Raw genomic sequence first — 70,268 nt, forward strand, 5'->3', positions numbered from 1 at the left:
CATTGCTATTGAAAGGTTAAAAACAGGAACAATCTTTGGCATTGAGAAGGAAAGCTCCATATTAGATATGCTCCAGTAGAATACAGCATAAACCACACCATAGACTTAGTACTTTGGAGGTGGCTGCTGGGTTGGCAACAATCCAAAGCGCTTCTTTAAAAGAACTCTTTGCCTGGAGTATTTGTCATCAGGGGAAAAGCGGGCTGCGATTGAGAAAGGAATAAAAATACATAAATGAAAAATGAAGTTCCTTTTCAATGTTCTAAAATGCAGAAAGAAACAGAGGGAGGAATGGAGAGAAAAAGCCAATGAAGGCTTAAATTATTTGTTTTCTCCCCAAACTATAGCTTTCATAGAAACTCAATACACGACTCTTTTGATGCCCCTGTTAACCAAATAAATTCTATCCAGCACTCTGGTGCAAATCATTGGCACTAATAGAAGGCCATAACAGTTCAACATTGCAGGCAAGGAAGAACTTCAATAGTTTAATTCACCAAATGCCTTTTCGACAAAATAAACCAAATGCAAATACTCCACCAACAAGCCAAACCAATTCTAGCAGTGTCAAAATGATTCAAGAAGCAAAATATATATATATATATATATAGAAGAAGCAAGATCAAGTTGGGAAAACTGATTTCCAAAACAGAACTAATTGAATGACATTTCAGTCAACAAATATATTTGTAACTCCCATTATAAAGGGAAACTATTCAGTACTCCTAGAGCACATGCTCCTCCTCTCAGATGCACGTGTATCCACTTTCCATGTTTCAAGAAGTAACTGAAAATTTGGTGGTATGAGAGTATTCTATAAATTTCCCATTATAAATAGTATAATGCAAATGCTTCTCGTGAAATAAATACAAACACCAAAACAATTGAATAATTCTTCTGCTTCTTATTTTTTCAAATATTTAAATTTCATAGTTAATAGAATTCATAAAACAAATTAAAGAAAGACAAAGTAAAAGAACAAAACAAGCCAGAAATATTTTTAATTTTAAAAATTTATAAAATAATAAAAAATTAACATAGCTCATAAATTAGTTATACAAGAGATTAAATGATTTTCTTAGAAAAATATGAATAATGAAGATACCCATTCAAATAGACAAAAAGGACACTTTACCTGGATGAGCCGATTGAGTAGCCAGCCCCAGTGGCGATTCCTTCTGCAATATTCAACATTAAAGCAAAATTAAAAATTAAAAACAAAAGAAACAAATGCAGCAAACTCAGAAGCCTGTAAAAGATGCATATTTGATAATTGAGATAATGGAAACCAGCATTGGCTGAAAAGCAATATGTAATTGAGATTGATAGTAGCATATGCCACTCTAGATTTATCCAATTTCAGGAAATCATCTCACTTATGACTGTGTGCAACACTTGGTAACCAATCTCAATTAAAAGGAAGCCAAAAAAATATGAGAGACAAGAAAGGGTAACCTTCAACTGATGAGATACCTATTTATGCCATGCTGCCTCTAGATTAATCGAACTAAACAAAAGACAAAAAAGAATGTGCACTTTCTAATAGCTTCCTCCAACCATGCCTCAAGCAAAACCTATGTTACTCGAGAGCAATTTACATCATAAAAGTTGGCAGCCAAAAACCAATCTTCCATCACTTAGGCAGGAAGAAAAGGGGCATTTAAACAGCCAAGCATTAAACTTTCTACCGCAAAAGAATGAATTCAGAAAACGTTTAAGAACACAGAAAAGCTTAAAAACGAAAAGCTGAAGCAAGATCTCACGCATAGCAAATGCAAAATAATTTTATAGAGATTTCTATGACAAGTAACAGACAACATATAGAAAGAAACATGCCTTGGTGGTGTACACCTTATCACCATTCTCGTTTATGTAAAACTGAAGATACATTGTAACTCCTTTTCCACCTGGTTAAAACAAGAGTCAGCATCCATGGATTTTAGAACAAGAAAAAACTAATCAAACACCACCACCCAGCTAAGAACAACGATGAATAAAGGAAAGATGTTCAAGGTTAAGATTAAAGCCATACCTGGTTATGCTATTCTCTGCAAGGATGATCGCAATTCGCTATGGAAGACGTTAAGAGAAGGAGAACGAGACTAGGGTTTATGACTCTGCTTCTCATGGAGTAAAAGGCTTAACCAGCCCAGCCCAGCCCAGCCCAGCCAAGACGTAATTGGGCCATTGGAGCACAAACAACGAATAAAGGAGACGAAGGGCAAATCGGTTATTAACAAAATCTCTCTCTCTCTCTCTCTCTCTCTCTCTCTCTCTCTCTCACTGCAGTTGAGCAATCAACAACCCTTCGAAGCCACGTCTCTGCAACTTTCTCAATCTCTCTGATACAAACCCTGCACCTCATAAATCTCAGAAAAATCATCCCTTACAAATCCAAGTCCAAGATCCCTCAACATTTCTCTCGCGGTCCTCCAAAAACCCTCCAAAACGATGTCATTTGAGGAGGATGAGGAATCCATGGAGCACACTCTCCTGGTGGTCCGCGAGGTTTCCGTCTACAAAATTCCTCCCCGCTCTACCTCCGGCGGTTACAAATGCGGGGATTGGCTACAGTCCGATAAGATCTGGTCCGGTAGGCTTCGGGTCGTGTCTTGCAAAGACCGATGTGAGATCCGGCTGGAGGATCCCAACTCCGGTGAGCTGTTCGCAGCATGTTTCGTAAATCCAGGTCAGCGCGAGACATCGGTAGAGACGGTGCTAGACTCGTCCCGGTATTTCGTGCTTAAAATCGAGGACGGAATAGGGAAGCACGCATTTATCGGACTAGGGTTTGCAGAGAGGAATGAAGCTTTTGATTTCAATGTGGCGTTATCGGATCATGAGAAATACGTGAGGAGAGAGCACGAGAAGCAGATCGGAGAGACTAGCGAGAGCGACACTCACATCGACATACATCCTGCTGTAAATCACAGATTGAAGGTATGGAAAAATTTCTTCTTTAACATTTTTGATATTTGGTATCTCAGAATTGAGCAATGTCTGTAAGTTGGAATAGCTGATTGATGATATTTGTTTACTTGATCAGGTGGGTGGGTTGGGAATTCTGTATTCCTGACATTTTTGCTTTGGTTATGAACTCATCTTTATTGTGAACTTTTAATTTCACTGACTGTTTTGTTGGATTTTTCATTATTTTTGCTGTTTATATGAGTTTAATGATGCTCTGCAATGCTTTGTTAGTTGATTTATGGGTTGAAAGTGCTAATTGTTCTAATTTTGGATGAAATTAACTTACACTATCTTGAAATATTGGATTATAGGAAGGTGAAACCATTCGAATAAATGTGAAGCATAAACCATCTAGTGGAACTGGAATGCTTTCAGCTGCAGGACTGTCAGGGGATCATTCTGGGACTGGAAAGCCTAAAACTTTAGGGATTGCCCCTCCACCAAGTGGGGCAGGAAAATTAAGGTCTCCACTCCCACCCCCTCCAAATGATCCAGCTGCTGCACGGATTACAGCTGCTAATCACAGTGTCTATATTAAAGCACCTAAAGAAAATACAAAACGTTCAACTGATCCTTTATCAGATCTTTCTCCACTTGAGGTAAGATTCTTTCTTTCTAGGAGTTTATGTTTGTCCACACCCACACTACATGAGAGCGGAAGCATCAATTTATTTTTAGAAGTTTTCCAAACACAATCTTTTGTATGTTGCCTTGTTAATATCTGCTTTTAAAAGATCACTTGCTTCACGCTCCCTTATTGTACAATGACAATGAGATATGTGACTGAAGTGCTAGGTCTTTCTTGGATGCTAGTCCTTTATTAAGTCATGGAAGCATTAGCATATTCATTTGCTGTGATTGCTTGGTGCTGCCTTTTTTTTTATTTTTTTACTGGGACTGTGGGTGCACACCGTTAGGATAATACCATTTATCCAGGCTTATCCCTACTCTAGCTAATATGTTTGGAAGGCGCCTGTATCTAGGTTGTCTTTCGTAGTTTGCATCTTGTGTTATAGCTCATTAGCTGTTGGTGAATGCAGAGGAGTCTTCCTTCAGCAACATCTGGATCAACAAAGACAACTGCCTCAGGATGGGCGGCTTTCTAGTTGTGTGGGGTATTTCTTCAGTATGAAACCTCTGTTTGATGTTTTCTTTAAAAGAAAGTGAAAATGAATAATATAATTGAGAAAAGTAAGAAAGCACAGCCATATACGTTCATGTGTGGAAAATAATGTTTAATGGAATACATCGAATGCTTCTTTCTCCTACATGAATTTTGAAGGTCACATTCCTATATACAGATACAATGGAAAATTGAATCATACTTCATCTTCATTCTGGTTGGCTGATGTGTTCCGTCTCAAATTGATGTATAGCGTATGTTTTGTGCAGCCATAGCTGCAATTCTGTATAGTGTGCATTCTGCTGCAGTGCTGCTGTGGACCAAAATATCCGGATTAACTCTTTGTCCTTTGAGATATTTTTTAGAAATTCTTTTACCCTTTAATTTGAGGCCGTGCTTGTTGGCTTAAATGCCTGTCAAAATAAATGGAAATAAGGTTAATTTGTCCTTTGTATTTTTTAAGGATGTCAAATTTAATTTATCATTAACTTTTGATTTAATTTAGCTCTCTTACTTTTAATTTAAATTTAAATTGGTCTAATATGTAACTCACGCTTGCGAGGTGCTTTTTTCTTTTTTTTTTGTTTTGAAATAAGCTCAATTTACTTTTTAGAGATATTCAATTTAGTTCTTCTACTTTTGATTTAAGTTAAAATTATCTCATTTTATTATTTTTTAATGTTAAAATGTTATTTTTATTTTTTTATAATTAATTAATTAAATAATAAAAATAATATTATTTAATATTAATAATTAAAATGAAAGTATAAAAAATATATTTTTTAGATTTTCATTAATTAATTAAATTGAAAGATAATAAAAAATATTTTTATTTTCATATAATTAATTTAAAATTAAAAATTATGATTATAACTAATTTTAATTATTTTAAATAAAAAATATTATTTTATATTTTATTTTCTTAATTAAAATTAGCAAATTATAATCAAATGAAATTAAAATATAAAATATTATTTTTTTCATATTATTATTTAATATTAAAAATTTAAATATACAAAAATTAACTAATTATAATTATTTAATTAACATTAAAAAATGATTATTTTTTAATTTAGGTAATTTATTTTTCTTTTTAATACGCTATTATAATTAACGTTTCGCTCTCATATCTTTCACTTTAGTATAATTCACCCTCTTTTGATAATTAAATTTAAATCTATCCTTTTTTAATTTTTTTTTATTCCACTCCTTTGATAAAAAAAACTCTAATACCCGCACGATGTTGGGTTTTTTTTATATATTTATTATATTAATATAATTAATAAATGCAAATATTTATGGAAAAAATTCAAAATTTTATTAAATAATAATAAAAATATTATACTTATATTTTTGTAAATAAAACTATTAATTTACTCATAATTATTAAAATCCTTTAGTCAATTCAATTGAAATATAATTTTAATCATTCATTATACTGCATATTAGGTATTAGTAGATAATAGAGTTTAAGACCAATTGATATTAATAATATAATATTTATTATTTACTTGCAATACATAATAAAAAATATTTAATTATATACTTTAGTTATTAAAAAGTATAATAATAATATTATTAATTAAAAAGGTAAAATTTATTTAACTTATCTAAAAAAAAGTGACTATTTTTATGGTAATAAGTTTAGTATGTAAAAATAATGTATATACACATTATATTGAATTATTTTTAATTATTAATAAATAAGTCAAATATATTGTAAATTATATCAAAATTGAATAGTAAAATAAATTTAATTATTTGTTAGTTATAAATCAAATTTATACATTTATTAGACTTACACCTAAAATAGATATTATAAAAAGTATATTTTTTTAATCTAAATGAACAATTTACAATATTTTTATACTTTTTTGCAATGAGATGAAAATATTATATTTCATTAATATAATGTTGGTGTATAAACTAAAATTATTTTATCATAAAATAAAGTCATCATAAAATTATTTTAAAAAATAATAATGTCACGACCCAACCTATGGGCCGGACCGGCATTAGGACCTGGGCGAGCCTAAAGCCCCTGAAGCCCGTAGTAAGCCTAACTATTCCTCAATCCAACTCTAAGACCCATTTGGGCCCAATTTTAAGAATTCAATCAGACAAAGTTCGGCCATAAAATAGACCTTTCAACGGGGAGTTTTTGACTCACCCGACCTGTAAACATAATATATAACAATCAAGTGGGGAGCTCAGCTCATTCTCCACATACTCAAATGTCACAAAAATAAATGGGAGCTCAGCTCCCTCATCCAGTCCAACACATGCATATAATAAATTTACAGGTCCAACATGACAAGTTATATTACAGACCTAAATCAAATAAATATTTCTAACACATGCGGAAATTCTAGGAGTTAATAGAATTACACAAACATTAATAAACAACTTGCAAAGGAGAAAAGCAGGTTAACCACAACAATAATCCTCCTGTAGCCTGAAAAATAATGAACATGAGTGAGCGTTTAACTCAGAGAGTAAAATATCAATTTTAACCATAATCTCTATAATTATCTAAAGCTAATGCACCCTGTAGAGTGAAATGCAACATCAGCAATATTTTCATATTATAGCAGCAAAAAGGTAATTTGAAGCACTCACACACTCAGTAATGTCAAATCATAAATATATGGGAGCTGATCCCCTATACAGCTCTCTTTAATCCAACATGTGCCAACGAAGAACTAAAGCTGGACTTTCGCTTAATAAACCAAATCGAGGTCCCAGCCAAGAACTCAAGCCGTGTCTATCCCGAAGGACCGGGTCCCAGCGAAGATCTCAAGCCGTGTCTACCCGTCTTATTCATATTCAACACCACATCACACGCACGTCAACGCACACACACTACTCCAAATTACCACAATAACATCCATAGCACTTTAACAGTTGTGAATGCAACATAAAACGTGCATAGAGTTTAACTACATAGATATATACATATAAGTGATGCATGGGCATGCTTGAACATATAATAATATCGAAATTATAATTAAAATTAATATTTTACTCACAGACTTAACAGCAGTCACTGTGACGGCTGGGCGGAGGAGGAAGGCTATCCCGGCTCACCTGACAATTATATTATAATTATTTAATACAATTGACTCAATACAAACCAAGAAAAGATCAAATACGTCATAAGTTGTGTCGAAAATCTGGCAGAGTCTCACCTATACCTAGGACCTACCTAACTTGTAAAAAGGCTTAAAACACACTTCTATATCCACAAATCATATATCCATATCTCAATCTTATCACACAGCTCTTCCTGGGCTCATCCAAACAGTCATTAATCACAATATGTAAAATTATAGTTTAGTCCTTATAATTGACCCTTGTTTGCAAAAACTACCCAAATAAGCTCTAAAAATTCTAAAACTTTGGCCCGCGGTCCTTAGCAATATTACTAAGCTATTGCAAAAAGAATCATAATTTTCTGAGCTACCACGAATATTTTATAAATTTTTAATCCAATTCAAGTACTAGAAAATTATGAAAAAGTGAGGTTCGGGTTTACCTATGCCGATTCCGATTTTGGAAACGTGCTCAGAACGTCTGACAACAGTGGGGTAGCCAAAATCTCGATCCAATTCCAAGACTTTTTCTGTAGCCAGTCTGTCTAGCCGGAAATTCACAGACCTGGGCAACTGTTGAATTTCTTCGAATTGAAGGTACCTACACGAAGCCCACAACACAGGGGTTAGTATATAATTTTTACGGAATTTTCTAAACTCATTTAATGCTCAAAAAAATACTACGAAGTTTCGTGGGACCCACCAAAAAACGGTACCGAAAAATTTTGAAATTTATATTACCGCAAAACTCTTGACAAGTGGAGCGCTCTGGTACTCTCGGTTTTCTCGTGGGGTTCACGGTTTGCGAGAAATTTAGCCCAAAAGTCAAAATGGGCTAAAATTTTTCGGACAAAAATTGGATAAACCGCTCGATGGATTTTGGTGTTCTTGGTGTCTATGGAAAGCTCTCGAGGTGTAGATGGTGTTTGACACAAGACCCGGCCCAATCGGTGGCCGAATTTCGGCCTGGAAGCTGAATCGTCACGCACGCGCAAGGGAAGAGTTTGCGCGCGTTTTCCGACCACCTGGGACGACAGCTGGCTGTGGGGAGGCATTGGGGGGGGGGACGCCAGGGAGGTGGGGAGGCGGTGGCGCGGCCTGAGAGTGAGGGACGAGAGAGAAAATGGGAGAGAGAGGAGAAGAGGAAACGAGCGAGAAGAAAAAGAAGAAGAAGAAGGAGCTGGCCCGATTCGGCCAGTCCGATCCAGTCCGGTTCGATTCAGGGTACATGAAATTGAATTTTTACACTGCCTTGGAACAAAAAACGAGGTCCGAAAATTTCGAAAAAATTTTAGAAACTCAGAAAAATTCATAAACTCTAAATATATTTTTAGTTTTGCCACGTGGTCTTTAAATTAATTTTTAAAAAATCAAAGTTTTATATTTTTGAAAAATCAAACACGATTTCTAAAATTCGAAAAATTTCAAATAATTTTCTAAAATTTAAATAAAATTAAAACATTAATATTACTCATAAAATAATAAATTTAAAAATTTAGGGTATTACAAATAATAATTAACATAAATTTAATAATTAAATATTCAAACAATTCAAAACAATTAAAATGACAATAACAGGAAAATAAAATAGCAAAAAAATTTGAATTCATATATGAACTCCTTGGTGGTTTAAAAATTAAAATAAATAAATATAAATTTAAAACTTAATTTATAAAATAAAACACCTAAATAAAAATTTGTAGGAGACTCCAGGTAAAATAATGAGGTAGCATGTCAAAAGATTCCAAAATATCTCATATAAAAAATGAAGAAAAAGTTTATATTTTTCAGTAATAAAAAAAGTTTTAAAATAAAGATACCAAAAATAAGAAATCGCATGAAGGTAAAATAATGACAAATTATGTTATTAAAATAGTGAATTACACTTTATAATAAATAAAATTATTTCAAAATTCTTTCAATGAAAATAACAATAATTATATAATTTAAAAGTAATTTAAATTAAAATAAACAAATAATTTGAAATATATATATATGTTAAAATTGAAATTAAAAATAAAAGAAAATATAAGCGTCATGGGTAAAAAGGCACCTATACTGTTCTAAATAATAGTAAAAATTAATTAAATAATTTAAAATAAAAATTAGAAAAAAAATAAAGATAAGAGTAATTTGAATATTCTTAGGTTGTACTCTTTTTAATATGTTAACACAGTATAATAGGAAAATAAAATTAATATTTTATTTAAATTTCGAAATAGATGTAAGAAGAAAAGCTTTTAATTAAAAATAAATCACATAGATTTCAACACTAATTATTTTATTTTTAATAAAATATAAAAGAAAAATTTTTATATCCAAACCGACGTCGTTTTTATCTGATAAATTGTGAGCTACATGGCCTCTCGCTATCCAACCACATGTAAAAACAGGACGCGACCAAGTAGACCTCTAGTCGGCTACCTAACTGCACTGACGCGTCAGCAACCTACTGGTTAAATGGAGTAGCGAGAGAAGTGAATAGAATCACCCCGAGAACAGTATTAGCTCTGTACAATCCTTCGATTTTGTAGAGCTGAAGAGAGAAGAAGAGAAGGAGAAATGGCGGAAAAAGCATGGAAGTCGAGAGAAAGCGAAGAAGACGAAAATGATAAACAAAACAGTATCAGCGTTCGTGGTATGCAATTCGCATACGAAGGGCAGCCTCCTCTCTTCTACGATTTCAATCTCAACATTCCTCCTGGATCTCGCTGCCTACTTGTCGGCGCTAATGGATCCGGTAATCGGAATTCCCGAAATTGCTTTACTTTAGGATTTCATTTTGAGTTTTTGTATTCTGTGGTTACTTATTGGCTGTCTGGTGCAGGGAAGACCACTTTGTTGAAGATTCTGGCTGGTAAGCATATGGTGGGAGGAAGAGATGTAGTGCGAGTGCTAAATCTTTCGGCTTTTCATGACACTCAATTAGTTTGTGGTGGTGATTTGGCCTATTTAGGTGGTTCTTGGACTAAAACCGTTGGATCCGCTGTGAGATTTTTAGCTCTGTTTCTTAATCAAGCTCTTAGTAGATGTACCAATTCATATTATTTGTTTCTTTTTGTGTCCAAACAAGATAAAATTTTTCTTAATAGATCATAGCTTAAAGTTAGTGAGGCAATGTCCCCTTGAGAAACACCATATTACGTGATTAAAATTTCAATGCAATTAGTTTGAGTCGATGAGTTTTCTTGATTCCAAGATAGCAAATTGTTGGTTTTGCCTTATGCCTGATATTTCCATTGGAAATCATATTGTTTGAAAATGTAAAGAATAAAATATAGAATGGTGTTTTTCCATATCATCTTTGAAGTTTTGTTGGGCTGAGAGCACCAATTTTTCATTTTTTTTATTCCAATTTGTTTTTGCCGTTCCTGGTGGCATTAAGATGCCACTGTATCGGGATGGTACTTATTTTTATCTATGCTGATATGAAAAGCAGTGATAATCTCGCCATTAACTAGTTGGTTTATGGATTTCATAGCAAACATACATGTATAGACTTGAGTAATAATCAAATCATGGAAATGTCAAGTTTTGTCCAGTGTATTTATAAATTTGTTGCAGCCACACATATATTTATATAATATTGTTGTTTGCTTTTCTGCTTTAGAGTATTCTTTTCCTTAAAATCTATATAATTATGTATTGCAATATTCTTTTTCTAATTATGATGAAAGTGATTAAAAATATTCATAATGTTGATTTTCCACCCTTCAAAGGCAAAGTGGATGTGAGTCATTCTTTTAAGTTCTTATTGTATTTCCAAAATAATCTTCACCAAGTTAGAATTTTTACTTCTTTGTTTCCCCCCCATCAAATGCATTCTATCAAATCTGAATCAATTTGTTCCTGTTTTACAAATTTGCAGGGAGAGATACCACTCCAGGGTGACTTCTCCGCGGAACATATGATATTTGGAGGTAACTAATGTGCTGCTGCTCTTTCAATTTGTTTTGCATTTTATACCTTTGTCATTATTCCTTGTATAATTGCAACTCTATTAAGAAAAAAAAATGTCACTTGCTTAGTCCTTTTTATGGGCAGTTGAAGGAATTGATCCTGCTAGGAGAGAAAAGTTGATTGACTTGCTTGATATTGATCTACAATGGCGCATGCATAAGGTATCAGATGGGCAGCGGCGTCGAGTCCAGATTTGTATGGGTCTTCTTGTCCCATTTAAGGTACTATAAAACTGTGCAAGTCCTGTTGGTACATTTGCAAGGGGAGTGGATTGGGCTATTCCAGATTCAGTAAAACCAAGTCTGTTATCTAGGAGTGCATGTCTCTTTTATACTCCTTATTCTACACCTCCACTTTCATTGCAATTCAGAACTGCTTACGTAGTTGCTCAAAAAAATTTTACTTTCTTGCTGGTTTGGCTGGTTAATTAGCCAAGGATTTCATGACCTAGTACATTTGCCTCCTTCTATGTCTTATTTTGCATCTTGGTTCCTTATATGATAAAGATATAGTTGAGTGATCTTAGGATTTTAGTTTTCTTACCAGCCAAAGTTTTCCATTATAGGTTCTTTTACTCGATGAGGTCACAGTTGACCTGGACGTTGTTGCCAGACTGGATTTGCTCGAGTTCTTCAAGGAAGAATGTGAACAGGTATGACTTCCCATTTTTATCATCACATCCACATGCACAAGCTAACCAAATCTGACTGAAAGGCTAGAGAAGAAATGAGACTAGATGAGCTTAACTGTTGCTGGACACACCACTGGATGTCCTTGCATGGAATCTTATCCAAGAAAGAAACATCATTGTCATATGAACTAAAGTTGTTAAATTTAAAAATTTTTCTTCTTTCTTTAGTAAAATAATATGATTGGGTATCCTCCCAGTGTTCTATTTTCTAAATATTTTTATGAGAAATGAAATGCATAAAGAATTTGCAATTTTTTTTCTCATGTGCTGGATCATTACAAGAGAATTCCACCTAGAAGCCAATTATCATATCATGAACATTGTTATGATATCTTGCCTAGGATCGAGTCACAGGCCTATTAATAGTGAAATCTGATTCAAAAGTTAAACATTTTGCTTTACCTCGATTCTTTCCTCGATTTATTATTGCTGAAAACGTAAACTCGTTAAAAGAGAGCTCTAACCTTAGACTTATTAAAGAAGAGAGAGTCCATATCTCAATATAGTTGAAAATAATTCTACTTTATATTTTATTTATAATATGATCTCCTTATAAAAAGATTATTACATGATTTCATATAGAATTTTATACTATTGAAAACCAACATTTAAAGCCATAATTTAAGATAATGGCAATAAGAGTAATATTTTAATTGGGATATTTATTTTCGCTAATAATTAGTTGTTGTTACTGGTGAATTTACCTTTGATGCTAATTTATTTGCTTATCACCATTGACTGGAATTTCTTGTAAATCATGTATTGCATAAGTCTTGCTCACAAATGTATCCATAACATCACTTCCCTTCCTAGAGAAAGAGCTTGTCCTCAAGCTCAGCAGCAGAATAAGACTATTAATCACCCATAGTCTCTTTGCCTCATTGCTTCCTCTGAATCATCTATCTCCAACCAAAATAGCTTCTTACATTGATGCCCAGATGAATATGATTCATCACAATTATGGTAAAGCATCTTTGCTCTTCCCTCAACCATCCCTGGACGGCTCAATCTTTTAATAAAGGGAGACGAAACACATCCTAAACTGGAATTCTTATTATGCTAGTGACCTGGTTCACAGTAGCCTTGGTTACAGGCAGAATTGATGAAGTAGGTGCTGTTTTTGTATTGGATCATGAATTTGTCCAATTTTCTTCCCACTGTTGTTTTCTTTCAATGGCTCTTGCTAGGTTTATAGTTGCCACCAAGCTCAGGGGATTTTGCATCTCTACATTAATTCGGATTGAATCTGTCAAACCTATAACAAATAAATCAACTTCTGTTGTTGTACGAGCTAAAAGGCTTTGAAACTGACGTTGGTACTCTTCCATTGTCCCTGTTTGCTTCAGATTAGTCAATTCGCCTAAAGGATTGCTACTATTTGGAGGCCCGAATCTCAAATTGCAATGTTCTTTGAATGCGTTCCACGATAGTAGGGGTTCTTCTTGTTCTAATCTGTGGAATCAGAGTTGTGTTTCTCCTGTCATATGGAATGCTGCAAGTTTCACTTTATCTGATACTAGCGCCCATCGATTTGAAAAATATTGTTCACATCGGTGTAACCAAATCAACAGATCTTTGGATCCATCAAATGTTGGAAAATCCAATTTCGTATATCTTGATACTACCCTTACCCCAGGTCTTGCTTCTGTTTTTCCATTTGTCCTATTATTGTTGCCTTCATTGTTATTAATGCTATTTGAGCCGCTCTTTATTTCCTTGTGTCGGCTCTTGTAAGTTTCCTTACTGAACTCTTGTAATTAACGGGACAAGTTTTGCAATTGGCATTCCAGTTTTGACTTTGATTGCTCGATCTGATTTTCTATCCTTGATTCAGCTTATGCTACTCGTGCTTTAGTCAATAGTTGTGTTTCTTGGAATAGTGCCCTCAATTCTTCTCTCGGGTCTGTATCGTCTGTGACAGCTGGCTCTGATACCAAGTTGTTATGATCTCTCGCTCAGGATCGAGTCACGGGCTTATTAATAGTGAAATCTAATTTAAAAGCTGAACATTTTACTTTACCTCGATTATTTTCTCTACCTATTATTGCTGAAAACATGTACTCGTTAAAAGGGAGTTCTAACTTTAGATTCGTTGGAGAAGAGAGAATCTAGGTCTAAATTTGATTGAAAATAGTTTTACTTGATATTTTATTCATAATCTGATATCCTTATAAAGAGATTATTATATGATTTCATATGGAATTTTTTTATCATTGGGAATCAATATTTTAAGGCCATAATTTAAGATAATGGCAATCAGAATAACATCTTAAGCGGGATATGTATTTCTATTAATAATTAGTTGTTGTTGCTGCTGAATTCACCTTTGATACTAATTTATTTTTTGCCATTCTTATCACCATTGATTGGAATTTCTTGTGGATCACGTCCTGTATAAGTCTTGCCTACAAGTGCGTCCATAACAAACATCTAATGCATGTCTTGCATTTATGCTATTTTATTTATTGCAGAGGGGAGCTACACTTGTGTATGCAACTCATATATTTGATGGGTTGGAAACATGGGCAACACATCTGGCTTACATCCAGGATGGTGAACTGAGGAGGTCTGAGAAGTTAACGGAGGTTCATGAGTTGAAAAGTTCTGCCAATCTGCTTTCTGTTGTCGAGTCCTGGCTCCGGTCTGAAACCAGGCATGAGAAAAAGAAACCCACCAACCCTCCTGCTCAAAACCAAAAGACCTCTCCCTTTGGTACTTCTCCATTTATGTCATCCAGACACATGGCATATTACCGATGATCTTCTCAAATTAATTTTTCTTTTACTTCCAATTTCAAATTCAAAGTTAAACATGCAAGAAAGTTGGGTAATCAATCAAGTGAAGGCATCATTACAAATGATGGAAATCCAAAGACACCCAGGAGGCCAGGACTTCCAAAAAAAAAAAAAAAGAGGAAAAATGTAGTTGTTCGATCACTATTGAATTGTTGATGTCTGGATATATACCTGAATACCTGATAGTTCAAATAACACTGAAATTCTCTTTCCCATGGCTGTCTGCTGAAATGGGGTTAGCTCATTACAGATAGGAAAAACTACCGGCTTTTGGTCAGGTGGTGGTATAAAAGGTAAATTCCAACTAGTGTTCCCTGAGCAAGTGTTGTTTGTAATCATTACCACGTTAGTAATAAGAAATAGCTTTGAGATTGATTTATTGTAGTTGAAACTGGTTAAATGCCTTAGATATAAAGATTTTTTAATCTTTCCCTATTTGTTCCGGTAGTATGTATCAAATCTATAACTCAAAATTCTCCGATTTAAGCCGTTTTCATGAAGTACAAAATCTTGGAACTTCTAAGCTGTACAAAAATCTCATTATAATTTGATCTTGACCCTTGGAAGCGTGGTCTAACCAAGATGTGGATTCCATGCCTTTGCAGTGTTGTAATTGGAATACTCAATTTGGAGTAATTCTTTCAATTAAATTCAATATATATAATAAGTTTTTAAAAATATAATTTTCAAAATAAAAGGTATATATATATATATTAAAGCCAAGATAACCAATGGTAATAAAGGTTGGTAGGGGTGGTTAAACTTCAATTCAAAACTTAAATTTGAGAATAACCATAATCCCCAAGTTTGGGTTTTAGTATTTTCTGGTCTTCAGTCATTTTTCTGTGTGTATGTCTCTCCAACTTCCCACACAACCACCTTATCAACACCAACACTTTCATGATTATAACCTAGTATGGATTGAAAGACGAGACCAACTCATTTCATATAATGGATTTCAACTGCTGATTTTTCTCATCTTAAGATTTTGTTTGGCAATCACTTTTAAGATAGCGTTTAATATTTTTTATTAGAGTGAATAAGATTATATTATTATTTTTAACATTTATTTTGGTAAATATTTTTATTTTAATAGTTATATAAACAACTAATCAGTAATGGCTAATATCTAATAACTAATAGCTAATAAAATAGTTGATAACTGTTAAAATAATTGATAAATATTATAATAGCTAATATTACTGACTAATGCTCTTTTTAATTTATGATAATAATCTTTAATTTAAGAATATATTTAATTCAGCTAATATAATTATTTGAAGTTCACAAGATTTTATCATATGTTATATATTTTGAGTTTATAATAAATTAATTATGAATAATTTATTTTTTATAAAATCATTTACAAATTTTTATTTGATAATATTAGAGTAATTTAAATTTATAAATTTATGCATTCAGATCCTAATCAATATCTATTTAATTAAATTATGTTGTGAATTTACTTGGAAGTGGTTTAACATTGTCTAAAAATAAAGCGTTAAATTAAATTTTTTAAAAGTAAAAAATAAAAAATTTTATTATGAAAATGTTATTTTACAATTTAATTTTTGATATGAAAAAAAAAACTGAGATGCATTTTTTTTAATTTAAAATAGAAATAAATTAGTTTTATATATTTTTATTAATAAAATAATTTTTAAAATTAAAATTTAACATTAATAAATTAAAAATTTTGACAAGTTAGTTTATTGCATTTTACTTTTTATTATAATAATTTCATTTCTAAATTTTTAATAATTATAATAATTCAATCACTTAAATTTTGAATTTTTTATTTGTAATTTATTAATAATAAATTTCAATAAAAAAAATTAATTTATTAATGAAAATATATTTGAAATTTTAATTTATTTTATATTAAAAATTAAAAAAAAAAAAAACTAAACTGCTGTATAATTACTGTTCCAACGGACTTCACATTGTTTCAACTTCTAGCGTCCTCCAGCAAAGTGCAGTGAAATAAATTAGGGCGTGCTTGATTCAATTGTTTGATATATATATAGTAGTTGGGGGAGTGTAAACAGTTGAATTAAGCTGTTTGGTAAATTCTTAAAAAATACAGCTGAAAACTAACAGAAAACTATCAACTGCCTTGTTTATTAACTTTACATGAGTTGTTCATGGACTGAACATTTTTTTATTATTTTTGATAAAAATATCCATAAATATAACCTTTTTTTCTCGAAAACAATAATATTATAAGGATGTTAAAAACACACTCTTTGAATAATTCTTAAGAAAATAAATAAATAAATAAATAATATATATAATTATATTATTTTATTTATCAATTTTTACAAAATTTTTATAACAGTACAAGGTGAAATAATTTATTCAATATTATTAGAATTCATTCTTCCTATTTTTAATTTATCACTCTAATCTCATTTTCTGTGTAACATATATTTTTTTAAATTTCTTCTTAAGTTATTAAATTCCATTTTTTAGATTATTTTTTTATTTATCTATTTCAATAACAAAATAAATAATATAATATAATAAATTAATAATTATATATTTATTTTAATAATAAAATAAATTCAAAATATACTTTTATTAGTTATTTTACATATTAATAACAATAGCTATAATTTACTAAATATTTAACATAAATCAGCTATAATTAATTATCAGTTATCAGTTATCAATTAACAGCAACATTTATCCACTATTAATTATCAGCTACACTTAACAGTTAAATCAATCAGGCTCTTAAAAAGAAAGAGAGTACAACTTGTATCATGATTAGATATAAATTTCATATAAAATATAATTATATTATTAAATTTATAGTCTTAGAATAATTTTGATTGTTAAATTAGTAATAAAAAATATATATTTCCTAATTCAGCATATATTTTTTTTTAAGTAGATGATGAGAGGAATAGAGATTTAAACGTTGTTCTCACTTTTCTTTGTTTGGCTTGTTTTCTCTTAGAGGCTAGTCTCCTCTTTTGTCGAGCTAAGTCAGTAGTCTCCTATCCTTCTAGTGGAGGACAACCCTCCTTCCCCCATTTGGAATGGGTCTTCCCTCACCCCGTTGGGTAGGGCTGTAGATATTTTTGAGTTTTTGGTTTGCAAGTTTGGGGATTGACTGAGAAAGTTTAAAGGAACCTACAAGAATTTTGGTTCTCAAGTTTCAACAACAGGAGGGCTTCTCCTCTGTGGTTGTGTACTAGTGCATGGATAGAGGTTAGTCAATGACTTTCTTCTTCGATTTAAAGGCAGTATTTGCTTGGGATTGCTGGGGTACTCGTTTAGCTGTGTGAATATCTATTGAAGATGTTACTAGTGCCATTCTCTTGGGCATCCAATCTCTTAAAGGTCGAAGGTGCAAAAGTGCTTTGCCCCACACCTAAATGTTCCCCTTGGCTTAGATCCACTATTCACTAATGGCTTTTCGTTCTTGTCTTAGCTAAAGGTTGCTTCTCATCAAATGGCAATGTTTTGGGTTTGAAATAACTATGTGTAGCTTGTTGTGATTCTATTGAGCTATTAAAAACTTTCTTTCGCTTGCTTCGGGAAGGCTTAGTAATGGGTGGTTGGGTGATGGGCAACAACGTCAATTATCATATCCAAATCTTTCCTCTACCTTGTTAGATCTATTATCAGGTCAAGCCAGAAGACTAGGGTTTGTTTTTGTATGAGCCTTAGGGCTATTTTGAGTTTGATTTCGACTTAAGCAACTTGTTATGACTCTTTAGTTTTTAGTGTATTCAAGTCTTACCCTTTGTTTGGATTGATGGAAATAGATAGAAGAGAAAAGAAATGAAATTTAGTTTCTATCAATTATCTTATTTGGACATCAATTTGAAGAGAGAAAAGAGGAGAAAGGAGGAGAAAGGGGGAGAAAATACATTTATCCTCTCCATTGCATATGCCCTAAAAAATTTCTCTCTAAATGGGAGGATAATGGAGAGAAATTGTTGTTTTTTATTTGGAAAGTACTTTAACATTCTTCAATTACTTTAGTAAAAAAATCACCTCTTATGTTCCATTTCTGCTCCTAAAGTGTCTCTCATATTCTATTATCTTTGCTATTCATTTTGCAGCAGAAAACTATGTGAAAATGCTTCATTCATCATTTTTTTCAATAATACTTTTAATAAGTTTTATAGTATAATTCAGTTATGAGTTCTACCATATAAAATTTACTTTATGCTGTAAGTTGTCTAAATCAATATTAGAATTTCAACACTGAAATTAAATAAATTTAAAATCATAATGATTCATGACTCTTCACCCTATTCTCTTTTCCTTGTCACTTTATGACTACTTTATTATTATTTTTAATATGCGATACAATCAGCAGAATTTAACTTCTTAAACTTCTTTTTAATAATTCAATATTTCATATGTAACTTAAGTATAGATAAATATGATCAATATATACATGGAGTTTAATTTTCTTTATTATATAAGAAAATATCTAGGGGTATAAAAGATATTTTTCATATTTTCATTTAATAAAAAAATTTTATTTTTTTCATATTTTAATAATTTATCCAAATATTATGAATAAAATTAAATTTTTTTCTTTTCAATTTTTTTTTTCAGTATAATTTCTCTCAATTTCCTTTTGGGCAAATAAAATTATTATTGAATTCGTCCCTATTTAATTGAGCTATGTCATGTGATGATTGTTTTAGGCTTTTTTGCTCATGTAATGATTATTATTGTTTTTTTTTTTTTAAAAAAAACCTTTTATTAAGTGATTGGAATGCCTTTAGCCGCCAAATGAGTGTAACTAAACTAGGCGATTGCGCATTACTTTAGCTTACTGCAATCAAAGGGGGTAAAAAAACTACCATGAAGTGGTTGGTGCGCATAACGCATTCGGGTGAACGCAATGGCGCAAGCACCAAGAAGCCGCCCCAACGAATCTTGTCGGATCTTTTTTTCAGCCGCCAGATCCAGTGCAGTGAACACGTCTTTTAAATTTTAAAAATTCCTAGTAATATAGTCAATAAATAAATAAATAAAATCACAAGAACTTAGAAAACCTATATATAAAATAGAAGCTCCAGCTTCAGCTCCTCCTCCTCCCTCCATCCTTCCCATTTCAAACCAGAGAGAATAGCGCGGACATCAACAGAAATTCCCTTTACTATTTTTCTCATCAAATTTTCTCTGCGTCCAAACACATCACATTAATCCACTTCGATCCATTCCATTCTTCTTTTCTTTTCTTTCATCACATTCAAAAATAGCCACACCGCTCTTTCTTAACACAAATTCAGAGTTAAATCCGATTTCTCTTCCGTAGGATTTTCATTTCTTTTTCTTTTTTTATTTCCTTTTATTTCACTGCAATTCCGCTCCTCTTTTGCAAATTCTACGAGGTTATAGCCATTTACTGGATTTCTGCCTGATTATGATTGCATTCGCCTTTTTTTTTTTTTATTTGTGATATGATTTTGTGTATTGTGTTTGCAGGATTTGTGGTTGTTTTCTGGATATGGTGGACGATAGTGGCTGAGGAGGCGCGTCGTGTGGTTAGTTTTGAGGTTTCACATGGATTCGGCGAGGAGTTGGCTTCAGAAGCTTCAGCCGCGGGACAAGATGAGGGCTTCTTCTAGGAAGAAAAATACGTTTGATGAATGTAAAGATGAGGAGAAATCGCCAGAAGATGATGAATCTCTTTCCAACACCACCAAGCAGAAAGTTGCTGCCGCTAAGCAGTATATTGAGAACCATTATAAGGAGCAAATGAAGAATCTCCAGGAGAGGAAGGAGCGGTATGCCTCAATTTATTCTTGAAAGATTCAAAGATAGATACTATTTAGTTATCCGGTAATGATAATGGTGAGGTTTTAAATTTGAATGTGAAATCGTCTAAATGTAGGCTACAGAGTGGCTTTTGAATTGTCATGGAGTGTAGAAAATTTTGGGATTGATGGAAGCGTTAAATCTATTGTAGATATTACAACCGAAAGCATTTTTAATTGTGATTTTATTATATTAGACGAACGATACTGGAAAAGAAGTTGGCTGACGCCGATGTGTCGGAGGAAGATCAGAACAACTTACTTAAGTTTTTGGAGAAGAAAGAAACTGAATACATGCGCCTGCAGAGGCATAAAATGGGTGTTGATGACTTTGAATTACTGACAATGATTGGCAAGGGTGCATTTGGGGAGGTATGCATCTTTTGCTCTTTTTTTCAGTGATAGAGTGTAGCGTTTGCTATCTTTTCTGGATTTTTTTTTTCGGAAGGCGGTGGTTCTTGTCATCCTTTTTATTCGGTATGTATTTGCCCTTAGCTTATTGGTTCCATCCCCTTTATTTTATGTGAATGGCTATATAAATTGTTCCTGCTGAATTATTACAGATTTCAGTTTGTTAATGATAGTCAATATCTTTCTCGTCATATTTATATTCTTTTAATTCATTACTTGTATCTGGCAATATGTTATTGTGTCTGGGTGGGCTATTTACTGACTGCAATCTAGGTTCAAAATTTTATCCTAGAATTTTTAATTACTGCTGCTTTTTTGGCAGTAAGTTTATAATTGACTTTAATTTTGGTTTCTGGGCAGGTTAGAGTTTGTAGGGAAAAGACAACAGGTCATGTCTATGCCATGAAGAAACTTAAGAAATCAGAGATGCTTCGTAGAGGCCAGGTGTGCATTTATCTTCCTTGCCTGATGATAACACTCAAGTTTTGAGAGTACATTTATTGTTAGTTGGCTTTGCAATCTTTTCTAGGTTGAGCATGTGAGAGCTGAAAGGAATCTGCTTGCAGAGGTTGACAGCAATTGCATTGTAAAACTGTATTGCTCTTTTCAAGATGAAGAGTTTCTGTACCTCATCATGGAATACCTGCCTGGTGGGGATGTGATGACTTTACTTATGAGAAAAGATACCTTGACAGAAGATGAAGCTGGATTTTATGTTGCAGAAACAGTGTTAGCTATTGAATCTATCCATAAACACAATTACATTCACAGGTTTGTGGTTAAAGATAACAATGTAACTGCTCTTTTATGTGTGCTTGAGAAAATGATTATATTGGACTGTGAATTACCTTTTGTTTAACATAATTTCTTATGTTCATGTTATAGGGATATCAAGCCTGATAACTTGCTACTTGATAGATATGGACACTTGAGGCTGTCTGATTTTGGACTGTGTAAACCATTAGACTGTAGTACCATCCAAGAAGGGGATTTTTCAGTAGTTAACAACAGTGTTAATGGGACTGGACAGAATGAAGAAAGGCCTGAAGCTCCAAAGCGCACACAAAAGGAGCAACTACAACATTGGCAGAAGAACAGAAGGATGCTTGTAAGTTCTAGGCTGCTATGTGTCTAAATTCTGTGTTTGTGACTTTCTGCGCATGTGCACATTTGTGTTTTCTCAAGTTCGCCAGTGTTTTATTGAGTTTATGTATTGGCATAATCAAATTTTAGGTCGATGGTTTATTTTGTCAGTTGCTTTATCTGTTTCTTGGTTATTTGAGGGACATGCCATCTTCAAATGACAATCTGTATTGTTCTATTTACTCAACGAAGAAATGCACAATACAGTTTATGTTGGAAAATTTTAAATGAAAAATGCTATTTTTTCCCTATTGTTTAAATGAAGCATTGGATTTATTCATATTGCTTCCTCTCTCCCCTCCTCCTCTCTCTCTCTCTCTCTCTCTCTCTCTCTCTCTCTCTGGTAATTGTCGATATGTGGCCATTGCAGGCTTATTCCACTGTTGGTACTCCTGACTATATTGCTCCAGAAGTACTCCTGAAGAAAGGTTATGGGATGGAGTGTGATTGGTGAGCACTCATGAAAATTGTTCTCATGGGGCATTTAGAATTAGATGTGATATTTCAATTACTTCTTAGAGATTTTGCTTTCTTTTTTGTTTTTAAAATTAAATTCTGTTGGATATGTTGCCTACTTAATCACATTTACATTACTAATAATGCCTTTGAATGTTATTGGCAACAAAGAGATTCATTTAGTTGCCAATGCTAATTTTTGTTTAAAATTTATACTCTGGCACTAATGGTTTTTTATTATGAAATCACAGGTGGTCACTTGGTGCTATTATGTATGAAATGCTTGTGGGGTATCCACCTTTTTATTCTGATGATCCTATGTCAACCTGTAGGAAGGTACAATGAGACATTCCTAATTTCCTCTTTCGTTTATCATGCTAAATCTTGTGATATTTTATTTAATTTGTGCAAGTTTGCTGCTCACTTTGAATGACAGTGGGGCTTTATACAACATCTTCTCGTTGATTCATACACATGAATCACATTTATTTCGATACTGAAATAGTTTCTAAGCTATTTCCTTCATTGAAAAGTGATTGATTACTATTATCAGGTAGAATATGAAAGTAATTTCCTTAGTGCACCATAGACAACCACTTTGGAGTCAATTTTACCCTTATAAATTCCTTAGATTGTACATTACTCATCTGTGTGACATTTAAGATCACACTTTACTATTTCTTGCCTGCATCATTACTTAAAAGTAATTAGAATTAAACTGGCTGCAGTTATTGGAGGCTAATTTTGAACTGAATATGTATTTAAATGTGTGGATTCCTAGAAGCTTGTGCATCATTTATAACTTGTATAATGTAAGGATCCATATCTTTGCGAAGGTGCATCTTGCTGGATGCATATCATAGTTGATCTCCAGTTAAATTAATGCATGTTCCATCCGCATTTATCCAGAAGGGCACTCCCTGCACTTTTTAGTGTGACAAGTTGTGCTTGGAAAGCATTGATTTGATTGGTTTCCCAATTCTTTCACGCCAGATCTTCCCCCTTTATGTCCTTAAATATATTGTAAATTTTATTTAGTGCCCTTTTGTCTTATCTTAATTAAAATTCTGATATGGATAGATGCATTTATCTTTCCTGGTGCTGGTTACTTGTGAAGACTGAAACCACCCCTGCCCCTTTCCTTTTTTCTTTGTAAATTAAGGTTCAAGGAACCTTTAAAAGAGGAAATAATAGAAGAAAATTAATTTTATAATATTATTGCTTTTTGTGTAGATAGTAAATTGGAGAACCCATTTAAAATTTCCAGAAGAAGCAAAATTATCTCCAGAGGCAAAGGATCTTATTAGCAAACTCTTGTGTAATGTCAACGAGAGATTGGGATCAAATGGCGCAGTTGAAATAAAGGTGTTGTATGGTGTGTCCTTTTCTGAATACTTGGATTGTTAGATAAGTCACTAGCAAACATGTAGAATTACCTTTCTGCTTCTGCTTTTGCAGGCTCATACTTTTTTTAATGGTATTGAATGGGATAAGCTTTATACGATGGAAGCTGCATTTATACCTGAGGTCAAGGATGAGCTGGATACTCAAAATTTTGAAAAGTTTGAGGAGGTATTGATATGTTTCTTTTTCTTAGTGAGTTTATGAATAATTTTGTCAGGGCTCATTTTCTCATTATACCTATCTTCTTTCTGCTTCCTCTTTCTCAGCAGGCTGCGAACCAGACTCAAACTACTACAAAAACTGGCCCATGGAGAAAGGTCAGTTAAATGTACTTATCCTACTTTTGCTGTTTTTTTTTTTTTTAATCACCTTGCACATGACATTATTGTCTGCATTATATCAGATTCTATTGTTTACTTCAGCTATGAAGCTTTGTTGATTCATTTGAAATATTATTTGGCTTTAAAGTGAAATGGAGAGTTGTTATTTTGATGCTAAAGCAATAAAATTTGAGCTACCGGGGTAGTTTCTCTTCCAAGTATTATGTGAGAGTTGTTAATGGGCTAGCAGTTGTGATGAGGAAGGATTGTGACTAATGCCTAAAACAATCTTTGCAGATGAGTCTTGGGTTTTAAAGGTTACTTTATTTTTTAGTTATCTTTATTTTGTTTCTTTGTGTTTGAATGTGCAAGTAGGATGATAACATAAGAGGTATGACTATGGATTTTGAGTTTTAGCTATTGCACGGAATAATTATTCCTCATTTAAAATATGGAATTGCTATTCTTATTTCCATCCTATTCCATGTTTATTTCATGAATCAAATGAATCCTTTATGTATCTTGCTGGTCTACTAAATGATACTCCCTCTGTCCCAAAAAGGTTGCCACTTTCATTTTCTCACACAGTTTAAGAAAACATAATTAATACTGTGCCAGCTCACATCTTTCATTTCGTTCTTCCTTTTATAGCCTTCATTATTTTCAAAAATAATTGTCATCTTTCTCTTTCGTTAGATTTTTGTTTTTTTGAAAACATATAAAGTTCCAATTAATATCACATTTTACAATGGAGTTAATGAGGGGTAGAATATGAAAATGACTCTAAATAATTGACTTCACAAAAATGGGCATACTTTTTGGGACATCATACAAAGGAATAGTAGACAACCTTTGTAGGTAGAAAATGCATATAGTAGAAAATGCACCCACATTGGTATATATAAAATTTGTAAGTACCCTTTTAAAGCTAGGTTGAAGTGTGAGGATTGCATAAAGTGTGCCACTGAGGTTAACGCCTGTTTGGCTGAATACATTGAATTGAGGAGCTTCATTTTGTTTGATTTCCCCTGGATTAAGTATTAATGGATCCATTTTGATGAACTTGTTTCTAGTTGACGCAACGTGAAGCTCAAATAGAAACACACTTCATGCACAAGAGTGAAAATAAGGAGAGAACCTTTGCAGTATTTTTATTGATAAAAATCTGTCTCCAAATTACATGTAAATAAGAGTATTTATAGTACTTTTAGACTCCTAAACCTAATAGGAATGTAAAACTACTAAATAGAAATTTTAGATAAACTAAAATATAATAAGAAGATATAAACTAAATAGGAAAACTAAATCCTAAATAAAGTAGGAAAAATATTAATAAGTTCTAAATAGAGTTGGAGATTTTCTAATTCATTCTAATATAATCTCTATAGCTGCTGGAAGTTTTCCCAAGATGTTTTAGATAAATTAGGACCGTTGCAAATTAAAATTAGTTAAAAAAATGTTCTGCCTTGTTGTCCAAGCCACGCATCATACTTTCCCACTTGAAAAAAAACTCGTCATTGAGTTAAAATAACTTGTAACGATCCAAAAACACAGCCATAACAACTCTAGCACTATTCTCCTGCACTTAGAATAAATCCTCCCTCGAAATTTGAAGTTGAAGAGAATGAGAATCTTCATTGGAGATATGCACCATATAACTTTATTGGATGGAATCAATAAGATTGACATGAACAAAATGGAATTGAGGATCTTCATGTTTTCCTTTGTATCTATGAGAATATCCATACAAATAAAATCAAAGGAAATAATAGAAATTAAGGAGTTGGAAAAGCCTTCGATCTCCAGTGCTTGATTTTCTCCAATCTCTAATATTGGCTCCATGTGTTGCTTTTCCTTAACTTCCATTGAAGTTTCTAAGGCTTGATATCTCACATTTTCAAAAACACATCCTTGACACTTTTCTTCCTTATCTACATCAGTGTTAGCTTCTAGAACAGTTGGTCCAATGATTTCCAATTGAAGCTCATCATCTTCAACCGTAACAAAAGGAAATTCAATTAAAGTTTCAGGTTCCAATTCTTCAAATTCAGGCTCATCCACTTCAAGTTGTATTGTTGAATCTTGAAGCTCCTTTTGTTCTTCACTTTCTTGTTTCACAACCAAGAAAGGATTTGGTTAGACCTTCTCTTCGCAAAGTTTTTGTTGGAAAAAAAATTGCTTATAATCTAGAGGCAAAAATTCTTATTGTAACAAATACTTCATTATAAACCATGTACGAACTAACCCTTTCCTTTCTCGCTTCCTTATAGATTGTAGCCATTCGCACTAAGCAGAAGCACCATCTTTCAACCAATAAGCCACCAATTGAACTTGTTTTTTAGGTGCTTTATCCACATGGTAAAAGAACCTATCCACATTTGCAATCCAATCTAAAAATTCCTCTATATTAAGATCCCCATAAAAATCAGGAATATCAAGATAACCCATGCTTCTTCTCCTATTACCACCATACCATTGACGCCTATTGAACTTGATTGTTTCATAATCATCTTCCTCATATGAATCATCATAGTAGATATATTGCCTACGTGCAAAAATTGGTTAATAAATAGGATCACCACGAGCTACACCATCTCCTGGCCTTTTTTTATCAACACAATTCTTGTTTGTTTTAGTTTCCAAAGCACCAAAATGATCTACAATTCCTTCGAGGCGTCTCTCGATACGCTCGAATCTAAGATCCATCCGTCGCTCCGAACGTCGCTCTCATCGTTGCAACGTTTTGTCCCTATGGTAAAGGGCTCTAGTTCCTCGATCACCGTCGCAAGACTCACTGTAATCGCCACCTTCGTCAAGGTTAGCCATCTTGATTGGGGCGATTTCCCCACTCTGATATCACCTGACGCGGCATGAAGCTCAAATAGAAACACACTCCATGCACAAGAGTGAAAATAAGGAGAGAAATCTCTGCAGTATTTTTATTGATAAAAATCTGCCTCCAAATTACATATAAATAAGAGTTTTCATAGTACTTTTAGACTCCTAAACCTAATAGTAATTTAAAACTACTAAATAGGAATTTTAGATAAACTAAAATACAATAAGAAGATAGTAAATAGAAAAACTAAATCCTAAATAAAGTAGGAAAAATATTAAGAAGTCCTAAATAGAGTTGGAGACTTCTTAATTAATTCTAATATAGTCTCTACAGCTACTGGAAGTCTTCCCAAAATGTCCTAGATAAATTAAGACTGTTGCAAATTAAAATTAGTTAAAAAAATGTTCTGCCTTGTTGTCCAAGCCCCGCATCACTAGCCTGCATGGTTCTTGGTTATGTGAGATTCTCATTAGTTAATGCATGAGAAGCATCAACAGTTTTTGCTTAGCTTTTTTAGCGATCATCGTTATCTTGTTAGTATTTGGTTTCTGAGGAGTCATGGTTCATTTTTTCCTTTTTATTTTATTTTCTTCTCACATTCTGGACCTTCTATTCTGCAGATGCTCTCATCTAAAGATGTCAATTTTGTGGGCTACACATATAAGAACTTTGAAATTGTGAACGATTATCAAGTGCCTGGAATGGGTAATCTTGCTTTTTCATATGCATATAAGAAGATTATGGCTTTGCTATGTGTTCAGTTTCAGTTTTTTGGTGGTGGGATTTTTTTTTTTTTTTTTTTTTCGGTCTGCTCATGAGTCCAATTTATAAGAGTATATGGGGAATTCCCACATGTGCTTAGAGCCTTGAGCACATTACTTAGAAAGGGTGGAAATTTTACTAATGTTTTCATGAATAAAAGCTTAGCCACGCGTACCTATATTTGTTAAATGTGGATTCTTTGTTTTCAACATGTTATGTACATAATGTATGTAACAAGAAATATTCTATAGCTTATTTTAAAATGGGCCTTATATTTTACTGCAATTTGAATATAAATTTTATTTGATGGATATTCTATACCCATCTTCTGCCGATTTTTTAAAGCACTGTGGCCTGTGCTGTGTTTTCTGCTCTTTAGAAGATGAGAGAGAGATTTGAGCAGGCCAATGCGGCCCTACATAATTTCAATTCATTGAATTGTTTGGTTGTACTATAGCCTCATTGTTTTGGTCTCAAATCAGACTTGTCAAAATTTGCACTACTCCCTTAAGCATGCAGATGCAGTGCAAATTCTGTATTGAAACTAGTGCATGCATCAAATGTGTGTGCTCACCACTCGGTGAGAACCTTTAAACAAAATAATAGAGCATGAGTTGTCCAAAAAAAGCAACACTTCATAAAAGGAATTGTAACTTCTGCAATGATTTCATGAACTGTCCTGCTTGGTTTCTCTTTATAGGAAACCGCCAAAATATTTCTTAAGGTTATGTTCATGTGTTGTGTACTAAGTATTTTAAAATACAAGATATATGCAAAATACTTAAAAAATGTGAAGGGCTGTGAATAGGCTTATAGTCTTTTGTCCCTTGAATTTAATTCTGATTGTTTGTTTTGCCTTATTGAGCTTGGGTAGTTGCAGTTTAGAATTGTATTTTATGGTGATCGATCCGTTTGTTTCCTTTTTCTCCTCATAGCTGACTTGAAGAAGAAAAACAACAAACCAAAGAGGCCATCAGTCAAGTCGCTCTTTGGTAGGCCTAGTTCTCCCTTAATATTTCTGGAAATCATTTGTTATGGTCTTTATTTACATCATCCATCTCTCATTGTATCTTGTTTCTCAAATCTTTTGTGTTGCTTTACTTGAACAGAAGCGGAGTCAGAGACATCGAAATCATCCGATGCTAGTGAACAATCTGTTCAAGGGAGTTTTCTGAACCTCTTGCCTCCGCAGCTAGAAGTATCTGAAAAGCAGAGGGATTCCCTCTAACCCTGCCAATGTACTGTCGGATGAGGAGCTCCATCACGTTAACCAACTGCAATTTGACCTCCAATTATTAGACTTCATTCTAATGTTTCTCTCAACATTTGGGTACGTTGCTTTACTGACAGTTGCGTAAAGTCAATCTCAAAGGCTTTAAGGAAGTTCTGGGTTTGGGAGCAACTATTTAGCTTTCACCCAGCTTGAGGAATAGTTTATAGAGATTGCAACAAGAAAGGATAAAAGAGTAGGCAAGATACTAATTAATTCACTGTTGGAATGTAATTTATTTATTTTTACCGTTGGCTAAAAAATGTTGTACAAAATACACTCCTTTTAACTAATCATTTATTTGATTATATTTACATATATCTTAGTAATATTATTAAAATTTATATAAAAATATTAAAAATATTTAAATTTTAAATATTTTCATTCTCAAAATAAAAATATTGTTATAATCAAATAATTATCTTCTTAATATTTATGAAATATTAATTATATATTAAAAATAAAAAAAATATCATTTTAACAAATTTCTTGTATTGCTATAAATAAAAAAGTAACAACTAAGTAAAATTTTATTTATTAAATATAAATTTAAGTTTTAAATATTAAAAATTTCAATTATATTTATATTCAAAAAAAATTTTAAATTAGAAAATAATTTTTAAAGGGTTAAGAAGTCGTCTGGTTATCTAAATTTTTTTATTTAGTCAACTATTCAATTCAATGAAAGAATCAAATTAATTTTATGTCCAATTCATCAAATTAATTTGATTCGGGTTTAATCAATTGACCCCTACTGAGGGGAAAAAAAGAGAACAAAATCTAATTGTATTATTTAAGGAATTGACTGGATGCTTATGATCGGTGGGGGACTTTGTTATTTCATTCCTTTCTTAAAGGCGGTAATGATGCTAGTTTTAATTTCAAATACCAAGCGAAGACACGGCCACATTGAAATGTTCAGAGTCAATAATGATAATAATAGTAGTTAGTTAATTAAATTAAAAAAAGCAAGATTACTTATTTATGGAATCTGATACATGAATTTGGAATCTTGTTCACAGCCAAATTATAGAGACGGATCATTCCCAAATATTCTGTGCGGTAAGAACTCAGAGGTCATGCTTGGTGGGTCTGTGGTTGGCCATGTACCTCCATCTGTCAACAAATTATGCCCATATGAAGTCAATGTCATTACAGGAATTAAAAATCAATTCTTGAACCAACATTGACGTTTTGACTGGTCATTCATGGGAGATGGTCATGGAGAGAATCCTTCAAATTAATAATCACAGGCGAATGAACCAAGTTGATGCATATGACTTAGAATTACAACTTATCTAATGTAATTCAAATGAAAATTCATAGAAAATGATAATTTTTTTTAATGAATGAAAAGTAATGTTTTGGCAAGTATGAAAGAATAATAGAGGAATCCAATCCAGCAGGCCAAGACTTGTTGACCAGGTTAGGCATTGGACTCCTCTAAGGCTTGACCCTCTTGGTAAAGATTCTATCTTTACTAGCATCATTTTTATTTTTGATTTTTGATGCCGATGGAAGTGGGGATTCAATGCCAATAGATTTATAATTATTTTACTGTTGGATGGAAAATTATTAAGAAATTTCTCTCTATATATATATATATATATATATATATATATATAATTTGGGTTTAATATTGGCTTTGCAACTGGGATTTATGTATTCTGCTTTTGGCATATTTTGCTAAAGCAATCTTCTAAGCAACAAAGTACCAAAATCTGATGTTGATTTAGTGTTAATTAATCATCCCATCATTCATTATTGATAATTCTTTAATTAAATTAATGAAATCGTTTTTAAAACTGTGAGTTCTCGTATTCAAATTTCATTTGAAATTAATTACATTAATAAATAATTTTTAAATTAGATTGATACACGTATGATTTATATTAATTTATGAGTATATATATTAATCAAGTCATGACCCATGCAATTACCAGATCCATTGGAGCTGTGTCATAAATAATTAAACTTAGGAAATTAAGGATGCATCATCCTCTGCGTCACACACTCATATTTACAATTTTCATTTAGTTTTTCATTTAAATACAAATTAGAATTGAAATCTTAATCACCGTTTGAAAATAAGAATTTTACAAAAATTGAATTTAATTAATTTTTATTAATTCTTATTTAAAATAAAAAAATTATTTTTTTTAATTTAAAAATAAAAATCAAATATGATTGTTAGAATTTAATTGAATTTTTTTTCTTGCCATTAATTTATTTCAAAGAAAATTATTGACACTGAATGGTTATAGTTCACTGCTTAGATCATTTTAGTCGCTTAGACTACTATACTATAAGAGAGTAGAGTTACATCTCTACTAACAGTTTAAATTTTTGACACAGTGATAAGCACTCGATCTTATCATTGGTATCAAACTTGAAATTATGGGTTTAAATTCCTGGCAGGTGTTAAGAAATTATTGGCATTGAAAAGATATAACTCAATAAGCAAACATCTTGTGAAGATCTTTTCAGCTATGGCTCTTGGATCTTTACATAATAAGGGTTAAAATTATGTAATTACTAACGATTTAAATTAACACGATAATAAGTGTTGAATATTATTTTTTTGTTAAAAAATTTTAAAATATAAAAAAAATTGCTTAAAACCTCTTCTAGATGGCTTAATTAATTTATGATTTAATTACTACTCACCTTGGAAATTTTTTTAATTGTAACATTAAATTGAAGACCATTTATATATAATAAGTGTCATTATTAGCTTAACAATGTGGATTCATTGTGTTCCAACTTGAATAGCACCAATGCCTATGCCTGTCAGTTTCACATAGACAAAGCTTGTCCAACGACTGAAAATTTTCAGTTAATTATTTTTATATGTGAAAATATCATCATGGAGAGCTATCATCTGGTGAAGCATCTTCCTCAAATCAATATATTATTTAAACATATGCAGGCTAATTTTTTTTCATATGATTAATTAGTAAATAATAATAAGTTATAAAAAAAATTAGTAATTAACATTATGTAATTCGTGATGATAATTAAAATGTAACATTTCAAATTTTTAAATTTATTATTTTGTGAGTAATATTAATATTTTATTTTATTTAAATTTTAGAAAATTATTTGAAATTTTTCGGATTTTAAAAATCGGGTTCGATTTTCCGAAAATATAAAACTTTGATGATTTTTAAAAATTTATTTAAAGACCACGTGGCAAAACTAAAAATATATTTGGACTCTACGAATTTTTCTGAGTTTTCTAGAATTTTTTCGAAATTTTTGGGCCTCGTTTTCGGTCCCAAGGCAGAGTAAAAATTTAAAATTTTGTATCCTGAATCGGACCAGTCGAATCGAACTGGACCGGATCTGACTGATCGAATCGGACCGACCTTTTCTTTTCTTCTTCTTCCTTTCCCCACACGTCCCAGCCTTTCTTCCTCCCTCTCCCATTTTCTCCCTCCTCCCTCCTCCCTCCTCCCCACGCTGCGCTGCCGCCACCCAGCCCTCCCCAGATTGCCGGCGTGCCGCCCCAGCCTTCTCCCACCGCCAGCCGGCCTTCAAGGTGGCCGAAAACGATGCGCAAAGAGGGGCGACGAGCAGCGCGCAGTTTCGGCTTCCCGTCTGGCCACCGATTGGGCCGGGTCTTGTGTCAAACACCATCTACACCTCGAGAGCTTTCCATAGACACCAAAAACACCAAAATTCATCAAGCGGTTTGCCCAATTTTTATCCGAGAAGTTTTAGCCTATTTCGATTTTTGGGCTACATTTCTCGCAAACCGTGAACCCCACGAGAAAACTGAGAATACCAGAGCGCTCCACTCGTCGAGAGCTTCGCGGCAATATAAATTTTAAAATTTTTCGACATCGTTTTTCGATGGTTCCCACGAAATTTCGTAGTGTTTTTCCGAGCATTACATGAGCTTAGAAAATTTCGTAAAAATTATATATTAACCCTCGTATTGTGGGCTTCGTGTAGGTACCTTCAATTTGCGGAAATTCGACGGTTGCCCAGGTCTGTGAATTTCCGGCCAGACAGACTGCCTACCGAAAAAGTCTTGAAATTGGATCAAGATTTTGGTTACCCCACCATTGTCAGAAGTTCCGAGCGCATTTCTGAGATCGGAATCGGCATAGGTAAATCCGAACATTGCTTTTTCGTAATTTTTTAGTACTTGAATTAGATTAAAAATTTATAAAATATTCGTGGTAGCTCAAAAAAACTATGATTCTTTTTGCATTAGCTTAGTAATATTGCTAAGGACAGCGGTGCAAAGTTTTAGAATTTGTAGAACTCATTTGGGTAGTTTTTGCAAGAGGGTTAAATTATGAGGAGTAAACTGTAATTTTACATGTTGTGATTGATGACTGTTTGGATGGGCCCAGGAGGGGCTGTGCGATGTGATTGAGATGTGGATATATGGTTTGAGGATATAGAAGTGTATTTTAAGCCTTTTTGCATGTTGGGTTGGTCCTAGGTATAGGAGAGACTCTGCCGAATTTTTGGCACGACTTAGGACATATTTGGTCTTTTCTTGGTTTGTATTGAGTCAATTGTATTAAATAATTGTAATAAAATTGTCAGGTGAGCCGGGACAGCCTTCCTCCTCCGCCCAGCCGCCATAATGACTCAGGTTGAGTCTGTAAGTAAAATATTAATTTTAATTGTAATTTCGATATTATTATATGTTCAAACATGCCCGTGCATCACTTATAAATATGTATCTATGTAGTTAAACTCTATGCATGTTTTATGTTGCATTCACAACTGTTAAAGTGCCATGGATGTTATTGTGGTAATTTGGAGCAGCGTGCATGAGTTGGCGTGCGTGTGGTATGGTATTGGCTATGGACAGGACAGGTAGACACGGCTTGAGATCTTCGCTGGGACCCAGTCCTTCGGGGTAGACATGGCTTGAGTTCTTCGCTGGGACGCCGATTTGGTTTATTAAGTGAAAGTCCGGCTTGAGTTCTTCGCTGGCACAGGTTGGATTAAGAGGGTTGTATAGGGGATCAGCTCCCATATATGTATTGTTTGACATTATCGGGTGTGTGAGTGCTCCAAATTGCCTTTTTGATGTGATTTGTATGAAATTTATGATGGTGTTGCATTTTACTTCACAGGGTGCATTAGTTTTAGATAACTATAGAGATTATGGTTAAAATTGATATTTTCCTTTCCGAGTCGAGCGCTCACTCCTGTTCATTATTTTTCCATGCTACAGGAGGATATTTGTTATGGTTAACCTGCTTTTCTTCTTCGCAGGTCGTTTATTAATACTTATATAATTCTATTAACTCATAAAATTTCCACATGTGTTAGAAATATTTATTTGATTTGGATCTATAATATAATTACCATGTTGGACCTGTAAACTTATTATATGCATGTATGTTGGACTGGATGAGGGAGCTGAGCTCCCATTTATTTTTGTGACATTTGAGTATGTGGAGGGTGAACTGAGCTCCCTAATTGCTTATATATTGTGTTTACAGGTCGAGTGAGTCAAAAACTCCCAGTTGAAAGGTCCATTTTATGGCCGGACTCTGTCTGGTTAAATTCTTGAAATTGAGCCCAAATGGGCCTTAGAGTTGGGTCGAGGAATAGTTGGGCTTACTACGGGCCTCGGGAGCTTTAGGCTGGCCCAGGTCCTAGTGCCGGTCTGGCCCATAGGTTGGGTCATGACAAATGTGGTATCAGAGCTTAGGCTCCAGATTCATAGGGAAAAATTGTCTAAAGTGTTGGGAAGAGTCTAATAGGAGTCACATGCTGAATATAGGGTCCACATTCGTCTTCCATTGTCATCTTTGCTTCTAGTTTCTGCTTTATATAATTGTGTGAAATATGAGTTTATAGAGCTGTATAATATGTCATTTTGATATTTTGTGGGCTAATGCTGCTGAATTTCAGGAAAATGCGTAGAAGTAGGAGAGCTGCCACTGCACCAGAACCAGATGTGCCTGACGAGGTATCGGCACAGGATGAGGTGCTTGCCCCTAGGAGGTGGGGTAGGAGGCCTAAAGCTGCTCATGTAGAGGAGCAGTTACCCCTAGTTCAGGAACAGTCTTTTGTGGCCCCGGGTCTCATGGACCCAATGGCAGCTACTCTAGCTGGTTTGCAGAGAACCATCAATATGATGGCGCAGTATATGGTCCACCCTCCCCAACAGCAGCAGTCCACCGCACCAAGGGGGGAACCTTACAAATAGATAATTAATTTTAAGAAATTGATGCTTGGTACTTATGATGTGTCAGACGATGCCTATCGATTTTTGAATTCCTACAAACAGGCAGGGATGGAGTTACAGTTGACTGATAGGAGACTCATAAAGTGTGTGCAGCATGTTATGGGGCCTATGCCTAGACAATAGATGAATGACTACATATTACCTCGGATGGAAAGTTTGTCATGGACCCAGTTTGTGGAGCTGTTTATCAACAGGTTTGTGCTAGAAAGTTTCAGAGATCAAAAGCTGTGGGCCTTTGAGGCCTTAAGATAGAATGGCAGGTCTGTAGATGAATATGCTACAGAATTTCTGGAATTGAGCATATATGCCCCTACAGCAGTGGCTACTGAAAGTATGAAGGTGAAAAGGCTCCTAAAGGGGCTGGACAGGAGGTATGCAAACCTGGCCATGATGTCTGATCAGTCTTTTGATGTGGTAATTGATCGAGCCCGACAGATTGAGATTAGCTACACCGGAGATAACAATGGAAAAGCAAAGAAAAATAGAGCAGAGGGTTCTTCAGGTGTTCCCCACATGGGTGCTCCGGATAACGGAGGCTAGAGTAATTATAGAGGAAGAAGTAGGAACAAGAGGAGTTGTTTTAGACACAAATCTCGAGGATTCAGACCCGGGTATGGATCCAGCAGTGGTAACAGTTCGAGATACAGCAGTTCTGGATCTGGTTCAGGATCCTCCTTTGCACCTTGTGCACAGTGTGAAAGAGGACATTCAGGACCTTGTATGATGGGTTTAGGAGTATGCTTCAGGTGTGGCCAACCAGGTCACTTTGCTAGGGAATGCCCAGTGTTCAGCAAGCCACAGATGGGGTCACAGGGTTCTATTGCAAATGTTCCTCGTTAGTTATATCTTGGTGCTTCTAGCATGGCAGGCAGTCAGTTCAGTGGCCAACAGGGCCGAGGACAAGGGGGATGTGGATTCGGAGGCAGATCAGGAGGTAGGAGTCAGTATCAGGGTTTTGCAACCCAGGGTAGGGGTCAAGCTTGGGTTTTCACCCTGACCTACCAGAATGCTCAGGCTTCCAATACAGTTGTGGTAGGTATTCTTCTAGTCTGTTCCTATGAGGCTCATGTTTTAATAGATCCGGGTGCTACGCACTCATTTTTCTCCCCAGTGTTTGCCATGAGATTGGGTAGGAACCCTACAACTATAGAATGTCCTTTGTCGGTAGCTACCCCGCTTAGTGACAATATAGATGTAGATATGATTTTTCTGGGTAGCCCAGTAGTAGTGGATGGAAAGATCCTCCCAGCAGATTTGGTTCCTCTACCAGTAATGGATTTCGATGTAATCTTGGGAATGGATTGGTTGGCAACTCATTATGGCACTTTAGACTGCAGGAACAAAAAAGTGTATTTCCACATACCTGATGTGGAAGAGTTTAACTTTGATGGTGACAGGAGCGTGGCTCCATATAATTTGGTGTCAGCAATTAGTGCTAGAAAAATGTTGAGGCATGGATGTTAAGGGTATTTGGCATTGGTGAGAGATACATTTGTAGAAGGTGTCAACACGGGAAATGTTCCTGTTGTCAGAGAATTCATAGATGTCTTCCCTGAGGAGCTTCCAGGTTTGCCATCAGGAAGGGAAATAGAGTTCTGCATTGATGTTGTGCCGGGTACAAACCCCATATCAATGCCGCCTTACAGGATGGCACCAGCAGAATTGAAAGAGTTAAAGGAGCAACTACAGGAGCTTTTGGACAAGGGTTTCATACGTCCGAGTACTTCACCTTGGGGCGCTCCTGTTCTATTTGTGAGAAAGAAAGATGGGTCATTGAGGTTGTGCATTGACTATAGATAGCTGAAAAGGGTGACTGTGAAGAACAAGTATCCACTTCCTCGGATCAATGATCTGTTTGATCAGCTCCAAGGAGCTAGATTTTTTTCCAAGATAGACCTGCAATCAGGCTACCATCAGTTGAGAATCAGGAATGAGGATGTGTCCAAGACAGCATTCAGGACAAGATATGGTCATTATGAGTTATTGGTGATGTCTTTTGGACTCACTAATGCACCAGCAGCCTTCATGGACTTGATGAACAGGGTGTTCAGGCCATTCTTGGACCGTTTTGTCATCGTATTCATAGATGACATTTTAGTATACTCTCGGACCGAGGAAGAACACGTGTGGCATTTGAGGATGGTGTTGCAGACTTTGAGGGAGCACCAGCTATATGCCAAATTTTCAAAATGTGAATTTTGGCTAGAAAGCATCTCATTATTGGGACACGTGGTTTCTAGTGAAGGCATTCAAATGGATCCCAAGAAAATTGAGGCTGTAACTGATTGGCTTAGGCCTACAACAGTCACCGAGGTGCGAAATTTTCTGGGCCTAGCTGGCTACTATAGGCATTTTGTGCAGGATTTTTCCAGGATAACAGCTCCCCTAACTAAGTTAATTCGGAAGAATGTTCCTTTCATTTGGACAGATGATTGTGAGGAGAGTTTCTAGAAGCTTAAGGAGTGTCTAATCACCACCCCTGTGTTGACACTACTGATAAGTGGTGAAGGATATACCGTGTACTGTGACGCCTCTAGAGTTGGCTTAGGGTGTGTTTTGATGCAGAATGAAAAAGTAGAGGCTTATGCTTCAAGGCAGCTGAAGAGGCATGAGCAGAACTACCCCACCCATGATTTAGAAATGGCGGCTGTAGTCTTTGCACTAAAGATCTTGAGACACTACCTGTATGGTGAAGTGTGCGAGATATACATCGACCATAAGAGTTTGAAGTACATCTTCCAACAGAGGGATTTAAACTTGAGACAAAGGATATGGATGGAGCTTTTAAAGGACTATGATTGTACCATCCAGTACCACCCTGGGAAGGCCAATGTAATAGCAGATGCTTTGAGCATAAAATCTTCTGGCAGCTTGCCGCACATATCAACGGAGAAGAGACCGTTAATTGAAGAAGTGCATGAGTTGATGGATCAAGGTCTAATCTTAGATCTTTCAGATGAAGGGGTATTGCTGGCTCATTTTTCAGTGAGGCTAGACTTGCGAGACAGAGTCAGAGTTTCCCAGCACAGAGACCAACAACTGATAAAGATCATAGAAAGAGTACAACAGAGTGAAGGTGGTGAGTTTGGATTTGCCAATGATAGCGCCCTTATGCAAGGTTCCAGGATATGTGTGCCCGATGTGGACAATCTCAGAAATAAAATCATGCGAGAGGCACACTATACACTGTACAATGTCCACCCAGGCTCTACCAAGATGTACCATGATGTGAAAGATAGCTATTGGTGGAATGGCATGAAGAGAGGCTTAGCAGACTTCGTGTCCAAGTGCTTGACTTGTCAGAAGGTGAAGTTTGAACACCAGAGGCCATCAGAGAAACTGGAAGAGCTCTCTATCCCAGAATGGAAGTGGGAAATGATTACTATGAATTTTGTGACTAGGTTGCCTCGTACCACACGAGGATATGATTTGATATGGGTAATTATAGACCGCCTAACCAAATCAGCTTATTTCTTGCCTGTGAAGACCACATATTCTATTGCACAGTACGCCCAGCTCTACATTCAAGAAATAGTCAGATTGCATGGAGTTTCGGCTTCCATAATATCTGACAGAGGGCCCTAGTTCACTTCTCGAATTTGGAGAAAGTTGCAGGAGGCACTTGGCATGCAGTTGAACTTTAGTACTGCTTTCCACCCTCAGACAGACGGGCAGTCCGAAAGGACAATCCAAACACTAGAAGACATGCTTCGCATGAGTGTTTTGGATTTTGGAGGTCAATAGGATGATTAGTTACCTTTGGTAGAGTTTGCCTACAACAACAGTTATCATTCCAGCATAGGGATGGCACCCTATGAAGCATTATATGGCAGAAAGTGTAGGTCTCCTCTGTGTTGGACAGAGATGGGAGAAGCAAAGGTACATGATGTAGACCTAGTGCAGTACACTTCAGAGATAGTTCCTTTAATCAGGGAACGATTGAACACAGCTTTCAGTAGGCAGAAGAGTTATGCAGATCCTAGACGGAGGGATGTAGAGTTTGCAGTAAGTGATTATGTATTCCTGAAGATTTCTCCAATGAAGAGAGTAATGAGATTTAGAAAGAAGGGTAAGTTGACACCTCGGCATATTGGACCTTTTGAGGTTACTGATAGAGTTGGAGCAGTTGCCTACCGGTTGGAGCTACCACCCAACCTTTCCCACGTTCATCCTGTATTTCACATCTCCATGCTCAGGAAATACATACCTGATCATTCTCATGTACTACAGCCGGATGTAGTAGAGCTGAAAGAAAACCTGATGTTTGAGGAGCAACCTGTAGCCATGGTGGACTACCAAGTGAGGCAGCTAAGATCAAAACAGATCCCTATGGTTAAGGTTTTATGGAGGAGCCAGTCAGTGGAAGAGTGCACCTGGGAGTCAGAGCGGGACATGCGTAGTAAGTAGCCTTATCTATTCAATGTGTAATTCTGTACTTTATTCTGCCTTGTGTAAAATTCGAGGACGAATTTTACACAAGGGGGGAAGAATGTAACACCCCAAATTTTTAAATTTATTATTTTGTGAGTAATATTAATATTTTATTTTATTTAAATTTTAGGAAATTATTTGAAATTTTCAGATTTTAGAAATCGGGTTCGATTTTTCGAAAATATAAAACTTTGATGATTTTTAAAAATTTATTTAAAGACTACATGGCAAAACTAAAAATATATTTGGACTCTACGAATTTTTCTAAGTTTTCTAGAATTTTATTGAAATTTTTGGGCCTCGTTTTCGATTCCAAGGCAGAGTAAAAATTTAAAATTTTATATCTTGAATCGGACCGGCCGAATCGAACTGGATCGGATCGGAATGGCCTTTTCTTTTCTTCTTCTTCCCTTCCCCGCGCGTCCCGACCTTTCTTCCTCCCTCTTCCGTTTTCTCTCTCCTCCCTCCTCCCCACACTGCACCGCCGCCACCCAGCCCTCCCCACCTTGCCGGCGCACCGCCTCAGCCTTCCCCCACCGCCGGCCGGCCTTTCAGGTGGCCAAAAACGATGTGCAAAGAGGCACGATGCGCAGCGCACCGTTTCGGCTTCCTGGCCAAAATTCAGTCGATCTGACACCGATTGGGCTGGGTCTTGTGTCAAATACCATCTACACCTCGAGAGCTTTCCATAGACACCAAGAACACCAAAATCCATGGAGCGGTTTGCCCAATTTTTGTCCGGGAAGTTTTAGCCCATTTCGATTTTTGGTCTAGATTTCTCGCAAACCATGAACCCCATGAGAAAACCGAGAGTACCAGAGCGCTCCACTCGTCAAAAGCTTTGCGGCAATATAAATTTCAAAATTTTTCGACATCATTTTTCAGTGGTTCCCACGAAACTTCGTAGTGTTTTTCTGAGTATTAAATGAGCTTAGAAAATTTTGTAAAAATTATATGCTAACCCCTGTGTTGTGGGCTTCGTGTAGGTACCTTCCATTCGTGGAAATTCAACGGTTGCCCGGGTCTGTGAATTTTCAACCAGACAGACCGACTACCAAAAAAGTCTTGGAATTGGATTGAGATTTTGGCTACCCCACCATTGTCAGATGTCCTGAGCGCGTTTCTGAGATCGGAATCGGTATAGGTAAACCCGAACATTGCTTCTTCGTAATTTTCTAGTGCTTGAATTGGATTAAAAATTCATAAAATATTCGTGGTAGCTCAAAAAAACTATGATTCTTTTTGCATTAGCTTAGTAATGTTGCTAAGGACCGCGGGGCAAAGTTTTAGAGTTTGTAGAACTCATTTGGGTAGTTCTTGTAGGAGGATTAAATTATGAGGAGTAAACTATAATTTTACATGTTGTGATTGATGACTATTTGGATGGGCCCAGGAGGGGCTGTGTGATGTGATTGAGATGTGAATATATGGTTTGTGGATATAGAAGTGTGTTTTAAGCCTTTTTGCAGGTTGGGTAGGTCCTAGGTATAAGGTGGGAGACTCTGCCGGATTTTCGACACGACTTAGAACATATTTGGTCTTTTCTTGGTTTGTATTGAGTCAGTTGTATTAAATAATTATAATAAAATTGTCAGGTGAGCCGGGACAGCCTTCCTCCTCCGCCCAGCCACCACAGTGACTTTGATTGAGTCTGTGAGTAAAATATTAATTTTAATTATAATTTCGATATTATTATATATTCAAACATGCCCATGCATCACTTATAAATATGTATCTATATAGTTAAAGTCTAGGCACATTTTATATTGCATTCACTACTGTTAAAGTGCCATGGATGTTGTTGTGGTAATTTGGAGCATTGTGCGTGAGTTGGCGTGCGTGTGGTATGGTGTTGGCTATGGACAGGACGGGTAGACACGGCTTGAGATCTTCGTTGGGACCCGGTCCTTCGGGGTAGACATGGCTTAAATTCTTCGCTGGGACCCCGATTTGGTTTATTAAGCGAAAGTCCGGCTTAAGTTTTTCGCTGGCACAGGTTGGATTAAGAGGGCTGTATAGAGGTTCATCTCCCATATATGTATTGTTTGATATTATCGGGTGTGTGAGTGCTCCAAATTGCCTTTTTGATGTGATTTGTATGAAATTTATGACGGTGTTGCATTTCACTTCACAGGGTGTATTAGTTTTAGATAACTATAGAGATTATAGTTAAAATTGATATTTTACTGTCTAAGTCGAACGCTCACTCCTGTTCATTATTTTTCCAAGCTACAGGAGGATATTTGTTGCGGTTAACCTGCTTTTCTTCTCCGTAGGTCGTTTATTAATATTTGTATAATTCTATTAACTCTTAGAATTTTCGCATATGTTAGAAATATTTATTTGATTTGGGTCTGTAATATAATTATCATGTTGGACCTGTAAACTTATTATATGCATGTATGTTGAACTGGATGAGAGAGCTGAGCTCCCATTTATTTTTGTGACATTTGAATATGTGGAGGGTGAGCTGAGCTCCCAAATTGATTATATATTGTGTTTGCAGGTCGGGTGAGTTAAAAACTCCCCGTTGAAAGGTCTATTTTATAGCCGGATTCTGTCCGGTTGAATTCTTGAAATTGGGCCCAAATGGGCCTTAGAGTTGGGTCGAGGAATAGTTGGGCTTACTACGGACCTCAGGAGCTTTAGGCTTGCCTAGGTCCTAGTGTCGGTCCGGCCCATAGGTTGGGTCGTGACAAATTAAAATGAGCTAGCAAGTTTATTTATCTATATATAAATATATAAAATTCAAATAATTTTTATATTTATTTTAATGTATATAAAAAATTGATTTATTTTATAATTCATTATTGTCTCTGTTAATTATGTTTTTTTAAAAAAAAAAGAACCTGAATTCTATCATTGAAAATACAATATGCATATTTCCCAACAATATTTTCTCTAAAAACGAAGCCGAATTCTCTACTACTGATCCCAACACACTTGTTGATTAATGGTTTGATATTTTTATATATGGGGGCAGTTGTTATTTCTCTATCTTTCTAATTCTACTCATAAAATAATGTTCAAATCCCCGTCCGAATTTATTACTTTTATTCCACTTTTGTAGAAAAAAGAATTAAAATCCAAGGGTTCTATTAATTAATAAGATAGTTAATACTTTCTTAAGTTAATAAATGAGAAAATCACTGCCAAAATGACGTGTGCTTGGCTCTTAGCAACTTATCTTTATCCATATGTCTGGCTACGCCGGCCATGCTCTTGCATTAAAATACTGCAAAGTAGACCCTTTCGATGGTCATCTAGCAAAGAACTTTCCCTTTAAAAATCATCCTGACCTCTCTTTAACACCCTCCCATCTCCTCCAATCTCTCTCTCTCTCTCTCTCTCTCTCTCTCTCTCTCTATCAAAAATATCAAATACTAGCTAGCTATAGTCCAATTGATCTGATGAAGGGAGGATATGAAGTGGTTCATGGGGCTCTTGATATGATACCTCCACATGAACCATGGGACTATTCTTCTGTTGGGTTTCCGGCTGCTCCAGTAATTTCCAGCTCCTTTCCTAAGCCAGTAATAAACTTGGAGAGGAATGAGCTCTCTGAGTGGGTGGAACATGTCACCAAGCAGCTTATTGATGACATGCCTGATACGGCAAGTGAGAGCTTGCATACAGACGCAACAGTGGTCTATTCTGAGGACAATAATAACATCGTTCCTTCATCACTCTTAATGGGTGGTGATTTTAGACCAAGGAAAGCTATGAGGAGAAGTTATTTTGATGGAGGCAATAATGGGCAAGAGTGCCATTGGAGCAATGAGCTTGGACAATCAAACATTTGTGAAAATTTAGCAGGTAGTAGTAGTGCTGCTGCTGCTGCTACTAGAGGCTTGAGTAGAATAGATGAACAAGGGTTGAGCTTGATAACCCTTCTCTTGGAGTGTGCAGTTGCTATATCAGTTGATAATCTTGGTGAAGCTCATAGAATGTTGCTTGAGCTAACCCAAATGGCTTCTCCTTATGGCCCTTCTTGTGCCGAAAGGGTTGTGGCCTATTTTGCCAAGGCCATGGCCAGTAGGGTTATAAACTCATGGCTAGGTATTTGCTCTCCTTTGATCAACCACAAGAGTGTTCACTCTGCCTTTCAAGTCTTCAACAATGTCTGTCCTTTCATCAAATTTGCACACTTCACCTCTAACCAAGCAATCCTCGAAGCTTTCCAGCGCAGGGACAGGGTTCACATAATCGACCTAGACATCATGCAAGGCTTGCAATGGCCTGCGCTATTTCACATCCTGGCAACAAGAATTGAAGGTCCTCCACACGTTAGAATGACAGGTATGGGCACTTCCATGGAGCTGCTTGTAGAGACAGGGAAACAACTTTCCAATTTCGCTAAGCGGCTTGGAATGTCATTTGAGTTCCACCCAATTGCCAAGAAATTTGGAGAAATTGATGTGTCGATGGTGCCACTAAGGAGAGGTGAAACACTAGCTGTGCATTGGCTGCAACACTCACTATATGATGCCACTGGACCTGACTGGAAGACAATGAGACTACTTGAAGAATTGGCACCAAGAGTTATTACATTGGTTGAGCAAGACATTTCCCACGGAGGATCTTTCTTGGACCGTTTTGTAGGTTCTCTTCATTACTACTCAACCTTATTTGATTCCCTTGGTGCATTTTTTCCTTGTGATGACCCTAGCAGGCACAGGATAGAGCATTGCCTTCTATACAGGGAAATCAACAATATATTGGCAATTGGAGGGCCGGCAAGAAGTGGAGAAGACAAGTTCAGGCATTGGAGAAGTGAGCTTGCAACAAGAAGTTCCTTTATGCAGGTACCCATGAGTGGAAACTCCATGGCTCAAGCACAACTAATATTGAACATGTTCCCTCCTGTTCATGGGTATAGCCTTGCGCAAGGAGATGGAACTTTGAAGCTTGGCTGGAAGGATACTAGCTTGTTCACTGCTTCTTCTTGGACTTCTCATGCTTCTAGATAGCTGTAATTATAGTTCATTTGAATGCTTACTTTTGTTTGTTTCTGTTTCAGTGAATTGCATTTGGAGTTCAAATGCTACTGTAAAGATTATGTTAATGGGTATTATATATATTGACCTTATAGCTAGCTAGGCTTGTATCGTAGTCAATATATATAGAGAGGATATTAGAGTTTCCTAATTTTGTAATCCAATTAAGTACCAATTTGTCCACAGCCTCTTGTGTCTCAGCCGATATTCTGATTTTGACCATCAGTCACAGTCATAATAATATTTAGATTTTACTTACATCTCATAGCTAATACATATGCATTCAATATATGTAATAAAAAAATTTTAATTAATTTTTGAGAAAAAAAAAATACAATCCAAGTTACATCATTATTAATTCATATCAAAATTCCAAAAAAAAATCTTCTACTTTTATTACCTGTTATAGCTGGTTTACAGGTTAATGAACTGACATAATAATATTTTGCAAAGCCTTTCTTCCCTACTTACCGCTCTCACTCGATTCAATCCCCCATCTCAATTTCTTCTTACTTACCCCAACATCCCTATCACCTCATCAACAACAAACAATTATACTCAATTCTTAACATGTTACAACACGATCACATGTTCACATTTGCAATTTTGATTTGTTCTATCAATGTTTTGCGTTGCCTTGATGCTTTTTCTTCTACCAATTAAGCCTGTGCCTTGATTTGATGCGACTATTGTAGTTATGTCTTTGCTATTTAGGCCGAGCGCTTCTTGATCAAGCTCATCCACAGAGAGGTCGTCAAAGCGAAAGGAGGAGGGGTTGGAGTGCTAGCTTTACATATGCCTCTCACTACTACGCATGCTTTTCCATCATCGCATCTTCAACCTAATTCTTCACTTCAAAGCAGGTAACATTTCATACACATACAAGTTGTTCATTGGCATTGTCTTCGTCTTCAAGTTACTTTGATTTATGGGGTCTTTTATGGATTGAATGAAAAGGCTGTGAACTTCTCTTTCAGAAAAAAAAAAAAAATATACAATTTTTTCTTCAATAGTGGCAAAAGATTCAACCTATGAGCAAAGGCTTTTGCATTTCTTTTTTTTTTTTCTACGATGTGGGTTCAATTGGAAACCTTGAAATGAGAAAACAATTTTGTTATTTCTTTTTTCTTTTTTATTAATATATAATTTTGTATGCTTATATTTGTGTGTTTGTTGAGTTGTTGATTTAGGATTAATTGTGTTTGACACTGTGTTAGATTAGAGCATGTTTGGCATTGATTTGGAGAGCCAAAATGTTAAAAAAAAAAAGTTTTAAAAATTTATTTTAATATTTTAAATTTTTTATAATTAAAATTTATCAAATTTAATTTTAAATTTTTTTAAACAAAGAAAAAAAAAACAAAAGAGATAAAAAAAATAAAGGTAAGAGAAACTGAGAGAAATAAAAAAAAAAAGAAAAATTTAGGTATTTTTATAAATTTTTTATTTTAGGAAGTGATCTATAAATCAGTTACATCAGATAATAAAAATTTTATTATTCATTAAATTGATGTGGAGAAAATTTTATATTATAAATTAAAATTAAAAAAATATATAATTATAAAAGTTAGAATTAAGGAATGATAAATAAAATTTACTTTTAATATTTTCTTTTTAAAAAAATATCCCACATTGGTTGACTCCTAAGTAGTCCTTACTCCTTTATGAGGCCTTTTACTAGTCTTCTAATTTTTCTCAAAGGCCAAAATTAAAGAGCTAAGAGAGTCAAAGCAATTGATATACAGAGAGATCTATAATACACAATATTATTTTTTTTTTATGAATGATTCTGAATTTTGTCTTTTTTCCTCCATGATTCCATGATAACACCTTAATTGTGTTATGGTTTGTTTCAACTTTGAAGTGAATTTGATTTGATATGTGAAAGATGATATCAAAGAAAATGAATTTAGCACTATAAAACTTATTAACATATTTCATAATATTTTTTTTTTACTTAATTTGAGTTTTGTAATTTTTATTATAAATTTAATTTTAAAAAAATAATTTAATAAGTTACCTATGAAAAATTAATGTCACATTATATATAATCATACTATTTTTCCAATTAATCCAATATAAAAAAAAAATCCTTGTTATATCTCTAGATGATTTTTACAGATCATCTTTAAATTTTATCGTTCTTTAATTTTAATTTATTATTAAAAAAATTTAAAATTTTAATTTTATTTCATAAAAATCTTTTAACATGTTATAAATATATTTTTAAGTTAAAAAAAAATAAAATTATCTTTTTACTTTTTTTCCTCTTATGCTTAAAAAATAAAATCATTTCAATTATCATATGAATTTATTACAAAAATATTAATATTATTATAACGATCTGTTTTTTAAAAATGAAGAGGATTTATCTTTCTTTTATCAGAAAATATAAAAATTACACTCATAAACATCATACTATAACTTAGAGGAATTTTTTTAATTTAAAAATTTATTATTAGATGTTAAAGGGGATTTTTTGTGAAAAAAAATAAAATTTAAAAATTTTTTTAATTATAAATTAAAATTAAAAGATATAAAGTTCAAAAATGAATTATAAAAATTACTCCTATATCTCTCCCATCAATATGACTTGTAAGTTTACCGAGTCTTTTATATATATATATATATATATATATATATATATATATATATATATATATATATAAAAGCTGAATTTAAATCAATTCATTTTAATTTTTAAATTTAATTTAATTACAAATGTGTTGTTATATAAAAAATTAGTATTAAATTATATTCAATTTGAGAATCACTTGAAATTATAATATTAATTTTTTTAAAAAGATTATTATTTATTTTTTAAGCTAAAAATTAATTTTAATTTAGTTATTTTAATAAATCATCTTTACATCAAATCATACAAATCGTTAAATTCATCCTCTATTTCAATATGCCCTTATGATCATCAATTGGGTTTCTCATGCATAGATCATTAATTAATTAATCCAGGGGCGGAGAGAGGGGGCTATGGGAGCCTTGGCCTCCTCGTATATATATTTAGAGAAAAAAAATTAATTTATTTTAGATAAAATTAATTTATTTTAGTTATTAGCCTCTCTTAAAAATAATTATATTATTTTATTACAATATAAATAATATAAAGTATTAAAATTATTTATTATTTATTATATATTTAAAAAATTTTCTAAAGTATTAACACCCTTGAAAAAATTATAACTTAATTACACTCTATTATAATATTTTTAAATATATAATATTAACTCTTCAAAATATGTACTAAATAAATAATATATAAGAAATAAGTGTAATTAAATAATGTTAGCCTCTCAAAAATAATTTTATGACTCTATCCCTGTATTAATTAATTAATTAATTAGTGATGTTCCATGTAATGTATAATTAATTTATTAACATAACAAATGTTAATATATATATATATATACATATATATATATATATGTATATGTATATAGTTTAGCTTAGGATTCCTTTGGTGAACATATATATGCAATGCATGGTGTTGAATTTTGAATTATATGGTGCAAATGCATGTAGCTAAGGAGGCCCAGCTTCCATTAATAAACCAGTGGAAAGATAGTTACAAAACATAGTACTATCAACAGCAAAGATTTTCATATTGTTTGTAGCATAATTGAATTTTAATTTTTGGAACTAATTAATTATGAATTAAATTAAAATTAAATTGTCTATTTAAGACAATAATTCATTGATATTTTAATAATAATAATAATAATAATAAATTATATCACTAGGGTATTATGTCTCTTTGGGCAAATATATACTGTCCAAATCCAGACAAGTTCAGACAAAGATGTTTTTTCTAGTTGAAAGCACATATAACTATAACTAACCAGTTTCTGATAAAAAAAAAAAAAACAATTACCAGGAATAGAATGGGCTTTTGATAAAAAAGGTGTAGTCGAAAATAAAATAATACTAAAAATGAGTGAGTTTAAAAATATTTATTAAAAAGGGGTGAGATACACTGAGTTGGAACGGAACGCTAAACGCTAATTATAATAGCATTTTTAAGGTTCGGATGCTATTTATAATAGCGTTCGCATCAAAATTTTTAAAGGAAAGATGAACGTTAGCATTCAGCTTTCTTTTAAATAATAAAAAATTAATTAAAAAAAATTAAAGGTTGGACGTTGCTTATAGCGTCCAACTTTTTTTAATTTTTAATTATTTTATTTTATATTTTAAATAAAATATAAATATTATTTTAATAAATAAAATTATAATATGTAAAATTATATATTATAATATTATTATTATAAATATTATTTTTTAATTTAAAATTTAATAAAATAAAAAATTAAAAAAAATAAATAATTAAAAAGATTGAAGAAAAATTGGATGTTATTTATAGTAATTAATATTAATTATTATAATTTTATTTATTAAAATAATATTTTTACTTTATTTAAAATATAAAAATAAATAATTAAAAATTTAAAAAAAAGTTGGACACTACTAAAACAGCGTCCAACCTTTTTTAAATCTTTTTAATTATTTATTTTTTTAATTTTAATTTTTTATTTTATTAAATTTTAAATTAAAAAATAATATTTATAATAATATTATAATATATAATTTTATATATTATAATTTTATTTATTAAAATAATATTTTTATTTTTTTAAATTTATTTAAAATATAAAATAAAATAATTAAAAATTTAAAGAAAAGTTGGACACTACTGTAAGTTACATCCAACTTTTCTTAAATTTTTTTAATTATTTATTTTTTAATTTTAATTTTTTATTTTATTAAATTTTAAATTAAAAATAATATTTATAATAAAAATATTATAATATATAATATTATATATTATAATTTTATTTATTAAAATAATATTTATATTTTATTTAAAATATAAAATAAAATAATTAAAAATTAAAAAAAAAAAGGTTGGATGCTACTACAAGTAGCGTTCAACCTTTAAAAAATTTTTTAATTAATTTTTTATTATTTAAAGGAAAACAGGACACTACTTTGAATAGGGTCCAGCTTTCCTTTAAAAATTTTGATGCGGACATTATTATAAAGAACGTCCGAACCTTGAAAACGCTATTATAATTAGCGTCCCGCTCCAACTTAGCGTATTTCACTCTTTTTTTGTAAATATTTTTAAACTCACCTGTTTTTTAATATTATTTATTTTCGATTACACCTTTTTGATCAAAAGCCCGAATAAAATTGACAAAAATCTCTTCCACACAAATCTCTTCCATTTTTCTTCTCTTCAAGCCTAAACTCACATTCTTTAGAATGCAATAGACTCACATTCTTCTTCCTTTTTTTTTTTAAAAAATTATTATTTTTCAATTCAAATGACTTTTATTTTTAATGATTTAAAAGATAATTTATTTTAAATTAGTTTATTTTTAAATTGAGTGATTTGTTTTGAAAATTCAAAATTTGGTGGTATTCAATTCAATTTCATGTCACGTGTATAGTTAAAAAAAAAAATTCTAAGAATTGCTTATAGTTAAAATCAATTTCAATAAAATTTAATAGAATTTGAAATGAATTTCATAAAATCTATACAATAATATTTTATGAATTAAAATGCTCTTATCAAAAGATTTCCTCCCACTCCTTCATTTTGTACGGTCGTATATCAAATCCTATTTAATATTAATCGTGTATGTCACAAAAAGATACAAATATATATCATGCAGGATAAATGGTGCATTAATATCATTAATATAATTTATGAAAGATAAACTTCATGCCGAATTTAAAAAAAAAATAACGTTAGAAAAGTAACAAAATTACATGAGTTTTTAAATTTTGTAAAAAATTATAATTTTATTAATTTTAGTCTTGAGAATAATTTAAAAAATGAGAATAAATAAATTTCATTATATAGAATTTAATTAAATTTATGTTTAAAAATGTGTCATATTAAATAATAAAATTTATTTCAAATAAAATTCATTTTAAATGAATTTCAAATTTTATGGGTTGTTTTTTAATAATAAAATATTAATGATGGAGTGGGAAGGAAAGGGAAGGCACGTTTTGTATCCAATAAAAAGAGGTGGTGGGCTGGTGGGTGGTGGCACCCCAAACGTGGACTAATTATATACTCCTACAGTATTTTATCTTTCGAATATATTTTTTATTATTATTTTAAATATAAATAAAATTTAATTATTAATTTAAAAATTAGAAATAAAAATATATTATTAAATAAATAAATAATTCTGATAAAAATAAATAAATAAATAAATAATTCTGATAAAAATGAATAAATAAATAAATAACTACTTCACCAGCCTTTTTTTTTTTTTGTTTCTTCTCCTATCTGTCTGTCTCTTCCTCGTTCCTTACATTACTTTTCCTCTCAACAAGCATCAACGCATTTCTCCCCTTCTTTTCCTCTTACTGTTTTTCTCTTCTTTTTTCTCTTTTAATCCTTTTATTCTTCATAAAAAAATTATAAAAAATTTTAATTCCAAATCTGGTTTTTGGATCTATCTCCTGTATTTTAAGTTTTGTTTGCCGTTTTTGGTTTGTGGTTTCTGTTTCCATTTGATTTTCCTGGTCAATGTAGCTTTATTTTTGGTCCAGATTAGGGCTTTGATTCCTAATTTGTGTGATTGAAGATTTCGGGTTCACTTTGCTATCAATTTTAAAGCATGTGATTCTAAAGATCTCCTTTTTCTTTTCTTAATCCTTTTGATTGAAAAGGAGGAAGAAGCTCAATTTTTTTTCCCCTTTTGAAATTAAATTGGATTTTGGATTACTTAGATTGCTATTATCAGTCGGTTTTTCCCTATTTCAACGCTAATTAATGCGTATGCTGTAAAAAGTTCAGCCCTTTTTTCGTCTAGGACAAAAAAAATAAAAGAATCTGTGAACCGGTCAATTTGGGAAATCTGCTGGTTTTGGGTGTCAATGCTGGTTGGGTAGAGGGTTATGCATAAGGAAAAGCTAATTGGTCGCAAATCTAAGTAAATATAGCCATTTTCTGCTTCTGGGTTGAGTTGTTTAGCGATGGAGAAATCGAAGATTGACCTTATTGTTGGTGGCAAATTTAAGCTAGGAAGGAAGATTGGGAGTGGATCCTTTGGCGAGCTCTATCTGGGTATGATTAATTTCTACTTTCTTCTCCCTCCCTCCCTTTTTTAATTTGAGTTGACCATTATTTTCCTTGTAGCATTTCAGCAACAGCATTGTACTATTTTTGTTATTCTGTTTGTCTAATCAACAGCATGATTTTTTGACTTGAATGTTCAGGCGTAAATGTGCAAACTGGAGAAGAAGTTGCTGTTAAGCTGGTACGTGATATGTTTTTAAATAAAATGATTCATCGATGTTGATTTGGATTTACAGGAATGATTAATTTCACGAATATAAAAAAAAAAAAAAAATATATATATATATATATATATATATATATATATATATAATGTTATTCATCTTTCTCCCTGATTGGCTGGTGACCCTTTCGACATGGAATTGGGTCGTATTTTAGGTTTTTTTTTTTTTTTTTTTTAAATGATGACAACTTAGTTCTGGAAGGTTTGGATATTTCTCTTTGAAAACCAGAACCATTGTAGATACTATTGCTGCCTGTCCCTTGTGAGAACAAAAGAAAAATCAAGCTTTTTTTTTCCGTCTTAATTAGGAAGGTATGGATGAGATCTTGGATGAGATCTATATAAGTAATTATCTAAGTCTTATGCTAAGTTGTCCTCTCTGAGTTACTTATTCTTAATGAGGATTCATGAATATGAAACCAACTTGTTTTTTATTTCGCCCATGGAGCATTTATGTCTATGAATTCCACACAGTATATGCTGTACATCTGTTTCTCTTTCTTCTTTTTATTCATCATCTTTTTCTTTCTGTGTAAAGGACTTGCATGTTATTCAATGATCTTCTTTGCTATATTGACCATTTTTCCTTCCAAATTTCAGGAACCTGTGAAGACCAAGCATCCTCAGCTTCATTATGAGTCAAAGTTGTATATGCTTCTTCAAGGAGGAAGTAAGCTCTGCCTCTCTCCCTCCCACTTTTTACACACACACACACACACACACACACACACACACACATTCAAACAAGTCTCATAAAATGTTCTGGAGCTGCTGGATGGAAATTTATGACAGAACATTATATTTTTAATTAGATGCCTTTTTCTGATTTTAATATGGTAACTCTGTGCTAGCATTCTTGTGCCTCATATATTCTTTAGAAATTCCTTTAAAACATTTAATAGGGAACATGGTCTGTAAGCATAATATTTTCTCAAAAATAATTTCATCTGATTTTCCCCTGATGAAGCTGGAATTCCACATCTAAAATGGTTTGGAGTTGAGGCTGACTACAATGTCATGGTTATTGACCTTCTTGGACCAAGTTTAGAAGATTTATTCAACTATTGCAACAGGAAATTTACATTGAAAACGGTGTTGATGCTTGCGGATCAACTTGTAAGTGCATGTGATTATTCTTTGTTGTAGAGTAATCTTAATTGTTAAGTTGTGAAAGTAATGTTTTTCCCTTATTTTTGGCTCTTAAGATTAACAGAGTTGAATACATGCATTCAAGAGGTTTTCTTCACCGTGATATAAAGCCTGACAACTTTTTAATGGGCCTAGGCCGCAAAGCAAATCAGGTACTTGTTCCTGTGCAATTCATGTTCATTACCTCAGAAAATTAGGAAATATGTGAATGCTTTGAGTGATAGAGAATTTTAGTAATTCCATGTGCATGTGAAATGTTTTTGGCTGATAAATATTCTCTCTTCGGGCAGTATTAGAAAGAGATTTTACACATTAAAATAGAATGTGTATGTGTAATTGTAATTTTTTCCTGTTGGAGCTGGTTAAAGCAACTCACTATTGAAATGAATTGTCTATATGGTAAAATAAGCACATAGAAGATCATAATGTTTTAGTTTGGTTTGTGGTCTGTACCACATTAAATTCACTATCTAACTGCATCATAGTGTTTATTTGGCACTGTGCCCTCATGGAAATGATTAGTCTTTATGCATGATAAATTTCTCCTCATGGAAAGAGTTGATTGGTTATAAGATATTTATCATGAAGGAGAGTATTTTTATTTTAGCTCCAACTTGTTCCTGCTTTTAAATTTGTTTGAATATTCTGGCACAGGTGTATGTCATTGATTTTGGCCTTGCAAAGAAGTATAGGGATCTTCAGACTCACAAACACATTCCATACAGGTAAATCACCATGTTTACACGATACAGTAAATTCACTATGGTATATAATTTTTATCTAGTCTATGTTATGCTTCTAATGGCCTAGGCATTCCCTTCAGTAGGTGAGGGCAGAGGCTTGATTTATTCATTAGATATGTCCTCGTTAGGAGGGGAAGAAAATTCAGTAGGGCATGCTAAGCAGTTCTCTTTCCTTTCCAATTAGAAAAAGAATTATGAACTCAATAAGTGCAAGATAAAATGATTATAGAATTTTTTGTTTTTTTAATATGCATTAAAATCTGAGTTTGAGTTAGATTTGGTCGAACCTAATTTGGGAAAGGCAGTGCCTATGTTCGGAGATTAGATTTGAGGACTTGGAATTTGAGTTGTGGTTTTATGAAACTTGTTACCATGATCTAATTTCTTAATGAGGGTTATTTTATTGTGCCTGAAATATGCTCAATTGTGCATAATGTTTAGATGCAAGTTGAGGACCACTTGGCAGGATTTGGATTTGTGGTTATATAACAGTTGGTTTGTGTCTAATATTCACCATTTTACAGCAAATAAAGCTGGATAACAACAGTTATGGACTCTGAAACATACAATTATAAAGTAAATAGCACAAAAGCAACAAAGTTGCGAATCTTTATTAGTTTGAGCAGTTTTAGTGCTGTCTAATTTGACTGACTGTGAATCTAATGAAGATTCCGTTTCTACATCTTTTTTTTTTTAATTTTCCGGCATCTTAAAAAAAAAAAAAAGAAAAAAGAACTTGTTGGCCATATCATAATAACATCTGTGCTATGTTTTTCTGCTGTCTTCCCTTCTTTTAACTGATACCCAATCTGATGATGGTCATCCTACATTATCACTCATTTGATCCTCTCTCCTCTCTCTCTCTCTCTCTCTCTCTCTCTCAAATACACATGCAATCAGGCATGTAAATCTTTACTTTCCTCTAATTTCTTTTTTTCTTCTCTAAATTTACTACCAGCGTGATGATTTGATTTATTTTTGTGGCAACTCATAAGGTTTTTGGTTGCAGAGAAAACAAGAACCTCACAGGCACAGCTCGCTATGCAAGTGTCAACACTCATCTTGGAGTTGGTGAGTGATGTTACGTGTGATGATGACTTTCCAACTATTAAAAGGACATTAGCTATCATATATTTTAGATTTATTATTTGCCTATTTTGCTGGTAGAACAAAGCAGACGGGATGATTTGGAGTCTCTTGGTTATGTGCTTATGTATTTCCTAAGAGGAAGGTAAGAGTATATACTATATAGCAGCTATGCATTTTATTCACTTCTCTCCTTGCTTTTCTTTTTCTGGCTGAGCATTTTCTATGCAATGTCAAATAGTTCATTTAGCATTTTGCCTAATTCTTTTTGCATCAGTCTTCCCTGGCAGGGATTAAAGGCTGGCACAAAAAAGCAAAAATATGACAAGATCAGTGAAAAGAAAGTTTCAACTCCCATAGAGGTATGATAGTTTGCTATGATTAACACAATCTTATCAATAGTTGGCTATCATTAACACAATCTTATCAACAAGAGGCCTTGTAAAAGTTTTGATTGTTTGCTAGATCCAAAGTTTGATGCCCTTGTATGCATGCATGTTATCTGGATGGACAATACTAATGGCAGGTATGAGGTAAAGACAGGCTTGAACTCCTGGGCTTGTCATAGATCCAAATGGGGCTAGAAGTTTGTAATTCAATTATGGAATAGCAAAGACTTGATTCTTCTTTTAACAATTTAGTTTTGAATATAGGAATATATGTATAGATGTGTACAAGTTCGTTATGTTATTGTGTATATGGTAATTGGTGCAGACAATGTGTATGTTTTTTTTTTTTTTTTTCTCATTCAGTGATCTGTATATTTTATTCCATGAATTAATATGGACAAATCTTGGCCTAACATTGGGTGAGTTCAGTTCAATGCAGTGCAGCATTGGTCCCTTTTTTCAGGTCAACCCAGTTTGTACTTGGTTGTCATGTTCTGATTCAGTAATATAAATGCACATCATGACAGGTGCTTTGTAAATCATACCCATCTGAGTTTGTATCATATTTCCACTACTGCCGATCATTGCGGTTTGAAGACAAACCAGACTATTCATATTTGAAGAGGCTATTTCGAGAGTTATTTATTCGAGAAGGTAGACTACCAGGAGTATCGTATTTCAGTTTTTAAAAAATATGTTCATGCTTACCATTTCTGACATTCAGTAATATATTTGTTTTTCCGTTTCTCTGGGTCAATTAAATAGCTAACTGCACAGATGTTTTAGTACTTAGGATTTTAGTGTGGATGCTGCTGCAGGTTATCAGTTTGACTATGTTTTTGACTGGACGGTTTTGAAATATCCTCAGATTAGTTCCAGCTCTAGAGGACGGGTAAGTGTTGGTGAAATTGTAGGCCTGGGTTTCTATCCCCCTCCAGATTTGTTACTTACTATTTGATTCTTTTCAGCATTCCAGTGGGAAACCAGGTCATGCAGGACCATCTGCAGAAAGACCCTCAGAAAAGGTCTCAGGTATTTCTCAAAACAAAAATGGATTTCAAATTTTGTGCCAAGCTTAGGAAACTCTCATAAAATAAGTTTTTCAGTATGTGTGAATGCTAGTATTGAAAATGGTTAAGAAGATGGTCTTGTACTCTTTTTTAAACCCAGACTTGCACATCACTAACTTGGCTAGAACTTTTTGTGATACGAAACTTTATGCTTTTTCTTTTGCATCAATGTTTCATGTGCAAATACTCTTTCTTTCTTTTTTTTTTTTTTGGCCCAACTTTTATCCCTCTTATCAATGGTTAATATATATCATATTTTTATACAGTTGGGAAAGAGATTCGGGATAGATTGTCAGGTGCAGTTGAAGCATTTTCTTCAAGGAAGATCTCAGGCTCTAGTCCACATGACAATTCCAGAAACAGGTCTTCAGAAAATGTAAGCTCATCCTGTGGTTAATTTCAGAAGAAACTATAAAAAAAATTTGTTGTCCAATTTTCTATGCATTTGAAATTCTGATGACAAGCTGATTAGTACCAATTGAGTTTTCTACCATTTGGAGTCTAAAATGGATCATATCATTTTAACCATGAAAGCAAATTTTAAAATAGGGGAAGTAGCCCACAGTCTTCTTGCTTGCTTTAGTTCAGGCTTGAAGCCAAATCTTTTAAAATGTTTCATTGATTTTAAACTTAAGATCTTGCACGGTAAGATAACAGACTACTGTGTGTACATTGTTTTATTTGTTAGGCTTCATTGAGTTGGGTTGAGTTGTACATTGTTTTATTGCTTCATTAGTTCAATTATATTTCAGTAACAACCAAGGCTTTGATTCTGAAAGTTAGATTTGAGTCCTAGCTATCAGAATCCCGTTTATTTTTGCTGGCGAATAGAGCCAAATTGGAAATCAGACAAGAATCGGAGAAAAAAGGAAATGTAAGTGAATGGACTTTCCAAGGACAGCCAAGTTTAGTGGGTTGATGAAATTGAAACGTAACTTAAAACCTGCGATGTCTTGGTTCATTTACTTTTGCTTATTTTATGGTAGCATGGCATGGTGATTCAATTTTTGCTCTATTCAAAGTCATAGCAGCAATAGTACTGCATTCAAGTGTTCTATTTCTGTTGCAAAATTCTTAATAAGTGCCATCTTTGGCTAGCACTTGCAGCAACTTGAGCCAGAGAAAGGCCGTAGTTCTTCTCGATATGGCAGCAACACAAGAAAAGCTGTCATCTCAAATAGTAGGCCAAGTTCCTCTGGTGAACCTAGTGAAGGTCGTCCCAGCAGATTACTCTCAAGTGGTGGCCGTCTGACTTCTTCACAGAGAATCCAACCTGGGTATGAGTCAAAATCATCTACCCGTGCTGTGGCTTCTTCTAAAGGCACCCGTGAGGACACTTTTAGGAGCTTTGAGCTCCTCTCAATCAGGAAGTGATGAGAGTTTGATGTAAGAGGTACTTGCTTAAGCCTCGGATAGATGCATTACTCTTCCTTGTCAAGCAAGCAATCTTGGAATTTGTAAAACTTGCCATTGTATATCACTTAATCACTGTCATAACTGACGATTTCACATCTTTTAAAAACAACATTACCTATCTTGTTCCTGCTTGCTTTATAACTTTTGCCCCCCTTTTCTTTTTGTTTTTATCTGTTGTAACGTGTTTTAGAAACATCGAAGAGAGATATGCAAGGGACTCTATTTGTCATTGATTTGGTTCCATTTTCCATATTTATATGATATCTATGAGCATTTTATCCTATTCCTGCCATAATGTTGCCTTGTAAAACCAGGTTCAAATGATTGGGGAGAGAAATAATTAATGGTTTAATGTCCCAAAATTAAAAATAAATAAATAGTAAGTGTTTTACTGAATCTTCCTTGTAGAAAATGCTTCAATTGGTTTTACAAAGCAAAACAAGTAGAACAGTTACGCAATTTTTTATTAAATATTTTAAGATTTTCATTTAATTATAATTATTTTTTTCTCTTAAGTGTTAAAATTAAAATTTTAATTTTTTTAATACAATTAATTTGTAATATATTTCATTTTAAATTAATGACGCATTTAGTAGAAAGTTAAAAAATTAATATTACTCTAATAAATTCTAATCTCATTTTTTAGAGAAAAAATTAAAGATAATATATTCTCTTAAAGTATTTTATGAGGGATTAAAAAGATAGTAATTACTCATTATTAATCTTATATTTAATGCTACTCATTTTTTAATGGAGTTGACGATGTTAAAAGTTCAGTAGAAATTAATTTATAAAACGACATGGTCAAATTAAATAGAGTCAATTTATCATTCAGATGACTCAATTTGGAAACCTAAGTCCCACAGCTTTTAAAACTTTGTTTGATGAGACATTTAATGTGCTAAATTCCATATTTTGAAATTAAGGAAAAAAAAAAAAACACCCGTATATAACTTTCTACAAAAATTCCAAGTCTCGAAGTTTCCGAGCTTCTATCGTAATTAATAACTTTTTATTTGTTAACGGCAATGACAGTTTATAGACAATAGACAAATGATGACTAGAACTCTCGTAGTCCTCTTAACAAAAGCATGTCTCTCACGTGAAACTGAAAGCCAATAAAGTGATTCTATTTAATAATGAGTTACAATATAATAAAATAAAATAATTTAAACTTTCATTTAATTAAAACCCATATATATATATATATATATATATATATATATATATATATAATTTTCCGTTTTCGTCTCAATGCCAAAATAATGGCAACCTTCTCCTATCACCAAAAGTACATTTATCTCTAGAGAGGGATTAGTGACAGCACAGACTGATCTAATGAAATAGTTTTTCATTCACAAGGGGAAAAAAATTACTACAAGCTAAACATCTTCAGGAAAACAGAAGAGAATTATCTACAGCGTAAAATGCCTGGAAGAATCAACTTATGGACTGTAGCTGCGATTGGTAGGATAAAAACTTTTAAGGGTTTCTCAGAGCTGCCAACCTCTTATCAAGTTCACCAATGCCCGAACTGCAAGAAGAGAACTTAAGGTGAGCTAAGCAAGCAACAAAGGATTAGAATTCTTATTTTTCATGTGATTGTTTTCTTTATTGTAACACTTAAAATGGTGCACGGTTATGATTAGACTCCTCACTGCCAAGACCAAGGTCTGAACCATGAACTGGTTGTTGAATAGGAGAAGAACTGAGATTTGGCTTGTAGGCCAGTGGTGAATTTGTTGGGTACCGTGTTTTGAAACTGGTCTAGATCAGCTGGTTAGACTGGTAAAACTGGGAATTAGTCCGATGATGGGCTTATTTTTTTATAATTAAAACTACTAATATATTTAGTTTTATAAATTATCCGACTGGCTTTGGACCAAGTCAAATTGGTAGACCGGTCAACATGCCCGTTCACTGATTAGTGTAGCTTAAAAACATTGGTTGTATTGTAATGGTGTTTACATCAGAAAATACAGGGAAGAAGAATACCTGCCAACATCTTCTTTATTCTTCCCTGCAATTTTACCCTTTGGTGCCGTTGACAACTGCAAAATTTCAAGCCAAGTCAGCATAAGCTGAAAAGAAACTTGATCAACTGAAAACAAAGTTATGAATTACCATTGATACTAACCTGTGAGGCAACATCAACACCAATTTCATCTAGCACCTGCCACGAGTTTAAAAACATTAAGAAAATGTCAACAACTTCCTTTCTCTGAATTACATAAAAATGGGTGCACAGGGAATAATTTATATAACTGTGCCCATGAAGCCCTTAGCTTTTCAGTTTTACCACCAGAAAAAGAGACACTTGATATCATCAAGTCATTACGACTGTAAAGCCATTGCATACTTGCACAGGCTTACAAACTTCAGACAAAATAACTTGTTTATAAAATCTTCATATTAATTATGCAGATTAATGATTGATATCCCTTAAAAAAATAAAAAATAAAAAATCTTCATATTAATTATGCAGATTAATGATTGATATCCCTTAAAAAAATAAAAAAAAAGACAATGTTATTTCATTTTACAGAAAAGCTTCACTTGACATAACATAATACTGATAACATATATTTTATTTTCCGGAACTTCACATCAAATAATAAGAAAAAAGAAAAGCAAAAAGAAAAGGAAGAGCACTCAAGTAAAGAAGCTTACTTGATTCGTCAACTCATCAGTCTCCTCTTCAGCCTCATCATCATCCAAAGCATCATCTATGGCTTCTGACATCATTTCTGTCTGCATGCACAAGTAAACAGCAATCCATTACCACCACAAAAATCCAACCAAGAGAATGAGTACAGACCTTGTTCCATGTTAATTAGTAGAATCATGATCTTACAGTCATATCCATCTGCGCTGACTGCTTCTGAAATTCCCTTATAGCCTTTGCTTGCTTTGCAGGAGCCATTTGCTGCAAATAAAACATACCAGCCATTGAAAGATGCTAAGACTAGAAAATAATAATAATTGAGCATATGTAATTTAGGTTTTACTTTTTATGGAAACAGAACAAATATTAAGAATATTAAGGCACTGATATCAAGAAGCTGCTTTCAGAGTAAAGTTCATTATATACAGTGAAATAAGCAAATATTCATCTTGTATACAACCTATTATATTCAGATACCTTATTCATAGATGTCATTGCTTTTGTGGCATTTTTCAAACCAACAGCAACTGAAGAATGGGCATGCATTGCCTGCATAAGGGAATAAACACTGTGAAGAGCACATTCTGCTTGCATTGAGAAGAAAAGAGGCAGGAAGAGGAGATTGTCTCTCTAATACATGTGTGCTTAGACAGAATACCTGAGTATGAGTTGCTATGCCTCTCATTTGAGCACGACTTGCTTGTAAGCTAGCTATTTGTTGCCTAAGCCTGACTAGCTGCCGGGCTAGAATTTTGGTTGCTGCCTGCAAAATACACACAAAATTTATAAAGAAAGAAGATATATCAGAAAGTTTCATTGCAGGAAAAGCGTGGCAGGCCCTACAGAATGAGAAAGTTTGTGGATTATGGTTTCATTGTAATGACTGTGGAAGTAGGAATTAATGAATAAGCATTTAGGGACAAAATCATTGTCCAAAGGTTAGCTTAGAAGGCTGTGCAATGGCTAAACTCTGCAAAATCCTATCAAGAATTCTGATCTGAATGTAAAGGAGGAAAAAAAGGCAAAAGGAAGCTTAAACAATTGCGCTTAGTGTTCCATGGATAAGAAAAACATCAAATCATAGTGTAAGCTTGAAAGCTTCTGAAAAATTCCAGTAAAATAGATCGCTAGTGAATTGAATATATTATATTAATATACAGACTACTAATCCTAGTCTTAACTGGACTTGGAATTTCTAAAGAGGATTAAGGAGAAAAGAATAAAAAATTAGTTCATTAAAAATGAAAAACAAACAGAAGTGGAAATCACCATTCATATTGATGAACAAGAAAACAATTAAACCATAAACAAGAAAAACTAGGCACCTGCCAAGTCCGATTACCAATTGACATATAATTACATATTATACCCAATTCCATAAGTTGGAAAACACTGAGCATGCAGCCTTTTTGCCTAAATAGACATAAATATAAGATTCTATTAGGACTAGAAATACTTTATAATGTCAAATAGTCCTCACGCTCACTAAAAGCGGTTCTTTTCAACCTTAACTAGAAAAAGTTATCAAAATATTAACAGTTATACGCCAAAGCAACAGAAGTTTCCCAGAGAAGACAAGAATCCAACTCAAATAAAAACATGTAACATACCTCATTTCCCGTCTTAGCTGTTCTTTTTATCTCCGCAACAAGCTTCTTTTCCTGGTGAGATTATTAATCTGTTAGATCTAACAGGAAAAAAAAAAAGAAAAGAAAGAAGATTATCCTTGAAAAGCATCGACAAACCTCTGATTGGAGTGCCCCAATTTCCTTCTCTATACCTGAATCAGGCAAAAAGCCAGCAAAGACATCAATACGAGTATCAAAAGATTTTCTGACTTTAACATCAAAAGTGTAAAAGGATCCTAATGTAGCTCCAGCATTAAGAGGAGAGCTTTATACTCAAGATAATCCACATTGACAAAAGAAGAGCTGCAAGGAAACTCAACAACTGCAAGTCCAAGAGTGCACAACACTAAGATGGAAAGCAAACCTGAGATACTTGAGCATACTAATACAGTAGCTGAATTTTCACTAGCTATATCTGTAAAATGTCCCTAAAAACATAAAACTTCTCCTCGGCACATAGCTCCATTTTGAAGCACTAGTAACCACGTTCTTGCCCTTACAGAGGCATAATTCTTGAGGTGGACGAAGCACCAGCTTAACTTTACTCGCTTTGAATGAGAAACTCCCCAAGGAAACAGTTTTATTATGTAATACACGTCGTTTTATTCCTTCTTTTAAAGTTTATTGACAAACCCATTTGCATATTTCAGAATAACAGCCAATGTAATCACTAGTCCTCAAATCTAACCACTCAAGGTGATAATTTCACCATTGGAAACGCGTATGAGTTCCTCAGCTCAAGGAAGAATCATCTCATTAAGTTCTATCTCAACACAAATCATGCGATCGTCCCAAAATTTGAATTAAAAGTTTATAACTTAAGATTCCTGGATGTAAATGTTAACTATAACACTGAAGGGGAAAAGAAATAGCACTAATAAAATTTATAACAGCAGTCATCATCATATGATCTCAATGTAACCCCCAAGAGGGGGGGAGAGAGAGAGAGAGAGAGAGAGAGAGTGAGAGAGAGAAAGGTTTTGCATTTGCAATTAAATAAGCTAAAAATAGACAATACCTCTAGTAGCATGTTGCATTTCTCTCTTGCTCTGTCGAAGAGCCTCTGCAATCAAAATTACCAATTAGATTTCAAAAAAAAAAAAATCTGGTTCTGCAATTTATAGCAAAACAAAAGTCGACTCAAATTTGAATAGACCAATGGAAGTACCAAAATTCAACAGCTCAAAAATAAGAGAAAATCATAATTTTTCGAGAAGCTAATCAGAGTGGAAGGAATCATGAAACGAACAAAAAAAAAAATCCGATCAAGCAATTATACAATCTGATAAAAATCGAATTTTGTAGAGACAATCGAACCTCTTGGATTAGGTTTCTTGTTGAAGATGTTCATTTTTCGAGCTGGAATTAGGTTATGTGCAATATACTTGAGGTTTCTTAATGGAGATGATGTGAGCAGAGGCGCAGGTGCAGAGAGAGCTCTTTGCTTTTGGCTCGAAAAAGGGACGAAAGCTCATCTTTCATATTATAAGGGTAATTTACAAATTAGTCCTGATATATAAAAACGATTGCAAAGTAGTCTAGCTTTTTTTGTAGTAACGATTTAATCTTTAAAGTTTATTCTATGTAAATATTTATTTATTTTATAATTAAATATGTATATTAATATTTATTTATTTATTTGTAATTAAATAATTATTTTTCTCAAAAAAAATTATATGTTTAATGAAAGTATTTAATATTTTATAATTACAATTATCAATACTAAAATATTAATTAGACAATAATATGAATTTTCAAATAATTAAAAAAACTAATAACAAACATATATTTTAATAATTTTTTATATTACAATCTATAATTTATTTATTTTGGTTATAGTAATATTTCAAAAAATAAATAATTATAAAAATTTTTAACATGATTTTCAAGAAAATATTTTTAAAAAAGTTTATTATTTATACAATTTATTTTAATAATACAAAATCATATATAAATTGTTTAAAGCTATAAAAAAAACGAATACGTTCATCATGGAAAGAAAAAGAATTCAAACTCGCCCAAAAAAAATGATACCGTTGTAGTAAGAATAATATAATACAAGCTTCAATGCGTTTCGTTCGCTCATCCTTTCTCTCTATCTCTGTCATCCATCCCCACATTTTCATGAAATCTCCATGAAAAACCGTTTGTAGTTTCGACTGATGCTTTGTTTACAATCACAGAGCTTATCTCTTTACGACACAATTTTGATTATCTTTTCTTACTCCAATATCCAACCATCACTTCTTCAATAAGGTAAACACAGAGCAAATATTTTTTGCTTTTTTTCCCCGATTGTTGAATTATTAAATTTTGTAGAAATGGCAGATCCTTTAATCCCTTTGATTTTGTTTCATTATCAAGAGGGTTGGTTGAGAGGGTGGCTTTGGTGCAAAGTTACTTTGTGCGATCTGCAGGTCACATGAAGCTACAAAATAACCTCTCTTTAAGACAATATAAGACTGCGAACATGACCCTTCTCAATGCTCGGTGCACTGGGTCATCCCTTTTATTAGGAGGGTTGATTGGTTTGAAAATGCTTCTGGGTTGTTCATAATTTGATCAGATATTTGATTTAACATTGCAAATGTTCTGGGTCTATTCCTGCATTTGGATGCCAGGATATATGGGAATCTATTCTCTCTCCCTTTTTTTATCTTTATAAAAATTTCTTTTTAGTTAATGCCCATCATAAATAATGAAATTCTTTTGTGTTTTGATTTTCTTTGCTGTGGCAGTGAGTGAATAATCAGTTTGGATGGTTGGTTGTGAGGTATTTACATCAATGCTTTTGAAGAAGTCAGAAGGAGGGGAGGAACTCGGGACTTTCTATCCAATTAGACCCGAGTATCAAGAAGATGCTCCTAGGACCCGTTTCAGGCCGAGGGTAGGCTTATTTTCTTCATGCTTCCTTTTTGACACTCTTGCATCAATTAGTTTTATTCCTTTTGAATGTCCATCGTTTATGGTAACTTATGGTATGATTTTTTTTACTTGCTTCTCATGTGATATTTTGTTGTGATTAATTGATTGATCATAGATTCTATGTTGTATGCTTTCTATCTCTGTTGGAAATTTTGGTTCATGAACCAAAGAAAAGAAGGAAGAGAAAGACTTTTTCATATTTTGGTTCAAACATGAAAGACTATGTTCTTTGCTTCTGGATTAAAAACCAATTGAGTGGATGTTAGTGTAGTGGCACTTAGCATTTTGAAAGCTATAGCCTATAAGGATCTTGTTCTACTATTTTTTGTAGTTGAATATCTATGTGTCAATGATACTTTTTAATAGCTTAGTCATCATGCATTCTTCGACAGGATAGCTGATTTTGTAAACCGCATTATTGCCCTTAACTTAAATAATCTATTCTCACAGGCTGGGAAAACTTTAAGTCCAAGAAGGTGGCATGCTGCATTCTCTGAAGATGGGCATTTGGATATCGCAAAAGTGCTTAGACGAATTCAAAGAGGGGTATGCCTTTTCTTCTTTATTATTCCTTGTTTGCATACTAGTCCTAAATCTACAAATGCACTTTGATTTGTTTGCAAATGGCACATAGTTACAGTTCACATGCTACTGTTTTTGTGACTGCTGACTAGCCTCCACTTCCTTTGCTATTTTTCAGGTTGTTACTTTCTTTTCTACAATTTTTTTTTTCCTTTTCTTAGTGCCATTTTCTTCATCTAAGAATGGCTTGTGTGCTATCTGTCATTGTTGACAATGATGTGAATTCAAGGCATTCATCTTCTGAATAATTTTTGCTCCTTAATGAGTTTCAAGTTAGAACATATTACAAAAAGAAAGGTGGAATGTTTATTTTTATTTGGTTTTCATGGTAGGGTATTCATCCCGCAATTAAAGGGTTAGTCTGGGAGTTCTTGTTAGGATGTTATGATCCTAATAGCACATTTGAAGACCGGAATCAGATTAGGCAGCGCAGGAGGTAACCTAATATGCCATCATGTTCTTTTAGATATTTTCTAAGTTCCTTTCTGCCAAAGTCCTATTCATACTACACATTCAAAATAGAAAAAATCTCAATGGACTTTTCCTAATATAGCAGTTTAATCCCATTAGCACCTAGTCACTCCTTTGTTGTAACTGCGGCCATTCTTACAATTATGAATGTTTTAGCTCTTATTTCATTTTTTTTTTCTAAATCCTTTTTTCTGAATTCAAAGAAGTGATTTAGTTTGTCATATTGGCATCTTAGGGAGCAGTATACCATATGGAAAGATGAATGTAAAAATTTGGTTCCAGTAATTGGTAGTGGAAAGTTTATTACAACACCTATCATTACTGATGATGGCCAGCCAATAATTGATTCTTCAACAAACAATGCTGAAGGAGGGCTTGTTAATAATGCTGTTTCAGACAATAAAGCAATTCAGTGGATGCTTGTTTTGCATCAAATTGGTATGTATATGGTGCAAGATCTCTCAATTCTTTTTTTACTGAGTCGATTTTCTCTTTGCATTGGTTTTTAGGAAAGTGATTTATGCCTATATGCCGGACACAATCCTTTGTGACTAGTAAATGTCCTTTCACTCACAGTTTTTAAGCAAGTAGACTACTAATGAATTACTGTTTGTAGGTCAAACCAATTTGACACTTGCTTTGTAATTTGTAAATATAACGTTTCTGATGCAAACCAACTTTGTCAAGGGTGCCAAAGATTTGTTATCTGAAACAGGGTCTGTCATGGAAAACCTGCAAACTGAAAGTGCACTTGTTGCTAAACCATGATGTCTTTGTACCTTCTGACAAAGCTTGATGTAGCTAGTGAAATTTCTTTCTTGTAGGTTTAGATGTTGTACGCACAGATCAAACACTTGCCTTTTATGAAAGTGAGACTAACCAGGCAAAACTTTGGGATGTTCTTGCACTTTATGCATGGGTGGATAATGACATTGGTTATGTCCAAGGTGAATTACAGTGAATTGCATAAATTTAATGTCAAACTGAAGTAATTTTGATGTCAGAAATATATATTTCATGGCAGGAATGAATGATATTTGTTCTCCAATGGTAATTCTTCTTGAAAATGAAGCAGATGCCTTTTGGTGTTTTGATCGTGCAATGCAGAAACTGGTATACATTTTTTCATGCCCGCAAAAGCTTGACTGCCCTTTTTGCCAGACTACAGTCCCTAGCTGCGATGTTGCTTTTTCTTCTTCCCCATTTTTGACTAATTCATTTAAATTTGTGATCCTAAACAATTTTTTAGAAAAAAGTAATCCTTGTGATTGCATCTGTTAATGTTTTAGTTATCCTCTTGCCTTTGTGTTTCATAACAGAGAGAAAACTTCAGGTGCAGCGCAAGTTCAATAGGGGTGCAAACTCAGCTGAGTACACTCTCGCAAGTCATTAAAACTGTTGATCCAAAGCTTCATCAACACCTTGGTATTTGTTCCAGTTGCTAAACTTTTAATTGGTTAAGTCTATGTGTACTGCTTAATCCATGGCATTAAGAACTTGGCTGTTTTATTTGATATCACTTGACATTTTATATCATCTGAGGGAGATAGCCAAAAGAATTACTGGGTAAAATTGGAAGCTCGAATTGAAGAAAATATGCTTAAATGACAATAGCCTATGTGCCTAAGCGGTGGCAGAAACAGGGACCAGTACATATAGATAATATCAGTAACATTGCTCTCTGCATACATGCATGTTGACCAAACTTTATTGATAAATTAAAAACTCAATTTTACATTTGACAGAGGAGCTTGATGGTGGTGAATATTTGTTTGCATTTCGCATGTTGATGGTACTTTTTCGAAGAGAGTTCACTTTTGTGGATGCATTATATCTTTGGGAGGTAAGAAATTATTAGTGTATTTATGTAAAATTCTCTCATAAATTCATTAAGGGCCTGTTATTTTGCTTGGGATCTAGAGGACAGAATTAAAAATATGGAGGCTTTGAGTTGAATTAAATGTGGTAGTACTTCGCAGATTTTATTAGTCAAGCTTATATAAAGACAGTAATATAGATTGGTTTCAGCTGATGTGGGCCATGGAGTACAACCCAAATATATTCTCCTTATATGAGGAGCCTAATGCTGTCAGTGCCACAGATAAGAGTAATATAACCATGTCAACTGATGAGCTGCTGAAGCAGTGTGGCAAATTTGAGAGAAAAAAAGTAAAGACTGGAAGTACGGAGCAACAAAGTGCGCTTTCAGTTTTTCTTGTTGCAAGTGTTCTTGAGACCAAGAACAAAAAAATTTTGAAGGAAGCCAAGGGTCTTGATGATGTTGTCCAGGTCATCTCTCTCTCTCTCTCTCTCTGCATGCATGCATTTTTATTACTTCAAAGAAAAGAAAAGATAGAAAAAGACAGGGCAAACTTCAAAAAAGCACTTGTGGTTTCACTCCTTAGACAATTTTTTTTTTTTTTTATGTCAAAACGATACCATGAGGCTTACTCTGTTATAATGTCTCTTCTCTTCGTTAACGGCAAGTTGACACTTTGGCTTACCATTAACAGAGCAAGGGATATTGTAAATGAGTAATCTTTAAGGTACTATTTTGATTAAAAAAAAAATAAAACTTTGTACTTTAAATGTCTATGCACGAAATCACATGGCACATTTTTGAAGTTATCCCAAAAGGATAAAGAGGCATTCATATACATTGCAAGTTGTATCTGCATTCATTTTACAGTGAAGTTTTTCTCTAGATATTGGCCGAGATTACCGGAAATTTGGATGCTAAAAAGGTTTGTGATGAGGCATTGAAGATTCATAGCAAGTATCTGAGCAAGGTAGGCTATATTCTTATATCTTAGATTTTGTATGATCTCTTTATCTCTATCAGAAGACATGTTATTGAAAAAAAAAAAAAGAAAAAAGAAAGTTAAAATTGCCATGAACAACACAAAATGAATGAGGTAGACATTGTCACAGATATATGTACAAGTAAATAAAAGCAAAGTTTTATTAATTTAGATGCACAGACAATAAATGGCTGATTTTGCATGCAGGCCAAAATGCCATAGAAATACTGCTGGAGAGCACCAAGGCAGCACATGTTATTGCCTGGCTGAGGCTCCAATTGTTTTCATAGATTGTTTCTCTCATTGATAGTGTACCCTACTTCCCTACCCCTCTCTCTCTCTCTCTCTCTCTCTCTCTCTTCAATGTATTCTATTCTATTTATTTATTCATTCCTCTTTCTCGAATTTTTTTATTTATCGTAAATGAAAATTGTTCCAAGTGTTTATATATAATTCCATTTGTTTCACAAAAAATATTTTCTTGAAAAAATTTATCACATTTTTCCAATATTTGTGGCACTCAGAATTAAATTAACAGAAAATATTTTCTTGATAAAAAAAAAACTTAACAATTTTTAAGGAATATAACTTCCTCTTTTAAAAAGAAAAAGTCATTTTCTATACTTTGATAATTTTATAAATATAAAAATATTTATACATGAATGATATAAATACATATTGTAACTAAATAATAGGAAGTATTTTCAAGAAAAATATTTTCTTAGAAAATAATTTTTATAAAAAACTTTTTTTTTTGTATAGAAATTATTTTCTATGAAATAAACACAACCTTAGATATGAGATGGTTATGCAGATATGAGAGCTTCAGCAATTTTATGGTGAATAATCTTATTTGTTTGATGGACGTTGCAGGTGGACTCGGCCACAAGCCGGTTTGGAATAGAATCAAATTAGTAAAACTTGGGCCCAAGACGATTGATCAGGCACAAAACCTCTATGGGTCGGATCAGTCCCCTCCTCTCTGAGGAATTTAAGGATGTTTTTTAGTCAGAAGGACGACGTTAAGGATTTAATTTTTTTCAATTCAAATTAAGAATTTAGTTTTTAATATTTCATAAATATTATTTTTTTACTTTTTAAACATTATTTTTAGTCTAAATAAATATATTGGAGTCATCTCCATAAGTCAAATGAAAAAAGGTTAGTTTATCAGGGCCTAAAAATTGTGAAGTTAAAAATTTTAAATAATAATAATAATAAGCCTAGTTTGTTTTAGTTCTTTGGCTAAAGATATATCGCTCATCTTTATTAAATTTGAGTTTTCACTATCTAATCTCCTATATAATAATAATAATAATAATAA

At 33.3% G+C, this 70,268-nt stretch overlaps 7 protein-coding genes across 14 annotated transcripts; 6 read left to right on the plus strand and 1 right to left on the minus strand.

Annotated features, from left to right (window-relative positions):
- The first annotated feature begins 2,243 nt into the window (after nt 1-2,243).
- LOC110654273 (uncharacterized protein At1g03900) lies at nt 2,244-4,477 on the plus strand. The gene is made up of 3 exons (XM_058149794.1): nt 2,244-2,940; nt 3,282-3,569; nt 4,011-4,477. Exons 1-3 carry the CDS (start codon nt 2,452-2,454, stop codon nt 4,074-4,076), a joined length of 843 nt encoding a protein of 280 aa, XP_058005777.1. The 5' UTR covers nt 2,244-2,451; the 3' UTR covers nt 4,077-4,477.
- Nucleotides 4,478-9,636: 5,159 nt separating this feature from the next.
- On the plus strand, nt 9,637-15,066 carry LOC110654275 (ABC transporter I family member 21). The gene is made up of 6 exons (XM_021810202.2): nt 9,637-9,925; nt 10,013-10,173; nt 11,054-11,105; nt 11,230-11,366; nt 11,711-11,797; nt 14,308-15,066. The coding sequence occupies exons 1-6, from the start codon at nt 9,748-9,750 to the stop codon at nt 14,593-14,595; spliced, it is 903 nt and encodes a 300-aa protein (XP_021665894.2). The 5' UTR covers nt 9,637-9,747; the 3' UTR covers nt 14,596-15,066.
- A 2,492-nt stretch (nt 15,067-17,558) lies between these two features.
- Nucleotides 17,559-29,346, plus strand: LOC110652127 (uncharacterized). 6 transcript variants are annotated; one of them, XM_021806373.2, is made up of 14 exons: nt 17,559-17,847; nt 20,092-20,393; nt 20,621-20,795; nt 21,195-21,278; nt 21,364-21,605; nt 21,720-21,942; nt 22,348-22,427; nt 22,685-22,769; nt 23,667-23,798; nt 23,892-24,005; nt 24,104-24,154; nt 27,617-27,701; nt 28,694-28,750; nt 28,868-29,346. In XM_021806373.2, exons 2-14 carry the CDS (start codon nt 20,170-20,172, stop codon nt 28,984-28,986), a joined length of 1,671 nt encoding a protein of 556 aa, XP_021662065.2. In that variant the 5' UTR covers nt 17,559-17,847; nt 20,092-20,169; the 3' UTR covers nt 28,987-29,346. The 6 variants fall into 6 exon arrangements, with proteins under 6 accessions (XP_021662065.2, XP_021663339.2, XP_021663338.2 ...); XM_021806374.2 differs by lacking the exon at nt 17,559-17,847 and adding an exon at nt 19,535-19,997 and having other exon boundaries at nt 24,107-24,154; XM_058149795.1 differs by lacking the exon at nt 17,559-17,847 and adding an exon at nt 19,537-19,917.
- Nucleotides 29,347-43,095: 13,749 nt separating this feature from the next.
- LOC110651143 (protein SCARECROW-like) lies at nt 43,096-44,806 on the plus strand. The gene has a single exon (XM_021806380.2). The coding sequence runs from the start codon at nt 43,096-43,098 to the stop codon at nt 44,653-44,655; it is 1,560 nt and encodes a 519-aa protein (XP_021662072.2). The 3' UTR covers nt 44,656-44,806.
- Nucleotides 44,807-50,985: 6,179 nt separating this feature from the next.
- Nucleotides 50,986-58,101, plus strand: LOC110650309 (casein kinase 1-like protein 6). Of its 2 annotated transcripts, none has more exons than XM_021805242.2 (14): nt 50,986-51,784; nt 51,937-51,977; nt 52,620-52,689; nt 52,987-53,135; nt 53,225-53,320; nt 53,823-53,893; nt 54,921-54,982; nt 55,079-55,142; nt 55,275-55,359; nt 55,914-56,040; nt 56,205-56,278; nt 56,355-56,418; nt 56,723-56,832; nt 57,555-58,101. In XM_021805242.2, the coding sequence occupies exons 1-14, from the start codon at nt 51,694-51,696 to the stop codon at nt 57,828-57,830; spliced, it is 1,380 nt and encodes a 459-aa protein (XP_021660934.2). In that variant the 5' UTR covers nt 50,986-51,693; the 3' UTR covers nt 57,831-58,101. The 2 variants fall into 2 exon arrangements, with proteins under 2 accessions (XP_021660934.2, XP_021660935.2); XM_021805243.2 differs by having other exon boundaries at nt 50,987-51,784; nt 57,564-58,101.
- A 1,107-nt stretch (nt 58,102-59,208) lies between these two features.
- On the minus strand, nt 59,209-63,654 carry LOC110650312 (vacuolar protein sorting-associated protein 2 homolog 3). Its single transcript, XM_021805248.2, has 11 exons — nt 63,483-63,654; nt 63,184-63,228; nt 62,283-62,317; nt 62,148-62,198; nt 61,196-61,300; nt 61,015-61,086; nt 60,727-60,798; nt 60,543-60,623; nt 60,010-60,045; nt 59,868-59,923; nt 59,209-59,406 (listed from the first exon to the last, which is right to left on the minus strand). The coding sequence occupies exons 1-11, from the start codon at nt 63,514-63,516 to the stop codon at nt 59,355-59,357; spliced, it is 639 nt and encodes a 212-aa protein (XP_021660940.2). The 5' UTR covers nt 63,517-63,654; the 3' UTR covers nt 59,209-59,354.
- Nucleotides 63,655-64,173: 519 nt separating this feature from the next.
- On the plus strand, nt 64,174-69,378 carry LOC110650311 (rab GTPase-activating protein 22-like). 2 transcript variants are annotated; one of them, XM_021805244.2, is made up of 12 exons: nt 64,175-64,421; nt 64,904-65,052; nt 65,541-65,636; nt 66,005-66,108; nt 66,379-66,581; nt 66,968-67,090; nt 67,168-67,256; nt 67,463-67,568; nt 67,889-67,986; nt 68,172-68,432; nt 68,849-68,932; nt 69,152-69,378. In XM_021805244.2, exons 2-12 carry the CDS (start codon nt 64,924-64,926, stop codon nt 69,164-69,166), a joined length of 1,308 nt encoding a protein of 435 aa, XP_021660936.2. In that variant the 5' UTR covers nt 64,175-64,421; nt 64,904-64,923; the 3' UTR covers nt 69,167-69,378. The 2 variants fall into 2 exon arrangements, with proteins under 2 accessions (XP_021660938.2, XP_021660936.2); XM_021805246.2 differs by lacking the exons at nt 68,849-68,932; nt 69,152-69,378 and having other exon boundaries at nt 64,174-64,421; nt 68,161-68,307.
- Nucleotides 69,379-70,268: the final 890 nt, after the last annotated feature.

Source organism: Hevea brasiliensis, chromosome 7 (assembly GCF_030052815.1).
Source record: "Hevea brasiliensis isolate MT/VB/25A 57/8 chromosome 7, ASM3005281v1, whole genome shotgun sequence".
NCBI classification, from domain to species: domain Eukaryota; kingdom Viridiplantae; phylum Streptophyta; class Magnoliopsida; order Malpighiales; family Euphorbiaceae; genus Hevea; species Hevea brasiliensis.

Bases quoted from the DNA above. Each gene is read 5' to 3' on its own strand.
- LOC110654273 (XM_058149794.1), top strand. From the start codon at position 2,452: ATGTCATTTGAGGAGGATGAGGAATCCATGGAGCACACTCTCCTGGTG. The intron at 2,941-3,281 runs GTATGGAAAAAT...ATTGGATTATAG, and splicing joins CTGTAAATCACAGATTGAAG to GAAGGTGAAACCATTCGAAT. The intron at 3,570-4,010 runs GTAAGATTCTTT...TGGTGAATGCAG, and splicing joins CAGATCTTTCTCCACTTGAG to AGGAGTCTTCCTTCAGCAAC.
- LOC110650311 (XM_021805244.2), top strand. From the start codon at position 64,924: ATGGTTGGTTGTGAGGTATTTACATCAATGCTTTTGAAGAAGTCAGAA. The intron at 65,637-66,004 runs GTATGCCTTTTC...TTTTCATGGTAG, and splicing joins TTAGACGAATTCAAAGAGGG to GGTATTCATCCCGCAATTAA. The intron at 66,582-66,967 runs GTATGTATATGG...TCTTTCTTGTAG, and splicing joins GCTTGTTTTGCATCAAATTG to GTTTAGATGTTGTACGCACA.
- LOC110652127 (XM_021806373.2), top strand. From the start codon at position 20,170: ATGGATTCGGCGAGGAGTTGGCTTCAGAAGCTTCAGCCGCGGGACAAG. The intron at 20,394-20,620 runs GTATGCCTCAAT...TTATTATATTAG, and splicing joins CTCCAGGAGAGGAAGGAGCG to ACGAACGATACTGGAAAAGA. The intron at 24,006-24,103 runs GTATTGATATGT...CCTCTTTCTCAG, and splicing joins ATTTTGAAAAGTTTGAGGAG to CAGGCTGCGAACCAGACTCA.
- LOC110651143 (XM_021806380.2), top strand. From the start codon at position 43,096: ATGAAGGGAGGATATGAAGTGGTTCATGGGGCTCTTGATATGATACCT.
- LOC110650309 (XM_021805242.2), top strand. From the start codon at position 51,694: ATGGAGAAATCGAAGATTGACCTTATTGTTGGTGGCAAATTTAAGCTA. The intron at 53,894-54,920 runs GTAAATCACCAT...TTTTGGTTGCAG, and splicing joins CACAAACACATTCCATACAG to AGAAAACAAGAACCTCACAG. The intron at 56,279-56,354 runs GTAAGTGTTGGT...GATTCTTTTCAG, and splicing joins GTTCCAGCTCTAGAGGACGG to CATTCCAGTGGGAAACCAGG.
- LOC110654275 (XM_021810202.2), top strand. From the start codon at position 9,748: ATGGCGGAAAAAGCATGGAAGTCGAGAGAAAGCGAAGAAGACGAAAAT. The intron at 9,926-10,012 runs GTAATCGGAATT...TGTCTGGTGCAG, and splicing joins TGTCGGCGCTAATGGATCCG to GGAAGACCACTTTGTTGAAG. The intron at 11,106-11,229 runs GTAACTAATGTG...TTTTATGGGCAG, and splicing joins GGAACATATGATATTTGGAG to TTGAAGGAATTGATCCTGCT.
- LOC110650312 (XM_021805248.2), bottom strand. From the start codon at position 63,516: ATGAACATCTTCAACAAGAAACCTAATCCAAGAG. The intron at 62,199-62,282 runs GTTTGTCGATGC...TAATCTCACCAG, and splicing joins TTGGGGCACTCCAATCAGAG to GAAAAGAAGCTTGTTGCGGA. The intron at 59,407-59,867 runs GTATTCTTCTTC...CTCTTCTTGCAG, and splicing joins AATAAAGAAGATGTTGGCAG to TTCGGGCATTGGTGAACTTG.